General features: G+C 34.6%; 11 protein-coding genes across 16 annotated transcripts in view; 5 read left to right on the top strand and 6 right to left on the bottom strand.

Moving 5' to 3' along the window:
• The first annotated feature begins 2,898 nt into the window (after positions 1 to 2,898).
• LOC111005178 (homeobox protein knotted-1-like 3) lies at positions 2,899 to 8,002 on the top strand. Of its 3 annotated transcripts, none has more exons than XM_022276594.2 (6): positions 2,899 to 4,081; positions 5,070 to 5,190; positions 6,258 to 6,451; positions 6,607 to 6,738; positions 7,362 to 7,498; positions 7,586 to 8,002. In XM_022276594.2, exons 1-6 carry the CDS (start codon positions 3,296 to 3,298, stop codon positions 7,587 to 7,589), a joined length of 1,374 nt encoding a protein of 457 aa, XP_022132286.1. In that variant the 5' UTR covers positions 2,899 to 3,295; the 3' UTR covers positions 7,590 to 8,002. The 3 variants fall into 3 exon arrangements, with proteins under 3 accessions (XP_022132286.1, XP_022132284.1, XP_022132285.1); XM_022276592.2 differs by having other exon boundaries at positions 2,900 to 4,081; positions 7,575 to 8,002; XM_022276593.2 differs by having other exon boundaries at positions 2,901 to 4,081; positions 7,578 to 8,002.
• A 1,245-nt stretch (positions 8,003 to 9,247) lies between these two features.
• LOC111004972 (uncharacterized) lies at positions 9,248 to 9,715 on the bottom strand. Its single transcript, XM_022276301.2, has one exon. The coding sequence runs from the start codon at positions 9,713 to 9,715 to the stop codon at positions 9,248 to 9,250; it is 468 nt and encodes a 155-aa protein (XP_022131993.1).
• A 5,337-nt stretch (positions 9,716 to 15,052) lies between these two features.
• LOC111004768 (uncharacterized) lies at positions 15,053 to 15,427 on the bottom strand. Its single transcript, XM_022275947.1, has one exon. The coding sequence runs from the start codon at positions 15,425 to 15,427 to the stop codon at positions 15,053 to 15,055; it is 375 nt and encodes a 124-aa protein (XP_022131639.1).
• A 3,211-nt stretch (positions 15,428 to 18,638) lies between these two features.
• Positions 18,639 to 21,088, top strand: LOC111005182 (hydroxyproline O-arabinosyltransferase 1). Its single transcript, XM_022276604.2, has 8 exons — positions 18,639 to 19,208; positions 19,527 to 19,594; positions 19,689 to 19,890; positions 19,975 to 20,072; positions 20,179 to 20,248; positions 20,451 to 20,522; positions 20,608 to 20,721; positions 20,843 to 21,088. Exons 1-8 carry the CDS (start codon positions 18,807 to 18,809, stop codon positions 20,900 to 20,902), a joined length of 1,086 nt encoding a protein of 361 aa, XP_022132296.1. The 5' UTR covers positions 18,639 to 18,806; the 3' UTR covers positions 20,903 to 21,088.
• A 107-nt stretch (positions 21,089 to 21,195) lies between these two features.
• On the bottom strand, positions 21,196 to 23,059 carry LOC111004767 (flotillin-like protein 4). The gene is made up of 2 exons (XM_022275946.2): positions 21,788 to 23,059; positions 21,196 to 21,705 (listed from the first exon to the last, which is right to left on the bottom strand). The coding sequence occupies exons 1-2, from the start codon at positions 22,790 to 22,792 to the stop codon at positions 21,196 to 21,198; spliced, it is 1,515 nt and encodes a 504-aa protein (XP_022131638.2). The 5' UTR covers positions 22,793 to 23,059.
• Positions 23,060 to 23,290: 231 nt separating this feature from the next.
• Positions 23,291 to 25,075, bottom strand: LOC148209390 (flotillin-like protein 4). Its single transcript, XM_088127678.1, has 2 exons — positions 24,072 to 25,075; positions 23,291 to 23,978 (listed from the first exon to the last, which is right to left on the bottom strand). The coding sequence occupies exons 1-2, from the start codon at positions 24,996 to 24,998 to the stop codon at positions 23,451 to 23,453; spliced, it is 1,455 nt and encodes a 484-aa protein (XP_087983804.1). The 5' UTR covers positions 24,999 to 25,075; the 3' UTR covers positions 23,291 to 23,450.
• Positions 25,076 to 29,435: 4,360 nt separating this feature from the next.
• Positions 29,436 to 31,389, bottom strand: LOC111005160 (small ribosomal subunit protein uS17). The gene is made up of 6 exons (XM_022276571.2): positions 31,234 to 31,389; positions 31,104 to 31,144; positions 30,840 to 30,940; positions 29,942 to 30,086; positions 29,766 to 29,855; positions 29,436 to 29,680 (listed from the first exon to the last, which is right to left on the bottom strand). The coding sequence occupies exons 1-6, from the start codon at positions 31,243 to 31,245 to the stop codon at positions 29,590 to 29,592; spliced, it is 480 nt and encodes a 159-aa protein (XP_022132263.1). The 5' UTR covers positions 31,246 to 31,389; the 3' UTR covers positions 29,436 to 29,589.
• Positions 31,390 to 36,674: 5,285 nt separating this feature from the next.
• LOC111004669 (uncharacterized) lies at positions 36,675 to 38,277 on the top strand. 2 transcript variants are annotated; one of them, XM_022275778.2, is made up of 3 exons: positions 36,675 to 37,392; positions 37,506 to 37,595; positions 37,701 to 38,277. In XM_022275778.2, the coding sequence occupies exon 1, from the start codon at positions 36,765 to 36,767 to the stop codon at positions 37,374 to 37,376; it is 612 nt and encodes a 203-aa protein (XP_022131470.1). In that variant the 5' UTR covers positions 36,675 to 36,764; the 3' UTR covers positions 37,377 to 37,392; positions 37,506 to 37,595; positions 37,701 to 38,277. The 2 variants fall into 2 exon arrangements, with proteins under 2 accessions (XP_022131470.1, XP_022131469.1); XM_022275777.2 differs by having other exon boundaries at positions 36,675 to 37,595.
• Positions 38,278 to 39,769: 1,492 nt separating this feature from the next.
• On the top strand, positions 39,770 to 44,261 carry LOC111005111 (AmmeMemoRadiSam system protein B). 3 transcript variants are annotated; one of them, XM_022276500.2, is made up of 9 exons: positions 39,770 to 39,948; positions 40,067 to 40,126; positions 41,246 to 41,330; positions 41,409 to 41,477; positions 41,955 to 42,067; positions 42,255 to 42,366; positions 42,445 to 42,588; positions 43,231 to 43,405; positions 43,832 to 44,261. In XM_022276500.2, exons 2-9 carry the CDS (start codon positions 40,075 to 40,077, stop codon positions 43,964 to 43,966), a joined length of 885 nt encoding a protein of 294 aa, XP_022132192.1. In that variant the 5' UTR covers positions 39,770 to 39,948; positions 40,067 to 40,074; the 3' UTR covers positions 43,967 to 44,261. The 3 variants fall into 3 exon arrangements, with proteins under 3 accessions (XP_022132192.1, XP_022132193.1, XP_022132195.1); XM_022276501.2 differs by having other exon boundaries at positions 39,770 to 39,952; XM_022276503.2 differs by lacking the exon at positions 39,770 to 39,948 and having other exon boundaries at positions 40,061 to 40,126; positions 41,246 to 41,310.
• Positions 44,262 to 45,614: 1,353 nt separating this feature from the next.
• LOC111005130 (hydroxyproline O-galactosyltransferase HPGT3) lies at positions 45,615 to 51,764 on the bottom strand. Its single transcript, XM_022276522.2, has 13 exons — positions 51,647 to 51,764; positions 51,319 to 51,522; positions 50,931 to 50,994; positions 50,611 to 50,660; positions 50,172 to 50,368; positions 49,380 to 49,440; positions 49,157 to 49,229; positions 48,695 to 48,818; positions 48,523 to 48,610; positions 47,686 to 47,736; positions 47,499 to 47,570; positions 46,907 to 47,019; positions 45,615 to 45,921 (listed from the first exon to the last, which is right to left on the bottom strand). The coding sequence occupies exons 2-13, from the start codon at positions 51,441 to 51,443 to the stop codon at positions 45,899 to 45,901; spliced, it is 1,041 nt and encodes a 346-aa protein (XP_022132214.1). The 5' UTR covers positions 51,444 to 51,522; positions 51,647 to 51,764; the 3' UTR covers positions 45,615 to 45,898.
• A 2,850-nt stretch (positions 51,765 to 54,614) lies between these two features.
• Positions 54,615 to 56,598, top strand: part of LOC148209389 (Exostosin family protein) — a 3,710-nt gene continuing 1,726 nt past the window's right edge. Inside the window, exons 1-3 of the mRNA XM_088127153.1 lie at positions 54,615 to 54,990; positions 55,071 to 55,252; positions 56,192 to 56,543. Of these exons, the coding sequence (XP_087983279.1) occupies positions 54,763 to 54,990; positions 55,071 to 55,252; positions 56,192 to 56,543 (762 nt within the window). The 5' untranslated portion in view covers positions 54,615 to 54,762. The remainder of the gene's footprint in view (positions 54,991 to 55,070; positions 55,253 to 56,191; positions 56,544 to 56,598) is intronic.

Below are 56,598 nucleotides of genomic sequence, written 5' to 3'. Positions count from 1 at the left end.
TGAGGACAAACTCTTGTGACTAAAACACTATTTCTAGGGAAAATAACAAGTGATAATAAATTTCCAAAGTATAGTGGGTAATATGTTGTCCATTTCAAAAACTCTTGAAAGTGATTATTCATATAAATATTTGAAAAATACGTTTATTCTTGTCGATATTTTAAAAGTACAATGCACAGTCCACTTCTTTTCTTTGCACCCAAGTTTTGGAAATGAAAAAAAAAAAAAACAAAAGAAACCTTATTTTAGAACAATGTTATTACTTTTGGAAAATATGTTTTCTTCTTATCAATTTATTTTATTTTATAATCTACACCTTAACAATTATTTTAAAATCTTAGAAAAGTATAAAAACCAGAAAGAAAAAAAGACCTAGTTGGCAGCAATTTTTTTTTGTTTGTTTGAAATTACAATAAGATTTTAATATAGAAATAAGATAAATAAAATTAATAATAAATAATAAGTAAAAATATATAACTTATTTTTTTGAATTTGCCAAGTTTTTCAAACTTTCAAATTTTTATAGAATAGATTCACAATTTAATCGAGATCTTTGAAACTTAGAAACTTAAGAAATAGACTAACCTGTGATTTACTAAAAAATAAAAGTTAGGCAGAGGGAAAAATTGATGTTTTTGGCCCACCAATAATCTAAAGTAGTTGAGAAAATGGGCATTGATTAAAGCGGCAGCAGCCGTGTGGGAGTCAAAATTAACGGGACGGTCCCCACAAACAGACGGGACACGTGTACGGTGAGGATAGGGTTGGCTTTATAAAGGAGTGCGGGTCAGATGGGTGATCCAAGAGAGAAGGACACGTTACGTGTCGCCGGTTCGTCGTCCCTTCCCCAAATCAAAATGAGTGCGCCCAATGGTCCCCCCCTCCCTACTTGTTCCTCAAATTTTAATTAATTCCAAATCCAAAAATTGGATTTATTCCCACTTCTTTTTTTTTCTTTAACATATAAATTTATCCATTATAAAAAATTTCTGAGTGAAAATATAAACATGATAAATATTTAAGTGTAAATGAAAATGGGAAATAGTGATGCAAATGATTAGGCGGGTTGACAAGTGGTTAGCTCCACTGACCCGACAACCCACGACCCGGAAATAAATATATAAATCATTTGTTCGGATTAATATAAATAATAATTTTCAGCACAATTTGAGAGGTGATGGGGGTAAAAAGGGCAAGCCAATGAGGGGAAAAAATAAAAAGGTGAGTGTTTGTAGGACAAGAGGTTGCTCCTTTGTTCCATGGAGATGACTTTAACTTTTATCATTGAAGTTTGAACCACAGCCAACTCAATCGTTGACAATTGTTAGACTGTAATTTGCTAATTTGCCCAATCAAACACTAACATTTGGGTATTAAAACTAATCAGCCGACACCCTTTACTATTCAAGCTAACAACTCAATAATTAATAAAGTTATCTCGTCTTTCTCAACCTAATTTTAATAAGAAAGGAGTTGAATTGAATTAATTAGGAATGAATCATGTTCATTTCACTAAACAGTATAATCGTTCATGACTAGTTGTCGTACACCAACATGTTATGCCTACCTCTTGACAATTTGAACAAGGTGTTTGGCGTTTAAGTTGATCAATATAATTTAGACAAGTTCATTATGATCAATTACGTGCACAAATTTGAGTAGTGTTGCTTGAATGTCACCTCATATTTCTTATCTGGCATTTGTCTCGCTACCTCAAGATTTGGGCAACTATTACCTGCTTGACCAATAAATGATTTTGTCTTCATTGAATCTTTGTCTACCACAACTCTATCCATAAGAGTTTATCTTCATGTGTCTATCCAAACTAATTGGAATTTTACCTTCATCATAATCCCTTTTAAGAGAAATTTTTTTTTTAGCTATGTAGATTACTAAAATTTTGTTGCTCTTTCTTCTATTTGCCATCAATTAATTTACATGATTGTTAGAGTATGAAGCGAGTATTGCATTAATGTTGGCTAAATATTTGAATGAATTTTTGTTTTTTTTCGAAGATAAAATAATCATTGTGTGTAAAATTAAAAACTTCGAAAGATATAGATATCAAATTAAAATCGATCGAACTTGTACTAACTAATCTATACGGTACAATAACATAGAGTGCAAAAGCTAATAACCAAATTCATTACTTCGGATGCATCATTTATAATTTGAAATGTGGTGGGAATCACATATTGAAGTTGTTGAAGTCATACCCATCATTATGAGATTCTCTCGATTTCATGTTGGACATTGTGAGATATGTTTAGATCAGGGTTGTTTTATGGTGGGATACCTTGAAAAAATATTTTGAGTTTTCATGTATTATTTGATTCGTACACTATCATACTTTATTGACTTAGACGCATAATATATCCTTAGGTGCATTTGAGAACAAGCGTAACGCATACCTCACAAATGATAGACTATTGAATGAGAGTAGAGTGAGCTACTTATAGTTGTAGTAGATAGGATTATGCTGGTAAAGATATATATTGATAAATTTTGGTTGTTTCAGTTATGTATCATGAAAACACGGTCCGAGTCTCTTTGTCACGGAGAATAATTTTATTGATTATTTGGACTAAGTCCTGCGGAAAAATATGTCCAACACAAAATTCAAAACATCTAATTTGCTACAAATAACATGCCACAATTCAATCACAATTATTAATTAAATGAATAGCAAGAACAATGTATATACATTTTACACTACTATTATCATCTTGTATTATTTTCCCCCTCATTCTAAAGCGTCCATAGTCAAAGCCCATAAACAGTACAAATCGTGGCATATATAATTACATAAATATAAAACCTTTTTTTTTTTAATGATTGAACCTTATTAAATAATATTTCAATAAATTAATAAATATGTAACAAACGAAATATCTTAGTTGATTAGTAAGTGGTAAGTAGCCAAAATTTTAGAAAATATTATGGCTAAGTTTTTTGGGTGATGCCGATGTTACGTGCCAGTGGCAGAGATAAGAGGATTCCTACCAATATCCGTCCTTACAAAGCACAGGGGAACAAAACCGCCGTTTCAGAATAAGCAGTTTCCCGAGCTGTTTTGTTCATCTGAAAACCGCTTTCCCTCCTTCCCCAATCTGTAAAATTCCACTTCTTCCCGAGGCTTCCCTTGCCTCTCCTTTTTCCGTTCTTGAAGACGCGTTTGATTTGTACACTACACTCTTCATCTTTCCCTCAACGTCTCTATCTCCAGCTTCGCTTCCCCCATGGCTGTATAATTTTTTACTCTGTTTGTTTCTTAATCGGCGGCGGCTTTTATGGTATGGCTTTCCGCAACCAACTCTCTCGGGACCTTCCTCTCCATTACGGGAACCAGCCTCAGCCGCAGCAGCAACCGGACCGGCCACTATCCGATAATACTCTGCGTTCTATCTTACCTGATCAGCTCACCGACCACTCTCCGCCCGGCGCTGCTTCTAAGACTGAGCATCCGCTTCAGAGTACTCCGAATTGGCTGAATAGCGCGCTACTTCGGAGTCAAACCCCTCATTCTCACTACTCTGGTGAAACCCCGACGACGGCGCCGGATAACGTCAATACCGACTTCCTTAACCTTCACACGACTGCTTCTAATTCCGCCGTCTCCCACCCGTCCGGCCAATGGCTCTCCCGCCCGATCCTCCATCGCAATCACAGTGATGTTATGGATGAGGTAGCGGATGCCGCCGATGCCATGATTGGCGTCACCACCACTTTGTCGCGCGAATCGGATGATTTGAAGAATAATAGCAGCGGCGGCGGAGTGGAGGGCGTAAACAACAGCGAGGATGTGGCGGTTGAGAGCGATGGTAATGAAGGTGCTACTGGTGGAGAGGCTGTGGTAAATTGGCAGAATGCTCGGTCTAAGGCTGAAATTCTGGCGCATCCCCTTTACGAACAGCTGCTCTCTGCCCACGTCGCCTGCCTCCGGATCGCCACGCCGGTGGACCAGTTGCCGAGAATAGATTCTCAGCTTGCTCAGTCTCAGAATGTAGCGGCGAAATACTCGTCGCTGGGCCACGGTTCTCAGCCCATAGTCGGCAATGGAAAAGAGCTTGATCAGTTCATGGTATGTTTTTTCTCTTGTCTTTCGATGGATTGTTTAATAAGGTGGATTGGGAAGGCCGTATTGTTCTCCGAGTTGGAGAAAGATTATAAAATTATTTCTCTCTCTGCACTCTGTAAGTATCTTCATTTGTTTATTTTCCACTTTGGAAGTTGAGACATTCTTCTTGGGGAATTTAGCATGTCTAGAGGCATCCTCGTCTCCGCAAAAATGCCGGTCTGAATAACAGAGACTCCCCCTCTCCTCCTCTCTTTTCCTCCCTTAAGTTGGGGGAGGGTTACCCTCTGTGTGAATTTTGCTTTTTGAATCCAATTCATCGATTACTGGTTTTGAATTATTGATTACAAAATGTTTGAGAGATAATTGCTGGCGATTTGAAGCTCTGAGGTTGGGAAAATCAGCACCCCTTTTCAATTTAATAACTAAGGCTGGGAAAGCGAGTGACTGTCCATACATTATTGAACTGGAATGGTGCGATTCCTCGTAAAGGAAGTCTCCACACACTACGGATTCATGCTTTTTTCCAGAAGTCCATTACTTAAAAGCTGATTTCTTAATTGTATGCTTCATGCCATTATCTGTCAATTTCCAAGGACATAATCGATGTCTAATATTGTCTTGCCATCATACTCGAGTAAACTTAAGCACTTTTTATTGTCAATGTCTACCTCTTCCTTTCATACTGTTCTATGATGTTTGTATCCAATTTCTTGAAGTAGTTGTTGACTCTTCAAGATAAATATTTTCAGTGTTTTTCTTCTGGATACCATTTCAAATCTCAAACTAGGACATGTTGCCTTCTCAACCTTCTTACATGACGTAATTTGTTTCCTGCAAGACATGTCTTGTATGATATTGTCAAAATTGAAGTAAATTACCTTGAAGTGCGGCATGAATTTATCTGTTGCTACTCGTACATTGCAGATGTTTAGTTTTGACAGCTTGATGTTGCTAATTAAATCGTCATTGTTTTTCATTCCCTGTGCTGCAGACGCATTATGTTTTACTGCTTTGTTCTTTTAAAGAACAACTGCAGCAACATGTCCGTGTCCATGCAATGGAAGCAGTATACGCCTGCTGGGAAATTGAGCAATCTTTGCAAAGCTTGACAGGTGATTTTCAAACAATAAGAGTGAAAAAGATAAAGGAAGGAAGAAAGAGAATAGAGAGAACTATATACAATGGTTGAATGCTTATTGGTCATTCTATTTAGCAGTTGGTTTCCCTACTGAATTGAAGTTTCATTCTCCTCCTTAAGGATAAAGCTCGTACTTTTGTCACCTCTACATGTTTTACAAGTATACCTAAACACTTCTTAACCAGTAAGAAATTTCTTTACTGCCACATATCCCTATGATTATGACTTGATAAATTTGCATAGGAAGTATGGGGATAGCCTTCTTCCTGTTGGAGGCCTGGAGGGAAACTGAAGAAAGGAAGTATAAAATCCTGTTGTTAAGTATTTGGAGTTAAAAATCTGTATAGTCTTTAGTTTTCCTCTGACGTTTTCTGGGTGTTTTTGGCTTACAATGACTATCCATGTGAGTCCACATATTTTTGTATACCATGGATTGGGAATTGCTATTGATTACTTTTATTAACCATATCACATGACGTGCTGAGTGGGCTTCTTTGAAACCACCTCTCTAGGCTCTTGACCTTTGAGCCCTGAAGTTCCCTTAATCTCATACCCACATTGGGACACTCGTTGAGATTTCACGAGCTAAGACTTAGGATATCAAAAGGTGCAGCTCTGTTTCAGTTTGTACCTAAAATACAGATGGGTATGACTCAAAAATGGATATTAAATTGGACGAGCATAGAATAAGATCCTCTTTTAGCCTGTCGTTTATGTTAACATCTGAATTTCTGTGATTTTGAACTATAGAGCACCTTTATGATCCTACGTATTTTCCCACGTTTTAGTTCCAAAACGACTGAGATTTCTTGAGTAACAGGCTTTTCTTATTCAAATAGGAAATAGATGTTAATTACTTAATTCCTTGAACTGCCACCAGAGTAGATGATTGCATGTTATTCGTTTTTTCTGTCTACACCCGATGACTATTTTTGCTCTGGTGGTTATATAATGCTAATTCTTCGAATCAAGGGTTGTGTTGGATGATATATAATTTCTGGTAATAAAAGCTATAATTATTTCTGCATTTTCCTCGTCTAGGTGTTTCACCAGGTGAAGGTACGGGTGCTACAATGTCTGATGATGACGAAGACCAAATAGATAGTGATGCTAGTTTGTTTGATGGAAGTTTTGAGGGTAATGATGCTATGGGATTTGGTCCTCTTATCCCAACAGAGAGCGAGAGATCCTTGATGGAGAGGGTGAGACACGAATTGAAGCATGAACTAAAGAATGTGAGACCTCTATTTTTTTTTTATTCTTGGTTTAATTCCTTTTTATTATTTCGATAGTTATGTATGGATTTGTCTATATGAACAACGGTTGTTTCACAAATATTTAATAATCTGCTGTCTTAAACCAACAATGAAAGTAACTCTGCCTTTAACAGGGTTACAAGGAGAAAATTGTAGACATAAGGGAGGAAATTTTACGAAAAAGGAGAGCAGGTAAACTTCCTGGTGACACCACATCCGTCCTAAAGGCTTGGTGGCAATCACATTCAAAATGGCCATATCCTACTGTAAGTTTGGGCTGCTTCTAAATTTTATTTCAATTTTGAGCTACTGCAATGAATTATATAGTAAACACATTTTGAGTATACATACCACAAAAAATAAAGAATGGGTAATGAAGGAGAAACCACAAAATATCTGAATACTTCTTTGATGATTGCACAGTAGAAATTTCTTGTTGCCTACCATTAAGGCCTTTTTTGTAGCTGGGGGAAGGAAAAACAGAGAGGGAAGAAATTAAATACTTGTCAAAAATTTAGTGGCGAAGAGTAGAAAACTCAAAATTAATTGGTAATGAGAGGAGTAGTCCATATCTATTATAAATCCTTGTTAGATACCTAAATCCTTGGTAGATCCCTTATCTATTTAAGGTGGGATGTTTAAAATCATATAGGAACATTTCACTTCCTCACACTACGATATACATTATTATCTCTCTTGGGGTTTGGGGGTGGGGTGGAAACTTATTCATGGAAGGACATTCGAGCCACAAAAGAAGCAATGTAGTTCTGCCTTCTATGGAATCTCTGTGACAATCCTTAGAAGGTCAAAAATGACCAAGTAGTTGTGACGCTCTATTCTGAAAGTATCCCACTGCTCTTATATTGATTTTTTGTTTCCCTCATTTTAGGAGGATGATAAAGCAAAGCTAGTTCAGGAAACTGGTCTGCAACTGAAGCAGATAAATAACTGGTTTATCAACCAGAGGAAGCGGAATTGGCACACCAATCCTTCAACATCGACAACCTTGAAGAGCAAACGCAAAAGGTATAGTATAGCTACTAAGCCATAAATGCTAGTGAAGAACTTGTGTGACTTGCTCTGACCATACATTTGAAAAAAGAAGTAATGCAGGTGAGACAACAGGCAACGAACATCTCCCATAGCTCAAGATATAAATCAAACAAATTCGAAGCATCATAACACGAGCAGTTAGTACAAAGGATGAAACTGGAAATTAATTGTGTACTCTGGAGTGAGGCATGGCATTATTCATATGCTGAAAAGGAATGTGAATGGTGAAGAAGATGGATTCTACACACAACATTAGAGTTTAAATTTGTGAGGTCTTCCACTTGCTTTATTGAGATGTTAAAGAATTTTTCTTGGCCAGGAATAGATGTATAGTGTAATTAATAAGCTGTGTATGGTTGTTTACCGGCGATTATAGATTTTTCTTGACACGTCTTAGATAAGATTCAAGATTGAGTTGGAAGTTGTAGTCAGTATGGTAATATATAGCCTTTTAACAGTATTTTTATTCTCTGAAAATTTTGACTCAAATCCCTTGACCACCCACAACTCCGCGACACGTGATCTAGAATCATGATTGAACTAAACGTTTAAAACATACATTTTTTTTTTGTTCAATTATTGGCCAATCCGAACATTATTCATTAATTTGTCACCATTGGAATAATAATTGTTCGTAATGTTATTTATTTTATTTTTGTTGGATGCGCACAGGCAGTTACAAGTTTTTTTTGGCAGCATGTTATAACTATTCAATATTTTATTTTCATAAAAACTAGTATTAAAATATATATATATATATATATATATTATAGTATAACAACAGGGCTGGAGATTCAAACTCATAATCTTCTGATCAAAGACATCCACCGGTTCTTCCTGAGCTAAGCTCTGACAAAGTCAATATTTTACGAATATGCTAAGATTCTTACCAATGTAAATCAAACCAATAATACTATTTTTTTTTGTTTTTTGAAAAAAATAGTATGGTATATAAATACTATAATGTTATCACTCATACCAATACCATTCTCAATATTATTTTAATACTATATTTGCTTTCACAAAGAATATATATCTTATTAAAAAAGGAAAAAGAATATATATAATCTATTAAGACGATTTACCATCTCATATTATATGTGATTGAAATATTGATTAAGGTAGTCAATCGAGTATAGACCAATTTAATTGATTAAAGATATATATTCCGACCAAAATATTGTGGGGTTTGAATTCTTACTCTAAGCATGATTGTACTAATAAATATATAGAGAGAGTAAGAATCTATCTTCTTTTTTTTTTTACTCTAATATCATTTTCTTTCTCAACATTTGTTCTTGTATAAAATTCATAATAATATCGTGTTAAATAATTATTTTATTATCAACATGAACTTAACTCAACCAGAGTTCAAGTTGGAATGCTCCACCGTACTCATATGAAATATAAACAAATAATGATTTTATTCTCTATATATGTACGTCATATTACCTCTGTATCAACTTTTCCTTAAACTTGTGTATTATTTTTGAGAATTTTAACTTTTCCTTTTGCTCATTTATTAAATTTTCAATAGAAAAGAAAAAAAAATCTTAAATGGGTGGATTTCTCAAAGAATAACCATAAGCGTGCATTTAATTATTTTTAAACAGTAAAAATAAGAAGAAAAAAAGAAAAGAAAAGCAATGTACATAAATGATAAAATATGACATTGGCCAAGAACAGATCGAACCCTATCTGAGACTGACATCACGATTCACATCATACTTGGCTTCTGTTCATTCCGATTCCCAATCCGATCGGAGTTGCAGACGGTGCTCTAAAACCATGGCGTCCACTTCCGCCTCCGTCTTCTCCGCTCCCTTCGTCAAAATTCAAAGCGTAACTCCTCGGATCGTACTGAAATCTCACACTCCGTTTCTTGCTAATTATTCCACTAATGAAGCTTCTCCACTTCCGCCCTGCCACGGCTTTTATAATCTCCTTGAATCTCTTCACCTTCTTCATCATCCAACTCTGTTTCACTTGATCCTCGTGCGGTTGCAGCGGTAGATATCGGCACCGGACGCCGTCGCTGCTCCGAGCCTGTCTCGATCCGAATCCGAAGAAACATCCGCACGAGGAATATGACGAAACTCCGACTTCACGATCATCATCCTCCTCGATCCGATCGGTTCGCAAGGTCTCATCAATGGAGGAAGAAGAAGTAGAAGAAGAATAAGACGCCATTCAAAAAAAGCCAAATCGAGAGAGAGAGAGAGAGAGAGAGAGCTTCAGCGGCCATGGAAGAAGCGAGCCGCAGATCAAATATAGTCGTCTTTCCGAAACGGAGATGGAATCCGAGACGAAAGGCTCCAAACTCAAGTGACAGCGCTGCTCATCAAGAATTTTTAAAACGGACCAATGAGATTCCGCCACGAATCCAACGATTTCAGTGCGGGCTTCCTTCAAATCCAAACCTTGGTGGGCCCCATGTCGTCAGAGATTTACAGCTGTTGATTAAGTGGGACCCGTTAATTGACGGTCTGATTGGCCAAGATAATCGCTTTGTCCCGTCTCGTTTCGTACGCCGCAGATGTAGGCTATTATTGCCCGCTCATATAATTTTGTTACATTTAATATCATAAATCATAATGTTCCTGTGTCCAATATTTAATAAATATATATCAGAAAATAATCCCTTGTGTTTTACGACTTCCGTGCAATAATCCAAATTGTGTTCAGACGGTACGGGACCACTCTCAAGTTCGCTACAAATATTATTATTTGATTTTTCTTTTTACAGTAATACCTTATAAGTTATAATTGTAGGAGATTAAAATCCTTAATATATGGTCACAATGTGACTGTTATTATGATTAAACAATACTTCGTGGAAAAAAATATTAAAGAATATTATAATTTATTCGTCATTCATCTTACCGTATATGATTATTAGTCAGTTAAATTGAATATCTTTTCCTCCCTATTTATTTCATTGTTAATTTTAAATATATATATTTTTTTAGTTTTAAATTTTTGGATATGACTTTGAAAATATTCGTGTTGTTATCATAGATGTGACCTTCATTAATAGCCTTACAAAATGTAATTATTTGTCAAAATCATATTGAATCTGAATAAATAGCAATTTTGTACAAAGCTAACATGACTCAATGAAGATATATGTCTTAACCATTTGAGCTATGCTGCGAGTTAAGACATCTATATTCGACCAAAAATCATGATTTTGGATTCCCCACTCATATATTGTACTAAAAAAATAATAATTTTGTATCACTAATATTGTCGTTATAGTTTGACAACTGAATAAAAATGTAGGTAGCGATTCTTTTATTTATTTTAAAAGAAATGGGTTGATTTGTTAATGATGGTTTAGTGTTTAGAATACTTACAAGTTGGAAATAAGGTAAGTGGAGTGCACATTATTCTATGACCAAACGTTGAAGAAAGGAATTTGCGAAGTTGAAGCTTAGAATTCTAGTTGACAACTAAGCTAAGTGAGCGTACACTATTTCTATAACCAAACGCCCCCAGTTCCGAACCAACCAAACAGAATAGCTGCAATATTTATCACATACGAAAGCAATAATTAGCTCTAAATTAAATTAATTAATTTAATCGCACCGACTTTAACGGCATCTTCCATTTAAACGTCCAATCATAACTACCTCCCAATCATAATCCTTGCATTTTAAGAAACCAACTTGTGTTCTTTTAATTATAACATATTTTTGATCCATGAGCTTAGATTTTTGTCATCCCTTTGTATTTATATAATTTTTTTTAAATATTATTTTAATTATTCTACTTCAAGTTTTGCTTTATTTAAGTGGTTAATTTTAAAACTTTAAATATTATAGTTTTTGTACTCGAAGATTCTTGCATTAACTAATTGAGTTATACTCACTATCTACCTATTATTTTGACAAGAATAATATCTAACCTTATTACTATTGATCTTTTTCTCCAACATTAATTTATTTTCATTAACTATTTGTTTGGAGAGTTATAATATATCTGCCAAAAGAACTCTACAAGAGTGTTACCAATATGAGCATGGCTAAAGATTTCTAGCGGGGATGTTATTTCTCATCAATGAAGGATTAACGTCCATTATGAGGTAATCTACAATGAGTGAAATATAGTATCAGTATGGTATTGAATCCACGACACTCTGATGTGTACCTAATATTGATAGTCACTTTATCGTTTATAGTGGTGGTCTCATTAGGGTGAGGATGCAATGAGTTTTTATTTGTACAAGTCTATTTGTACATTCTGTCATCCCAATGCACCAACTCATCGGTTTGCAAGTAGTAAAGGGTTAGACCAAGGTAACATCTTGCTGGATCTTATTGCTAGTTCATATTATGTTATTTCACTACAATAAATTTTATTTTTGGCAATGACACTTCTGGTGACGCATTGAAATTTTGTTATCATAGGGTACTTTTGGCGACCAAAATTAAATTTCGTTGCCAAAAGTTCCCTATGAGACGACATTTTAATTCGTCACAAAAAATTGTGTCTAATTTCAAAATTCTCAGTCAAAGAAAATTTTCTTTCCTCTTCAAGCTCCTGTTCGGACCTTTATAATGGGCTTGTGTTTGGTCTTAGTGTCGCCATGAGGTTAGTCCTTCTTGACTTTTAGTGCAATGCATCATGTATTAACCACGCGGCTATCTAGTTCATCTTTTTTAGTTTAACAATTTTAGAGCGGAGATCGGACCTTCAACCTTAGGAAAAGTATAGATGTCTTAGTCTTTGTTAGGTTGTAAAGTACATATATTCTTTATGCAGTTATGCTTTAATATATATATTAGACAAAAATATATAGGTTAAATAGCAAGTTTAGTCCCTAAACATTCAAGACTATGTCTAATAAGTCTCTAAATTAAGTGTTTAATAGGACTACAAACTTTCGAATTTTTGTTTAATAGTCCATGAATTTTTAAATTTGTGTCTATTAATTCTTCATCCTATTCAAGTAAAAATTTCACATGTTTAATTAGACACAAATTTCATGGTCATTTACTCAGTATACTCAAAATTGAAATTTGAATAACCTATTAACAAAAAAAAATCGAACCTATCAAACACAAAATGTAAATTCAAACACCTCTTAAAATTCATGAACATATAAAAATAGAAATACACTCCCTATTTTTCTTTAGTACACTAAATGTAGAGATAGAAAATTCAACTCCAATTTTTTTTTTTTTAATTTCTAAACTATGTTGAGATTAAGAACATAGTGTAAATATAGGATGAAAGTGATCATTATTATACAACCACTTGGAATGGACAAATTGGGATTCTATACACTCATTTAAGGCCCCACTTCACGCTACCAATATGGTACATGGCCACGCTCCTTTTCTCTTTTTCTTTGTCGGTTCCTCCTTTAATTCGAGAAAATTTGCCTTGTTCCTTTTGGATTCTTAGAATATGGTTTTTCTAATTATTATACAAATTATCATCTAACTTTTGTCTATATATGCTAGTCATTCAATTAGATTGTAAATTTGAAAATAACTAAGACATTACTAACTCTTTTAGAAAATTGGATGATAAAATTCCTCGTTGATATAAGCAGAGTTCAATTTGGTACGATATTGTATATATAAATTTGGAGGTTAAAAATCTCTCATTCCCTTATTATATTTAAAGAAACGTTTAAATATCTCCTCTTATTTTGAATTAAAAAATAATCTAATTATATTCAATTGATATCTTCATCCGTGATATTTTCGTTTTGAAATACAACAAGTGTAAGGGTATAATAATTTGAACCTTCTGCTACAAGAGAATGAATATCATATTAGTATTTTCGTCATTGAGTCAATAGTGTATTCAAAGACCAACATATTTTAATTATTTATTATTATTATTTTGAGCTTACAAAATTTTATCAAAAATTGATACTTTAACTAATTAAATTATATTCAAGTTGACTATTAATTTTTTAGATTAATTAAATTATGTTCAAGTTGAAACCACCCGACATTTTGCAGTGGAGGAAGAAATAAAGGAAAAGATAAAATCTAGGTGGGTGGATTTCACTTGATTTCTTTCAAAATATTTTGTCTAATTTTATAACATATGCACTTAAAAGGAGGAAAAAGAATAATGACATCATTGTTGGCATCATCAATTCATTGACTCTCGAAGTCTACACCGACTTTACTTTTCATCATCTCTTAGTCTGAAAAAAATCTTGATGCATGTGTTTGAATAATACAGTTGAAAAATATATATTTATAATTTTAAATGGAATTATTTCATTTCGTGACGCGTATATATATCAAAATGAAACAATAAAAATATCATATTAGCAAAAACATGATACGTTTCATTTTTATAAAGTTAAAACAGTTTACACTTTATTTTGATCTATCCATCTAATTATGTAAAAATATGGAATAGATAATATTATTAAGTTTTTTTTTTTTTCTTTTTTTCCTTTCGGTGTGAAAGAATAAAGAAAAAGGATGGCATAATGTTTCTCAGAACACGTCACTTTTATTTTCAGATCAAAAAGTTGTCTAAAAAAGACTTTAATTACTTTTTGTCACACAATAACCTTTTCCTATACTTTTGCTCATAAGGTGAACTTAAAGACATAAATTGCAAGTTGAAAAGGTTGTTGGTAGATTACTTCATTCTTTACAGATTGGTTCTCTCCCTCGAGGACGAACAAAACAAAATAAAGTATGAGAAGCTGATTCATTCCGCTTTTTAAGATAAAATTCCACTTTCATCCATCAATCATGTTAAAAATAAATTAAATTATCAACAACTATGTATAATCACTCTGACGCTTAAGTTTGTCGGAACTAGCTTACTCTCAAATTCAAGTTGAGATTCACGTATACCTATAAATTAGTTCATCCTCAGTATTTATAGGTTGCCATCGACGCGAGATGTTAATTGTCCACAATATCCTCTGTAGCAACTACAGAGTGGCGGGAGGTGGGTGGTTAGAGTGCCACTCGTGGCACCTTTGAATTTCTTATGCTCCCTGCATAATAATGCGTTGTTCTGACTTCCTTGAAGGTCAGGTCTGAATGTACAAAATTGACCCAATTGATCGAATTAGATTTGGTTTAATTACTAATTTAATTTATATGGTTGGATGATTTCAGTTTAATTTCAATTTCATTTTAACAATTGTTTCTATAATTCCTAATGACGATTCACCTACTTATTCACTGCTAACTTTTTCTGATATTTGACTATACCAATTATGGTCAACTTGAAAAGTTAAAAACATATGGAATAAATTGGGACTCAATTTTTAAAATTGAAACTAATCCAGACGAATTGAAGGACCTCCAATGTTTGTTGAACAGAAAAGTTACGAAATAGTTGTTAAAAGAAGCGAGAGCATGAAGGCAATAAGTTCGTTTTGGAACGATTTGAATATTTTATTTCATCAATCAAGAAAAAGAAAAAAAAAAAAAAGAGAAACAAGATAGGTGTTTACAATTTCACTAGAACTTGAAGGAGAAATTTACATTAAAAATCCGCCAAAAAATAATCTTAAGTTCCGTTCCGTGGGGATCAACTACACGCAGCAACGGTACTGACTCCGGCTTGAGATCCGGCAAATTTGGCTGCCGGAAGGCGCGGCAATCTGGCGGCGAAATTTCTGAGCGGAAATTCATCGTCGTAACGGGAATCGTCCTCAAAATTAAGCGCGTAGCTGGAAGAATCGTAGGTAAAGTCAGGGGAAGCGTGGTACCTTCTCCGGCTGCCGCGACCGATCCGAGCGACGAGATAGCGGCAGCGGTCAAGTAAGTCGGGGAATTCAGCGGCCGTAGATTTGAACCAGGAACACGGCGATTTGGTCGACGGCTGGTCGGAGGCGCGGAAGCAGCCGATGGAGGACTTGAGCTTGTGAGCGAAGGAGGAAGAGTGATGAAAATCGGCCAACATTTTTTTAATTAAACGCAGATTTCTTTTTTTTTTTGACTTATGAGGGAAGCGAGTGGGAGAGGGGCGATTTTATAGGTTGGGGGCAAAAAAGGAAGTGGAAAAAGAGAGTGGATAAGGATGGTGGCGCCGGAAAAAGCGAGGAAACCGCGGAGCGGAGGGAGGTGGGGATTGGGATTTTATGTGTCAAATCCGCGTCGGATTTTTTGGGGCAAAATGTCGAAATTATCCACAATCTCACTTTATGACTCAGACACACTGAAATCTTTTCTTGTTGGTTGTTTGCTTAGTCAGAAAATGAGCATTTTTTTCTTCGAATATAAGATTAAGGGTATTTGGCTTTAGTTTTCTTGGTCCACAAACGACAAAAGCTCCAGCAAGTGGAAAAGAAAATTTTGGTTTTTTCTTTTTCATTAACTTTTTTGCATAGCCGATGCTGATATGATAAGAACTTTTGTATTAAATAAAAAGGAAGAAGATATGATATGATAAGAGCCTTTTCTTTTTTTTTTTTTAATTTTTATCTTGAAAGTGCGACAAGTAGAAATGGAATTGGAATTGAAATTGGCAAATCTTTAGTATATTTTGGAGAGTTTAGTGGTACTTAAAAATACCCTCTTTTTTTTTCCTTTTTAATCTCCTGTGTTACCGTTGTTCCAAGTGCCTGTATGAAAGTGTGTGGTTTTCAGTGGCTTTGTTTGACATTGACCAACTGAGGGCTAGAGTGGTCCATTAGACCAACTTGATCTGTGAATGGACTTGATGGGCTTTGACTGTGACCAAACTAACGTAGGCCCATTCTCATTTCACGTCCAAAGTAATTGTTATTTGAAAATAATAATAATAAATGAGAAATAATTTAGGAAATCCGAATCACCATTCACCACAAGTTTCGAATTACGCATTTAATAAATTACAAAATTGATTCTATTTTTCTTTTGAGATGAGTTTTTTATATGCTCGCATTAGAAAAGTCATTGTTGGCCTCGCTGGATGTTTGATTCTCACACAAGAACAGCCTAAGCTGCCTAACCTATAGACTGTTCTTGTGTGTGTGTGTGTGACTTTTTTCTTCTTTTATGGGATTATACGATTTCTTGAAAAATGACAGCCTCAGTTGTATTTATAATAGCAAACATAAAATAATTTTAAAAAACGATTATGAGACTTTTATTTTGTGTGTGTTTTTTTTTTCTTTTTTGTCTCGGACATTTTGAATTTAATTTCAAAAATTTTAATTTAGGTCAAAAAACGGTTGGTAAATTGATTGACCTAAATAATTTCTCATTTCACACAAAATATCCAATACAACCACAAATATCCAAATAGGAAGAAAACAGTAAAGACAAGTAAATGACACAACAAATTATACTGGTTCACCACTAAGGGCTACGTCCAGTTTTCCACTTAGATGTGGACAATAACCCTTTTTCGACTAAGAAACCCTAAACCCGAAACTGCATTTATAAGCATTGAAACAGCGTCATGGCGCTGTCTCCGGTGCCATGGCGCTACGCACGGAGAAAATCCGTGCACGCTCCATCTGGACAGCACCGCGGCGTTGTCCCCTAGCACTGCGGCGCTGCCTCCTCGGCCCGAATGGCCTGCACCGCTCTGCTTCCCTGTTTTTCATCCCCGCTTCGACCCCGACGCGTCCCGATTCCATCTCGAATCCTCCGTAGCTCGTTCCGATGTCGTTTTGACTCCACCCATCCCAACAAAAACTTTACCAATCATCAATACCATTATCATAATGATTCTTTTTCGCATGGTAGTTTTTTATTTACATAATTGTGTTAATTGAGTGTACTAATGATCATATACCACTTTAGCAAAACAAAATAAAAAGAGAAAATAGTCTTAAATGCATAGTTATTCTAAAAAGAAATCTTAAATGCATAATCAATATAGTAATCTAAACATTTACAATTTTGTAGAATATATAAATTACCAACGCAACTCCTAACCCAAATTTTAGAAACAAGACTGCAAGTGAAACTTAATCTTTTTCCCCTTTTGTTCAAAAGTTTTCAAGACTTGATAAAGAGTGTCTTATAAACATTTAGAAAATACAGAAATTAAACTTTAACTGTACAAATTATTTATAAAAAAATTCAACTTAACTGCTCAATGTTTGAATTTTCCAAAATTGTGGCCAAATTTTTCTTTTAAATTTGAATTATGTACTGGTATCTACTTACTATTTGATTTCTTTTATATAAATAAATTAATTTATTTGGAATGTCTAACAAACAATTACTATTGATTCAATTTGGGTTCTTATTATTTAATTTATAAATTTAATCTTTGTAGTGATTCCCAATATTCTACATATATATAAATATAATTTTTTTTACTACAAATAATTAATTTCTATTGGACAAATAGAGATAAAAAGCATCCATCTTTACCTTGAATTAATTGCCACTTTTGCATAACTCAAATCAATTAAAACATATATTATTGATAAAAAGTTGGAAATTCGTCCATTAAATTCACATTAATAGTATAATCAATACTCGAAATCAATGAAAATTTAGACTTACAAATAAACGTATTGCTATTGGGTTCAATGACAAATTTAATTCCCAAACTCAAAAGTAAAAAATAAAAATATTAGTATTTAATCAAAGATTAAATTAGGAACTCAACTAAGTTTCAATTGTTTCAGTTTGATTCTTTTGGTCGAAGTGAGTTGTAATTGACATATATCTCCAACAAAGAAGTTGTGAGTTCGATCCTCCACCCCACCTACTCCTTTTCTCTAATTTTGTTACTCATTCCCAGATCTGGATACATTCAACTTATAGAATTAGTCGAATAGAAAACATAATATAAACAAAAAGAAAAATATATATAATACTCAATATGGTAACAAGTAGTGATGGAGATAATTAGTGAGATATAACTAAATGATAGGACAAAAAAGCATCAATTTTCGATCAAAAGGTCGTGAGTTCGTTTCATCCTCGTTATAAAAAAATGAAATTAAAAAGATTTTAAATTAGCAAAATGATTACTATATTGCAATTATTATTTTTATTTTTGGGTGCTGGATGTGGCCGAAAACGGAACCTGAGACAGAGGCCACTGATAGAGTTGCAAATGGCCCAATAATCTGGAGTGGGCTGGCTGGACTGGATGTTCCAGCCGCCGCCCGCTCAAAGGTCCAAAATTTCATCTTTATTACAACAAAATTCCAAAAGAAAAACTAAATCAAACTCTCCAATCTGGTCAGCCAATTTCTCGGACAACTCATTTCTTGAAGCGACGACTTTTTCTGAAACTATTAGTTCCTCCCCTTTCTGTGTCTCCGCTTCGAAGGGAAGTGACATGGGCAACGGCAAATTCATTTGAGCAGAAATTTGTAGTCGAAGGCAAAATGGGTTGTGGGAATTTGTTCTTCTTGGTTCTGGTGACCTTCTCGGTTGCTCTAATTACCTACAACATCATCATCTCTGCAAATGCCCCTCTCAAGCAAGAGCTTCCTGGTCCCTCAAGATCTTCCCCTTCCATTACCGTGGACCCTGTGATTAAGATGCCGCTGGATAGATCAAAAACTTCTTCCTCCAAGCGACTGTTCCACACGGCCGTTACTGCCTCGGATGGGGTGTACAACACTTGGCAGTGCCGGATCATGTACTACTGGTACAAGAAGTTCAAGGACGGTCCTAATTCTCAGATGGGTGGCTTCACCAGGATCTTGCATTCTGGGAAGCCCGATAAGTACATGGACGAGATTCCCACCTTTGTTGCTAAGCCTCTGCCGGCGGGGATGGATCGGGTACTACTTTCCTACTCTTGATTTCTGTTGTTTCAGGGTTGACCTTTGAGCTTGTAGACTTTGTTTTTGCTAATGCCTCTGCCTCTGCCTCTGCAAATTTATTGAAGATCTCTCTGTGCTATGTTATGATGATTTTGTTTATGCACTCCACCTGTTTGAAAGAATTCGCCTTAGGAAAGAAAAGGCTGTTTTTAGTGAAATGATGTCAAATGGGCAACACTCTGTAGTTGAATTTAAAGTTTTCTGTGTTGGTTTTTACCCTTTGACTGAAGTTACCTTCTATTAGCCATAGCTCATCTGTGGTCTGTTCTGTTACAGGGCTACATAGTCCTCAACAGGCCATGGGCGTTTGTGCAATGGCTTCAACAAGCGGACATCAAGGAAGAGTAGGAGGAACTTGCTTTCCTGTTTTAATTGACTGATGGATTGATCATCTTTCCACTTTGAATTGAGACTGATCATTTTTGTATATGCATACAGTTATATACTTATGTCAGAGCCGGATCATATCATTGTCAAGCCTATACCTAATCTGGCTAAGGATGGGCTTGGGGCTGCATTTCCATTCTTTTACATCGAACCGAAGAAGTACGAGAGTCAACTTCGGAAGTTCTTCCCAGAGGACAAGGGTCCGATTACCAACATTGATCCAATAGGGAACTCACCTGTTATTGTTGGAAGGGTATGCAACACCAGTGATAAATGCTTGTTCTCTTGCGTCTCTGTCTTACTTTTCTCTTTTCTCCTTTGAATAAAATTTTGGTAGGAGTCTCTCAAAAAAATTGCTCCCACTTGGATGAATATTTCCTTGGCAATGAAGAAGGATCCTGAGGCAGATAAGGCTTTTGGCTGGGTTCTTGAAATGTAAGCTTTTATTATTTGAGATTAAAATTCTTATTTTTTCCACTTTGTATGGGTTTTTTTTTTTTTTTTTTTTTAACTTTTCTTTCCTTTCTTCTCCTCCTTATAGGTATGCTTATGCTGTTGCATCTGCTCTACATGGTGTTGGTAACATCCTGTATAAGGACTTCATGATTCAGGTTCTAAGAGAAAATCTCTCCACTTTTTTGTTTTGATTAGATTGTCTTTTTGTATACAACATAACATTGGTATCCATTCTCGATGCTATTTCTGTTCAACGTCTTTCTTCTACGGAACCACATGAAATTTCATCCAACTCCATAGGTGATGAACATTAAGATTTTCTGTATTAACTAACTTAAGGGATGTTACATTCCACAGCCACCGTGGGATAAAGAAGTAGGTGAGAAGTTCATAATCCATTATACTTACGGATGTGACTACAATATGAAGGTAACACAAGCAAAACAAATGTTGATTACGTTCATATCAATTTCTCTCATCTGTTATATACCATTGCTTACCTTTTGGAACTCAGGGAGAACTGACTTACGGGAAGATTGGAGAATGGAGGTTCGACAAAAGATCATACGATGCTGTCGTACCGCCGAGAAACCTTCCCCTCCCACCACCCGGCGTCCCCGAAAGCGTGGTACGTGTCCTAACTATGATCAAGAAGTTGATGAATTTTCAACACACTTTGTAGCTTTCTAGTGATGCTGATGAGATGAGTGAGAGAATAATATGTAATATATTCCATTATTGAATTGCAGGTGACACTGGTGAAAATGGTTAACGAGGCCACGGCAAACATTCCTAACTGGGGATCTTGAGAAAGTTGTACTAAGAAGTGCTTGAAAAGTGTAATTTAATTCTCCCACTATATGAAATACGTTTTTGAATATGTATCGATTTTCTTGTACCTGGTTGGCAAAGGCATAGGCAATGAATTAAATCCCTGTAAAACGTTGTTTGGTTTTACTTTATAGTGAAAAATAAATAGTTTAGCATTCTCTCAAGTCTCAAGTAACTCGCTGGAGAAACAAACTAAAAAATCATGGCTAATACTAATAGAATCGAAAAATGAGAGAGAGGAAAAGGCCAAACCCATTATTGTCGCCATGCTTCAGTTCCGTTTAGAGTCAGCCATGGCCCCCATCCATGGCGGAGGAAGCATTCCAGTTTGCTCATGAACTGTCTGAAACAATGGCGGCAGCATTTTATAAACTCCGGCCACCTCTTTCATTGCCGCTCCGCCTCCTTCCAAATCATGTCCGCCGCTCCCATTGGTCCACACGCTAATCTTAGGTTGAAGCCCCTTCACACCTTCCGAATTAATCTTGGCAATTTCTTGAAACAGCCCCCCGTTGATCATTAGGTAATCTCTGAGAGCGGTGTAGTTTCCGCCCAAAGCGTTGAGAAGAGAGCGGAGATACAGCGCTTGGGCCTGCGCCAGCGCCACCAGTCCCTCCGCCTCTTTCTTCTTCGCATACAGCTCTCCATCCGCAGCTTGCTGGCGAGAGTAAAATGCTGCGTCCGCCATTGCCTTTTGTGCCTCCGCTTCTTTCTGCTTTTGAAACAGGACAGCTTCTGCTTTCTTCTGTTTGTCATAGAGATCCCAATTTGCCTCTTGTACCTTCCGATCACAGATTGTTCTTGTTAAACTTTCAGTTCACATTTCAATTTCGAGATGGTCAGATTTGAAGTTTAAAACTCACCTTGGTTTCGTACTCGACGCTGGCTTTGCTCAAGAATTGGGCCTTGAGCTTCTCAGTGGTGGTCAATGCATTCATCTTCTCGACCTCCTTCTGTAGCTCCGCCTCTCTGAGCGACACAGCTTTTGCTGCTTCCACTTCCGCCATGCGCGTCGCCTTAGCCCATGCCGCTTTCTTCTTGGCGAGCTCTGCATTTGCCTCCTCCACTTCCGCCTCCCTTTCATTTTCAAACACCTTGACCTCCGTTCTCACCTTAATCTCCTCTTTCTTCCCCTCTCCCTGTCTCTGCGTCGATATGATCTTCGTCTCCGCGTCGATTTTGGCCGCGTTCTGAAGCGTCTGCCCTTCCCTCGATTTAGCCCCGATTTCCCCCTTCATCTTGGCCTCCGCCACATCCACTTTCGCCTGATTCGCCGCCTCCTGCTGCGTCTTCTGCCCCAAATACGAGAAGTACTCGTGCCCCCCCACGTCCACCAACTGTTTGACATTGGCATTGTAAATCAGAAGCCCGAACTGATCGAGTTCCAGTTGAACCTTTCCGAACACCTCCTGCTTGAACTCTTTGGTGCCTTTGAAAATGTCCTCCATCGTCATGGAAGCCGCAAGCACACGAGTCTCGCCTTCGATGATCCCCTGGACCAGCTCCTTGACATGGTTGGAGAGCTTGTCGTGAGGGGAGATGAGCTTGGCGTACTTGAGGAGGGACTCGATGTCGTCGGCACGGGGGCCAATGGTGAAGACGGCGGGGAGGATGAAGGGGAGCTTCTCGGCGCTCATGGCTTGGACTTCGAACGTGTAGTTGACCGGAGAGAGGTCGAAGACGGTGCAGGATTGGCCGGGAAGAATCCATGCTTTTTTGGCGAGCTTGATGTCGTCGATTCCGGTGCCGGTTATGGCAAGGTACTCTGAGGCTCTCGCTACTCTGTACATTGTCGTCGGGGTCGGCAGAAGAGAATGAACCAAGAACAAGAAGAAGAAGATCTGTAGTGCAGAGTTTGTTGTGAACATCTGATAAAAAAAAGGGAATCGATGGAGACAATGAATGGCGAAAGAGAGGAAATTAATGGTTAAAATCACAACGGAAAATTTCAGAATCAGCGTGATTAATGGTCATCCAAATTCTTCCGATTAAGGTCATCTTAATTCCTTTCCCTTTTTTTTTTTCAATGCAAGAACTAAATTTCTTAAATTTAATTTAGTGACTCCTTTTTTTAGGATTAATACAAGGTAAATACTTCATACTGTTTTATTTGAGATTATTTCGGAATTGGCATCAACATTGAGACAAGTGGAGGTCAAGGGTGTTCCAAAAATTACAATTTGAGTTGAATTGATGGAAAATATATTTATAAATATATGAATCTGTTTCTTTTGTTCCATAGTTTCATTCAGTTTTTTTTTTTTCTTTTTTCTCATTATGGTTTATAGAGTTTGATTTTGAGATTTGCACGTTGTGTCAATCAGGTAAATAGGATTCATGGAAATACCCTATCACAAGATTTATAGTTTTTAATTATATAACAAAAGGGAAGATACGTTTTTATTAAGAAATAGGTTTACAAGAAAGAACCAAGAACAAAAAAAAAAACATAGAATTCGAAATGCATGTTTACAAGAAGCAAAAAGTAATTAACATTTGACATCACAAAGTGGTTTAGATTTGGCATCAATTATGAGAAGAGTCGGTCAAACTTCCCATCCACGGCGGAGGAGTCATTCCAGTTTGCTCATGAACCGTCTGAAACAACGGGGGGAGCATTTTATAAACTCCGGCCACCTCTTTCATGGCCAAATTAGCAGGTGATCCGGCGGCGCCGTCGAGGCCGTGCCCGGCGCCGCTCCCATTAGTCCAGACGCTAATTTTGGGCTGAAGCCCTCTGACGGCGTCGGCGTTGATCTTAGCAACTTCTTGGAAGAGGCCTCCGTCGATCATTAGGTAGTCTCTGATGGCGGCGTAATTGCCGCCCAATGCGTCGAGGAGAGAGCGGAGATACAGCGCCTGGGCCTGCGCAAGCGCCACCAGTCCCTCCGCCTCCTTCTTCTTCGCATACAATTCTCCGTCGGCGACTTGCTGCCGAGCGTAAAATGCTGCGTCGGCCAACGCCTTCTGCGCTTCCGCTTCCCTTTCTTTCTCGAACAGAACCGCTTCTGCTTTCTTTTGCTTGTTGTACAGCTCCCAATTTGCCTCTTGCACCTTTTCACATTTTTAATCCCATATTAATTAATAATCCCTCTGAATTCAAATTTGTAAATTTTTTAATTAAGTTTATAATACTATTTAACTGACCTTGGTTTCGTACTCGACACTGGCTTTACTGAGAAACTCAGCCTTGAGCTTCTCGGTCATTGTCAACGCATTCATCCGCTCCACCTCCTTCTGCAGCTCGGCCTCTCTGAGGGCGACGGCCTTGGCAGCCTCGACTTCGGCGACCTGTGCGGCCCTGGTCCAGGCGGCCTTCTTCTTGGCCAGCTCGGCATTGGCCTCGGCCACCTCGGCCTCCCTCTCATTCTGAAACACCTTCACCTCGGCGGTGACTCTAATCTCCTCCTTCTTCCCCTGGCCCTGCCTCTGCGTGGATATAATCTTGGTCTCGGCGTCAATCTTGGCAGCATTCTGAAGGGTCTGTCCCTCCCTGGACTTGGCCCCAATCTCTCCCTTCATCCTGGCCTCGGCCACGTCCACTTTGGCCTGATTGGCGGCCTCCTGCTGCGTCTTCTGGCCCAAGTAGGAAAAATACTCGTGCCCACGCACGTCCACCAGCTGCTTCACATTGGCGTTGTATATCAAAAGCCCGAACTGGTCCAGCTCCAGCTGCACCTTCCCAAACACCTCCTGCTTGAACTCCTTGGTGCCTCTGAAAATCTCCTCCATGGTCATGGAGGCGGCGAGGACACGCGTCTCGCCCTCGATCACGCCCTGGACAAGCTCCTTGACGTGGTTGGAGAGCTTGTCGTGGGGGGAGATGAGTTTCGCGTACTTGAGAAGGGAGTCGATGTCGTCGGAGCGGGGTCCGATGGTGAAGACGGCGGGGAGGATGAAGGGGAGCTTCTCGGCGCTCATGGCTTGGACTTCGAAGGTGTAGTTGACCGGAGAGATGTCGAAGATGGTGCAGGATTGGCCCGGGAGAACCCATGCTTTTTTGGCGAGCTTTATGTCGGAGATTCCCACGCCGGTTATGGCCAGGTACTCCGACGCGCTTGCTACTCTGTACATGGCGGCGCCTCACAAAACAGAGGATTCAGCTTCGGTTGTAGAGTGTGTGATTAGATTTTGGATTGCTCTGCTTTATTCCCTAATCTTTATATATGTAACGTCATTTGACTTGTTCTTCTCTACATTTTTTTAAGATTATTATTTGGTTAGGTTTTAAATGAAAAATTATACCAAAATTAAAAATATAGTAATAATAAATGGAGCTTAAAGCCTTAATTAGGTAAGTATATTGTTTGAGGAGCAAGTTTTGGGATGTGGGTGCGTGGGTCATTTTCAACAAAGAGACTTCGTTGCCGGATCCATAAAATATCCTCTCTCAATTCTTACATCTTCATCTCCCTAATTTTGAGTTGTCTAGCAAAATGCAAATATTATTCTCATTTCTTTTAAGAAATTTCCTTTTTTTTCTCAACTTCGGGTTAAAGATTTGAAATTTGAGAAGTAGATATTTTAGTCATGAAGTCAATGTCAACCTAATGGAATGATTGAGATTTTTTTTTTTTTTAAGTTGAAGGTTTAAATTCTCATCCTCACATTTGAATTAAAAAAACAAAGGTATATGCCGTCTGTAACTTTATTTTTTTTTTTAGTGTTAGATTTTTTTTTGAACTCAACATTATGCTATTTGTGTAAAAAAAAAATAATTAATTTTAAATTTACTCCATATTTTTGTCTCAATTCACAGTTTTTGATTGAAATTAATTGGATCTCGAATCAGAATAACGGAAATAAAGTTGACTTTCAACAATACATAGGAAAGAAAGGTGCAAATGTGATCCTTCACCATAATAATAATAAATAAAATCCAATTTGTGGTCTGTATCCAATAATTCAAATTATATAATAGCTTTTAAGTATCCTTTGAAACTTTCAAATTTATTCCATTCGATTTCTCAACCTTTAAGATAATTTTTTATTTTAAATTTAAAATATAATAAATGAAAGAGTTTAGTCTCTCGGTGAATCTGAATCCTCACTTTCAAAAAAGAAGTTTTTAATTACGAATTGCTCATTGGTTAAGGTATCTATCTCCAATTGAAAGGTCGTAAGTTCGAATCTCACTCATACATGTTGTATTTAAAAAAAAAACAAATATATATACACATTTTAACCTACCTCGCGTATCATAAGATCGAAATGACACTTGTATATATTTCTAATATAATACATGAGAAAAAAGAGACTTCATTGGTAAGAATTTCCGTCCGGAAAAGAAAAATAAATGGTAAATTTGGGAGTAGGAACCTTCCTTGCAATAACAATGATGAAATTAAGGGAGATGTTGATCAAATCAAAGTGATGATTGATGAATGAATATGAAGTGTAGGAAGTCAATTTGGAATAAAATCGAACAAGTTGACATAAATGAAATGAATGGATTGGGACAGAGAAAAATGCGACAATTTCAAACTCTATATTCTAATATCGGCTTGCTTGTGGGCCAACTACTAAAAAAATCAACTCATATTCATAATTGCATAAGCTTTGAGCTCTAATTCAACCATCTAATTTACAAGCAACTTCCAATCCGTTGAACTTCAGTTCCCTGCATTACTTTTCAATTAGGTTTCTATTGTTAGCATCCTTATTCAATAGGAAAAATATAATAATCAATTTTTACCTTAAACTTTTAGTTTCAATCCAATTGAATTTTTATTTACCTTAAACTTACAAAAGTGTTTCAATTTTTAGTTTCTAATAAGTTTTTGTATAAATATTCGTTAAAATAAGTATTCTCATCTACGTTGAATGAATTAAAAAACATGTCTGGTACAAAATCGATGAGATTTTTAAAAATGACATTATAGTTTTTTTTAGTTAAAATTAGTGAGTTTTGGTAGAGTTGTTTAATGGGTTGTGCATTGATTAAACATAATTTTGTTCAAAGCTTCCTTCCATTGAAATTTATGATGTTTTGGAAATTTTAACGTTATTTTTTTCAAGATTAATAGGAGCAAAAATTGAGTAGAATGTAAAAATTACAACATCTATCTAATTCTATGGTCCAATTTAGATGAAAATTGATACAACTTGACAAGTTTAGGAGTAAAATTAATTTCTTTTCCCCTTCATTAAACATCACTCCTTTTACAAAATCTTGATTGAATTTGGTATATGTTAGGTAAATATTTCATGACTAGTATTGATACAACGTTATAAAAAAATAGTAAAAGTATAGGAATATAATCTAAAATTCAATCAAGAACAAATAAGATAAAATATTAATTGATATTTTTTAAAAATTCAATAACTAAATTAAACTATAGAGATTAAATTTATAGTCAATCATTCCTAGATAAGGTGCTTATTCTGATCTGATCTGAATTGTTGATGGTTGGAGGCTCACCCGAAAACGACTAAATTTATAGTTTTAAGTTTATTAATTCCTTTTTTTTAGTACATTGATTGCCGATTAGCATTTCATATTCTAGAAGTTTTGCCTTGGCATATTCTTCGTTCATATTAATACAATTCCTAGTAGAAATCACTTGTCGTGTAACTTCTCTATTTTCCTTTTCCATCCACAATATTATTTCAGAACCTATAAGATTTGAAAGAGAAACTATTTGGAAGCTATGGTCTGGAAAAAAAAAATTGAATTATTTTGTTCATAGTCTATTTCTACAAATCACCTATTTTTCTAGAAGAATTGAAGTTATTTTTTATTTTAAAATTGTTAATAATTATTTCCACAGGAAAAATTGCTCTTTAAAAAAATTAAATATAAAAAATGTGGTTGAAAACAACAATCAAGTAATTTCCAAGAAGTTGAGAATTGGAAAAGCCAACAATTAACAGCTACGATTTATTTGTTTGAACAAATCCCATATGATAATCTTTTTTTTATGTTGCATTTTGTTTCTTTTTTTAAAAAGTATAATCATAATTAATAATTTATATTTGATCCCTTGAAATAATCATATTAGAATGTCTTTTTTATTTTTTTTCGTATAGTTTGTAGGGTATATTTTACAGACCCGCCATGAGAAAGGGACTGCAATTATTGTTTTGGAGCAATAATAATTTGAAATTATGAGCCATCCAGTTAAATTAAATCGATTATATCATTTCCTATTGTTTTGCTTTGAAATTTGAATACATCTTTCTCCCATACTAATAAGCTTCTTGTTTACATTTTTGGGAGATGATGGTGTAAATTGATTTTTTCTATTTCTAATATGTCTTACATCATATATATTTTTTAATATATAGATGGGTGGATCCACCTAGGATAAGATAAAGAATGACGATATTAATGAAACATTCATTTCACTTTCTTTAAGACTATTGAGTCGACTTAAGTGTAATGAAAATAGCTTTTATATATATATATATAAAAGATTTGTATTTAAAAATGCATCCCAAATAAAGAAAATATGATTTAGAAACGTAATTAAAAATCTGCAGAAACATCTAACAATTGGAGATACGCTATTTTTCTTTATAAATTAAAGTTCAAACAATTTTTAAGAAACATTATTAATTCACTTTAACAGAAAACAGAGACATTATTAATTTCTTAATTAGGGAGTGGTTTGGTGTATCAAGTTTAATAATTGTATTTTTAATCTCAAAAATTTTCTGACAATTTAAACACAACACTACACTTAATATATTAAAATTCATTATGTATAAAATTTATGTCAAAATTTTGCCACCAATGATCAAAATAGTCACTTTTAAAAAAATACAACAGAAATAAACATTTTAACCAAATAAATATACATCAAAGTTTCATGTACTTTTAATTGTAACTCTAAGATTATCCGCCATTGTGTCAAAATCTGTAGTGGAAATCTTGAATCTTACATTTCTTTAGTTCAACTAGGGGTGGGGATTCAAACCTTGACCAACCACCATGTTAGGATCCATGCTTAAGCTGGCTAATACCCATTCTTGAATTAAAGTTGTTCCCCGACAGACAATGAGTAGATATTTTTCTATATAAATAACATATCGGATGTTTCAAGAGAAAGAAAAACATGATAATTAAGAATGAACAGATTAAAACTGGAAACCACACTCGCAAATATTGCGGTCCAAGATCAATGACCAATCAATTGTAGAACATAAAAAATAAGGGTTACTATGGTGCAGTGGAATGGAGCTGATAGATGGGAAGTTATCGGTTAATAAGAACCAATAATCAAGCACTGAAACAGCCCATTTGGAAAAAATGATTCTCGTGTTTTAAGTTGATTTGATAATATAGAGGTATCCCAAGCCCTACTCATATACCCTTAAAATGTCGCAGTAAACAAGAGTTCAGGACTCCATCCGAGACCAGGAAATAAGAACCATGTTCCAAGAGACATAATTCTATTGGTACCAGTATAAAGATCAAAATCAGTTTTATCTTTTACTGGCAGCGATAGCATTACGTCAAATAAGCAGAAATTATAGTTGGATTAAACCAAAATTGAGGGCCCTGATGAATAAAGCAAAACTTGGGAAATCAAAATTGCAGTAGTATCACAATAATGAAATATTCGGTTAATAAATAAAGTGAAAAGATCATCTAGCTGAAGAAAGCTCAAGCTAACATATTATCCCTTGACATAAACAAATGCGGGACCTGAAAATTCTGGACTTAAATTCCTGTGAAAGCCTTTTTACCAGCTGTAGATGATCCCGCAGGAATCACTTTCAATACATTAAACCTCACTGTCTTCGACAACGGCCTGCAAAAGATAGGCGATGTTAAGTAACTAAAATCAAAGTTGCAAGACTAAAAGCAGCAGAGGCATGTGAAGTCTATGTATAAACCTGCACTGGCCAATGATGACATGGTCTCCCTCTTTCACCCTAAAGCAAGGAGCTATGTGTGCTGGAATGTTAGAGTGTCTCTTCTCGTACCTGAATAAAAATTAACCTCCTTAGCATTCTCATTGGTAGATAGGATATATATCAACCAACTAAAATTCGAGAAAGTAGCGTCTCACCTTTGGTATTTCTTCACATAGTGCAGATAATTACGTCTGACAATGATGGTTCTCACCATCTTGGCACTGTGGCAGGTACCAGCAAGTATACGCCCCCTGATAGAAACAGTGCCAGTAAATGGACACTTCTTATCAATATATGTTCCTGCAAAAGAAATACTCTTCAGTCATCAGTAAAACTAAGAATGAGAGGATGCAGAAAACAAAAGTTCAAATCAAAACACGCCTTGCAGGCAAATAGTAAAGTGCACTCAGCCCATGAAGAGCAACAAATTTTTACACATATATAATATGCGTTGAGTAATAATAGGATTGAATTTAAACCAAACATGACCCCATGGGCCATGGCAAGTTCAAATGATGCAAAGGCCACATCCACATTCGATTCATACACCTAATTAGACAAATATAAATGCAGATTCTGGAATTTCACAGTAGAGCAAATAGCACTGACTATGGATTGACAATACAGAGAGTGTAGTATTTGGAGCTAAAATTACGTTGAAGGTTAATGATATGGGCAAATACTAGATGGAATGAATAAAGAAGATGCCTAAGGCCACTATATGAAGTTCCATCAGAATGTTAAAATACACAAATGCCTAACCTGATCATAACTAATGCCACTCTTACAGGCCTCACAACTTGCGAACAGCAAGATTCGTGACACATGAAACTATTATAGTAAATAATAATTCAGGGAAACAGAAACCATCTTCCCGGCTCCCATGATTTAGTTATAAACTCGAATAATCCCATCAACAATAACAGTAACTGAGACAAGAAAGAGAAATCGACAGAACAAAATGCACGCATCCTTCAGCATACCAATTAAGATTAAAAGAAAAACTCACAAATTAAAAATAAATCACAGATCTGAAAGTGAAGAGAATAAGACCTTCAATTGCCTCTCTAGGAGTTTTGAACCCCAAACCAATGCTCTTCCAAAACCTATTTCCTCCTTTTCCTGGTCTCTTCCCTTTCCCTGATTTCTTCGAGCTGCAAACATACATTCAAAAATCAACGAAATGTTAGACATCAACAATGAAACAGCCTTGCCTGCATCATGTAAAACGTCTAAATCAAGCTTAACCAATCGGAACTACATGATTTCCCATTCAAATATGATGATTTAATACACCTAAACAGTCAGATTTCTAACCTAAGAAACACCTTGGGCTGCTTCAGAAAAGCCTTCTCCGTCTGCAAAACAAGGAGAACAGAGTTTCAAACATGCGATGGATAGAAGCGATGTCGAAGAGAAAGGATGGGAGAAGGAGAAGAGTTAGTACCTGTTCCGCCATGATTAGGGCTTCGAAAAACCAATGGAAGCTTAGCCGCAGACTCTGATAAGAAGAAAAAACCCTAGACGCAGCAGAGGGAAAGTGAAGACGCTTGAGACGCTTATAAGGAAAGCCCTAAATAACAAAATGACCACAATGCCCTCTCCCCCGTCTCCAAATGTAATTTCATATAAAATATGGAGACACTTTCAAGTTGGTTTAATTATTTTGAAATTAAAATGGCAAAACTAAATCAATTTGTCTTTTAAAATTAAATATATAATGTTATTAAACAATTTTGTTTATGAATAAAAGCATAAAACTAAAGTAAGCTACCTCAACTATTAAAGATTGGGGTAAACAGAACCCCAACTTCTTAAACTCACCACATAACACACAAATATTGTGATCAAATGAAAATGTGAACAAATGTTACAATTTTTTGGAAACGTAACTTTACGATCGCTAAGGTTTTAAAGATTGTTCTAAATAGTTCTTCAATTAAATTGAACGCTAGTTGATTAAAGAATAAGTGACCGGAATCACGTGACAATGAGAACAATCTTTCAAACTTCAAAAACTAAATATATATCAAATTAAATTTTCAATAATCAAAACTGTATTTTGTCATATTTTTAAATTTTAAGTAACTAACATGTTTTTTTAACCGTACTTCATTAAAACAGTAACACTTCATTAAAACTACATAAATTTGATAGTCATCTTCAATGTAACAAAGAAATCAACTAGAAAAATTGTTCAGCAAAAAATAAGGACTCTCAAACCAAACTATGAGCAGCCTAGTTTAATTCTCTATGCACATGCCTAAAAGAAATTTCTTGAAACAATCTTGCCAAAAAAATCACATCCTCAACCTTCGTGGCTTATCCACCATGCCAATCAATTTTGTCAGTTAACATATTGATGACTTACAATGAATCATATTCAACTTTCACTTTCATCGACCTTAACATCAGAGTCATACGCAATCCTTCTCTTATCGCGAGTACTTCGACCAACAATAGGTTCACACTCACATGCAAATCAACCATTGCAACTTTTGGATCTCGTTCTAATCCTTACGATAGAACCATATCCATATTTGTCTCTAGTGATAGAGGCATCCGAATTGATCTTCATCAGACCTAAAGGATGAGGAATTCATGCTACATTTCAAGTTATTTTTCCTTGTCAATCAGCTGAAGTTCTTTCTAATGTCGAATTAAAATTTTCAACATAAGCAACAATCCACACAACTTTTGTTGCTAGTAAGTAACTAACATGTTACCATTGATCTCCATGTACTTTTGTTTAATACAAAATTATAATAGTCGTTCCAATCTTACATAATAAAGAGGAGAAATGAAATGACATTATGGCACAGTATAAATTAATTAGTATTTAAATGTATACTAAAACTAAAAATTATGAAAATAAAAATCATATTTGAATAATTATTTATAAAGAATAAAATGGCATGTAAGAAAATAATGATATACAAATGGGTAGGGGTATTATATTCTTCATGTTACAATTTCATTTTTAAATTAGAGGAATTCACGAACATTGTTAAAAATAATTAAACAATAAAAAAAGTTAGACAGAGCGATTTGTTAACAAATTATGTAGTAAGATCTTAACTTGATTATTTAAAATCCCATGTGAGGAATGAATAGTTTGCAAAGCGGGTTAGTTTAAAATTAAATATTATGTATTGTATAATTTAACTTTCTCTTTATTTGTCGACTAAAATCTTTGATAACATTTTTTTTTAGGAATTTAATGTGTTGGATGAAATTTTGTCTATTGAGTTGTAAAATAATAATTTCCGAGAGGAATGTATCATTTAAATTTAATAGTTAATATATATTAATTATCTATTGTTGGATGAAAATGCAAAGTATATGGGCTTATTAAATTATAAATTTGTTAGCCCCACGAATTATATAAAACTCAAACTACAAAATTTTGAAAATTTAAAATCAGTTATATAATTACACATTAATTTTACAAAACACAAAACTATAGATCAATGCATGCTACTAGGTTTTTTCCTGGCTTGTGGCTAATTTGCGAAAATACGACAAGTGGCGAGGAGGGGGATTATGAATGGGCTTGGGCTCTCTTTATTAATGCGTTATTTGACTATGGACTTGGGCTTTTTTGGCCCATGCACTATTGGACGAAAAATTCCACGAAGCCTCTCACTGAGTGGTCCCTTTGACATTGAAAAGTTAATGAAGCCCATGCTTTGCTGAACTTAGCCCATGACCTTAGTAATAGATCACACCATCCACCTTATAGAAACGTAAATAAAGTGTTTTATCCGATTAAACTATTTTAAATTTATATATTATGAGTTAAACTTAGTTCAACCATCCAAATTAATCAACTCATGGCCAAGGTAAAAAGATATCCATTATAGACCATGACTGGATCATCCGAGTGATGGGAAAACAAATAATCTCTTATTTTATTCAATTTTCTTCTAAATATATATAGCATGGTTGAATTTGTAAGTTTGTAACCGGCAAAATTATTTTATATTAAACTAACTTGTTTTGTTGAACTAGGTTGAGTTAGGTGAGATTTTAGGTTTAGAACATTGTTTTTTCTTTCTTTTTTTTATATTTTGTCATATTGGCTAAATACATAAATGTTTATCAATTAAACAGTCAATCCAAAGTATAAGAATTTCAAAATAAAAGTTATAGAAAATTATTTTATATGCTCATCGCTTTGACATAGGAAGGTAACTTATTATGAAATATAGATTTTTACATGTCAGCCTTTTTTCTTTTCATGGACTTTTTTGGGTATATGATTTAATTGGAGAAAATTTAATATATGAATGAAAAAAATTATAATCTGTAAATTATAAAAAGATTAAACTTCTGTTTTTTTAAACCTTTTGTGGATGTTTCCTGTACGGCCGACCACACAGCAAGTCCATGTGCACGCGTTTCTCACCCCAACTACTTCTAATTCATTGCACCTTTTCTTCACATCGCCAACCAATCATCTTCCTCCACGTACACGCACACGCACACGCGGGCTATCACGATTCCCACAACAGCTGTCATTCCGATTCTAGTTTCCAATTATTTCCCTCCCCTTTTCTTGGAATTTCCAAAAACCGCTGTTTTAATTTATTTTATTTTTCCAGACAAAACAAAAATTAAAACGGCCTTTTTTATCCGTTGCTCCACTCGATCCTATCCTTCGAATACGCCACCGAATAACGGGATAAATAAAACGGATATAACTTGTAAGAGGATGATTGGGTTGTGTTAATTAAATTACAATCTTACTTTTCAGCTCCTTCTCCTATCCTTTCTTTTATTAAAAAAATATCAAGATACTTCGTTGTTTAATTACAATTAAACAAGTGTTTAGTGTTCAATCCGCTAGTTATGACTTCGCTTCTCAATAACAACGATAATAGCGCTTGAAGGATTTTTTTAGATTATCCAACCCTTAAAGTCGTTTATTCCAAGTTATTAGCACGTTAATTTTTACTTATACATCACAGATATTATTCTTTTATGACCAGTGTGAACTATGTCAACATTTTTAACACTAAACGTTATCTATAATAAATGAAAATGTGATACATACCTAAACTTCTTCTATATTCATTAGATAAATTCAGTTTTTATGAATCCAAGCTTAAATTTTTCTGCGTGAGTCTATTGAGTGAATCAAAATTATCAATAATGGAATGTGGTTTAGATTAATTTAAATAGTATTACATTAAATATGGAATCATATAACATGTCATGAGATCTTTTAAAAATATATAATTGTGTTGGTACATATTGATCGCTTTATATTAAGAATTTGATGTGACGTTAATTTAATTAGACAGTATATTATAATTACGTTACATGATAAGATATTTTACATCTAAATATCATACATCCCCTTTATTGTTGATCTTGCATCCAATTTCCTACTGATAAATGAGAATAATAATTAATCTATTTTGTTACTTCGTATATTAAATATCTCACATGTATAAATTAATTTATGCTAAATTATTATTTGGTCTTTCATCATAAGTTATTCAATATTCAATATTATATATTAAATTAATTTAATTTTCATCATACTGTTATTTTAAAATATTATATTTGCCAAGAAGAATGATAATGAAATTCAAATTAATACATAAGATACACTAACATCTATTTATATTAAATTTTAATATAAATAATAAAGATGACATATCACCGATGAATAGATGATGAATAATTATGAAGTACTTTTAGTTCATAGTTATCAAAAGTTATTAAAATTAGTTCATAGTTATCGAAGTTCTTAAAATTAAATTACAAATGTGAACATTAATTTAATATGGATAAGAATACTAATAACTTATTTAAATGACGAAAGTCTTTTTCTTTTTTAGTACAACATGTTAGAGATGAGATTCAAACTCACAACCTCTTGGTTTTAGGTATATGTTAATTACCGCTATCGTTTTGACCGAAAGTCTTTTTATTTGATTAACAATATTTTGTCAAATATAGGATGTGTTAAGATTCATAATGGAGTAAAAATATGGGTGTAAAGTGAATTAAATTGATTGAATTGATAGTTTTTTTTTTCCACGTTTTGATATTTAAATACAATATAATTTTTTTTTGAGCCAAATACAATATAATTTTGAAACCATATATTAATTTTTTTCTAGGATAATGCATTGATTTTTGGATGAAGGAAATAATAGATTGAGTTCGACTGTAATGGATTGCTATGTATTTTTAAGCTATATAGAAATAATATATTAGCTAGACTCTTATGAAGATATTATTTATCAACTTAAAAGAGGTTCAAAATCCAAAAAACTAAAAAAAAACTATCTCACATCTAATTTTACCATAAACAAACAGCACCTATAGGAAATTTTTGATTCACGTTTTTAATATATTTTGTTTCGATCACAAGTTTGTATAGTGCGTATGCAGATTATATAAAATAATAAATTATACGTTAATAAAATCCATAACAAAAAATTTTGAATATCGAGTTAAATAAATCTATAAACCAATGAAAGTAACGTACACCATTTTGCCAATTCCTTCTCTTATTTGTTGTCATCTAGAACCGTGACGTCACTTGCAAAAAATAATTAGAAAGAAAAAGGTCGATACAGAGGATTCCATTTCCAATTCCAACAGACGTTCTGTAATTTTATTTTTCACATGCTGTAATTACCGACAGGAAAATAGGAAACTGACTACAGCTACATTTCCATATTGTATACGTGGCACCAATCGCAGCTGCCCCTAAAGGCGGTTGGAGGAAATCGGAGAAGCCCGTCGTAGCCGTTAGATGAGGAATCGCAATCATATGGCCCACCATACTTTCAAAAAGACCCTCCAAATATCACTTAATTACGACTCGCCCCACCCCCACTCCCACCTATAAAACCCACCGCCGAGACGAAATGGGTTTACCGAAACGAATCCCGAATCTCCGATCGTCCTGCTCCAACCACACTCAAAACTAAACCAAAATTCTCAAAATCAGTTCTCATGAAGAAGGAAACAAGCGGACCTGTTCTCCGGCCACTTTCCCCCGGCGACAGATTCCCCTCCCCGATCTCTTCTTCTTCTTCTCCGGCGTCTTCTCCGTTCGCCGCCTCTACTAACTTCGGCTTCTCTTCCGGATCTTCTACATTTTTCCACGATCACCGTCACGACGATCACCACCATCACCGGTCCGCTTCTCCTACACGCGTCAACCTTTCCTCCACTCCTCTGTCTCACTCTGTTCGATTTTCAATCGACCACCGGTCCACTTCCAAGCGCAACGGCCACGTGCCGATTTCGCTACCCAAAAAGTCGTGTATGTGTTCGCCGACGACTCATCCAGGCTCCTTCCGGTGTAGTCAACATAAAAATTCAAACAGCGGCGGCGGCGGGCACCCGCACCACCAAACGTCGTCGTATCCATCGACCCGTTTGAACATGCGTAGGTCCGCGATGACGAACTCGCTCGTGAGAATCGGCGGCGTGGAGGGAGATTGGGTCAAACGAGCGTTGACTGCTTTGATTCGTCCTTCTTCCCACCAGCTGAGAAGGAGAGCCAATTTCCAGCCACGACCCAGCCGGCTTTCCGTCATGTCCAAGGCCGAAGATCGCTAAAATCTCTCCGCCGGCGGCAAGTTTCATTTTTCTCACCTCATACTGATAGAACTGAAATCCTCTGTAAATGTCCATGTTGGGATTTTCTTAAATCAAAATCAAATCGAATTTTTCTTCTTCGATCTTCAGAATTCAGATTTCTTGATTTGATGCTTCCAACCGCCACCGCAAAAACCGTTTCCGGCGACTTGGTTTAGGCCGGTTTGCTTGTGATGTCAGGTATAATTTGTTTTAATTAATTTATCTCAATTTAAATCAGTCCCTGTTCTTTTAATGGTTTCGAATATATTTTTATTTTATGTTATGTTATGTGTGGTTTTGCAGGCGAATTGCTTAGGATCTGAGTCATGTGACCGTAGAGGGACATGAGAAGCCATTAAAATAGAGGAAGCTTCTGTTGTAAATGACCGAGGAGAAAAAAAAAGTCAAGGTTCTTGAAAGGTTTCAGCAATTTTAATTGATTAGAGTTGACACAAAATAGGCGAATAATTATAGAATTATTAGCTGGCGGACACACAATCAAATTGAATAATGAATAATTTATTAACTCTACCAATGGAGAACTGCCAGCTGTACGGATGGTCTCGCATCAGTTAATCAGCATTCATGTCAAACTCACGGATGCGACCATCCTATGGGAGGAGTCGCATTAAAATTAAAAACTGTAAATAATATTTTTCTCCCGCTTAGACACGTGTGTCTGAACTTTAATTCGGACGTTTAGAAGATGAGACTTCAAAACTGACGAAAAATTCGTTGAACAATAGGTACGATAATTGTAGTGGCAAAACTTTGGATCTACAATGTTTCTATCTCGTAAAAATGTACGCAATCTCAACATGGTGCATCAAGGATATTAAATCTTATGGTGCAGCTCTATCCAAGGACATGAGCTTTTATATATGAGACTAAGGACGGTGGGTGAGTGATGGTACAAGCTTCCATTTTTAATAAGGATAAATAGATTCAAATGAAAAAAAAAAAAAAATATCTCAACCTATTCTCCTATCTATTTATCCTTTGTTTCACATGGATTCTACTGTAAATGAGTTCATTACTACTATGCATGCGTGTGATATCATGAAATTAGCCAAAGTTGTATGCCTAGAGGATATAATGGTTGTAATTAAAATTCCAATATCAGCATTACTAATTAGCAAGATGGACGTGGCATTATGAAGAAGAATTATTTCTACTGTATTAAAATGGTTACGAGTTCTATATGAATTATATTTGTAATGCCCACTCTTCTACTAATATAGTTCTAAGTAAGTGGTGGAAGAAAATGTGTAGTATGAATATTCTCCCTAAAATTAAAGTTTTCATGATGAAGGTTTTTCACGATTGCATCACAGCAAGGGAAGTGTTAAAAAGAAGAGACATGTTTTACATGCGTGCCCTCTAATATGTATGTAATAAGAAGATTGGAGATGGTAGACTATGCTCTATTCGACTATTTGGAAACGACTGCTACTAACCCATCATTGTTCTACGAATTTTAATTATTGTTTTCACAACTGATGCTGGTATGTTCTTGATTCCTTAAAACGTTTACCTCACAAACTTTCAAATGAAGTTGTTCATTATGCCCATTTGTTATTGGTTGCATGTATTTCCTTCTTCATGGCTGAACGAAGCCGAATTTCCTTCAATACATGTAGCTGAATCACCTTTGTGGTTTTTAATTCAAAGTTATATCAATTAAAAAAAAAAGTGATATCTCTATAAAAAGCAAACTAAAAATAATATATTTATGCATTATTTATTTATTTTTTAAATAAAATAATTATTGACTACATTAAACCATTGATTTATCCCTATCTAATTTCACAAGTTTTGAGTTTAAAAATAAGTCTAAATATTAAAAATATTTTAAAAAATATTAATATACATATACATATATATATATATATATATATATATATATATATATATATATATATATATATTTTCAGAATTAAACCTTTTAAAATGTTGTTAAAAAGTAAAAACTCTACCATAAATACATTGTATACGTTTGACTTATTTTAATTAATTTCCTCCCTCCCTCTATTAAAGTATAAATCAAATATTTAAGTTTATTATTTACTTAAATTAATAATAGCAGCTTCAAAATAGAAGTGAATCAAGTCTTTAACCTAGGTTTTTGTTCTTCACATTAATAACCTATGGCCATTGAAAATTAAAATTTTCGAATATTTCCACAAGGATGTTATCATAACATGAAGAAAAATTCATTAAAAGTTTAAATTTAAAATTACTTCAATAAAAGGTCACATATATTATATAATTTGGAGGGAAATGGGCCAAGTTTATATGGGCCTCCTCGAATTGGGCCCATGTAAACTCAAACTCCCGCAAGGAAGCCGAACATTGACGCAATTATCGGTGCGGCGGAATCGGGAGAATAGAACATTGGGGGATTGCGTGAAAACTCAGAATAGTTAAAGCGACGCTCCAATTTGCTGTAATCGTCGTTCCCCCACTGCCTATATTTTATTCTCTTCGATTCGCTTTCTGATTCCTTCTGCATCGTTTGAAGATAATCGAGCAGAAGACCCAGAGAAAACTAGTCAGTTCGTCGTCATTCAAGCTTCTTTCAGTCACTGATCTTACTACTGTGTTTCTGTTTAATTCCGTGACCTTTTCATTCAGTTTCAATCTGATCTTTGTTTTTGTCTCCTCATCAGTTCTTATCATGGAGAAAATCAGAAGAGCGTCCCACGCCGGTTCTTGGTACACCGACAATTGTAAGTCGCCTTCTCTTACTCTGTCTTACGCATGCACGTTTTTGTTTCTGTCAAATTCTTCAGTTTGAAAAGGTTTGAATTAGTTTTTAATTTGATTTATTTTTGGTCTTGATAGTTCGCTTACCATATTTTCTTCTCTCTGCGCCTATCACTCTGAATTTTCTGGTTCTGTTTTGGTCCTCTTCATCTAGACTGTTCCGAATTTCTGGAAGACAGTGTGAATCATTCAATTTTGGCATTCTTTATGAATGCATAAGGAGGGAGTTAAAAGTTTTAAATTTTAATTATTGCTGTATAGTTTAAACATGAGCGAGTTTTTTGTGGCTTCCAAGCTGCGCAAGGCAGTTTGTTGTAGAAGTTCATGGATTAAACTCGTATGGCACAGTGCTTATGCTACGTTTAAGAAGTCGGGTTTTATTGGTAGAATACTGCCGGGGAACTTCAACTCAGTTGTGACGTGACGTTTTGAGCTTACAGTTGTGCTGGGAATTTCACGAAGAAAAAGGGGAATTTCAAATTTAGACATGGTTGAGTCTAAATTATATACAATCAAAACTTTCTTTCACATAAGTTCTGTTAGGAGTAAGATGGTTTCGACTCTGATATCGGCCAAATTCATACCAAAGGTTCATGAGTTTTGGGTGTAGTTTGTATTCTTTTATAAAATTCTCATCGAACTATGCTTAAACATTGAGCTTTGATTTGTAACACTATGGCTATAACACATGTCCTTAAAATCACGATCTGACTGAGTAATATTTGATCATACCTCTAATATGTTGGGTCATACTTGGAGGAAGTTTAAACTTTTATTCATCAAATAAGGAGATCAAACCTCCTTCCCATTTTTGATCCGAAGCATCTTAATACGGAAGTTTTATGATTTTAATGAGCAACATTGCTCTATGCACCTAAATATACAACACTCAAAAAATGGAAGAAGGCGTCATTGCTCAAAAATATATGTTTGCTCATGCATGTGTATTATATATAGTTTCCTTGACTTAGGGAGGACATTGATGGTGTTTGAGTTTCTCTTTATTATGTAGTATTTATACTTTGTTGTGGAAGTCAAATGGATAATAAATTATGATGCTGTTGGATTTTCTCTCCTTCTAGCTAAGAAACTTGCTGAGGAGCTTGATGGATGGCTGAGGGCATCAGGCTTGTCTAAATCCTCAGATGTACGTGGTGTAATTGCTCCGTAAGTTGCTGTCAAAATTTATTTAATTTTTTTTAAATGTAATAAATTTGATGTATTTAAATTGCCATCGAACCACAGGCATGCTGGTTATTCGTATTCAGGACGTGCTGCTGCATATGCATTTGGTAACATTGATCCAACAAATATGTGCGTTTATCTCCCTTTTAATCACTGCTTCTAGTCTAGCCCAACGAATTGATTATACCACTTGGTGTTCAAGTTTTAGAGTTTGTATGTGAAGTCTTTTCAAAATGTTTTTTTTTAATGATAAAAATTAAGTGAAAACATGCCTAGATAACAATTTATAAAGTTGTTTATTTCTTGTTTCTTTTAATGTGATTTTATGGGTGACATGATCTTTAGAATAAAAGAATTTATTCTTCATTTCAAAATTCTGAGTTTGTAAATAATGATAACAAACACGTGTCTTATTTACAACTCTTAAAATCATTTTTTGAAACAAAATCAAAAGTTTGTTCCAAAAACATCTGTTTAACAAACCTTAATTACTTCTAATGACCCCTTAATATTCTGAGATCATCTCCAAAAAAACTGATTATTTGATTATTATATTAGTTAGCAGCTACGGACTTATTGCTAATGTGCTAGATGTTTATGTTGCAGTTCTAGGATCTTTCTTCTTGGTCCATCTCATCATTATTATACACCAAAATGTGCTCTATCAACAGCCACTATTTACCAGACTCCTGTGGGGGACCTTCCTATTGATTTGGAAGGTATTCTGTTTTTCAAGTTTTTTTCTTTGAGAATTATTCATCTGTTCCATTTGTGGCTTGGCGGCTTGTAGAGTTTCCTGTTAGATCAATTGAAAGAGTCAGAAATTTTGACTTCATCTTTATTTCTAAATTTAGCCATTGCCTGATTTATTTGTGATTATTCCTTTTGTCTTATTCACTTTGGCAGTCATTGAGGAGTTAAAAGCTACAGGCAAATTTGAATTGATGGATATGCGTGTTGATGAAGCTGAACATAGCATGGAAATGCACTTGCCATATCTTGCCAAAGTGTTTGAGGGGTAATTTTTGTTTAATTAACGGAAAATTGTCTATCTTTCTAAGGTCTTACTCTTATAGATAGTGATCCAATCATGCAGGCACTCAGTGAAAGTTGTACCCATTTTAGTTGGTGCTGTTTCTGCAGAAACTGAGGCCATGTATGGACGCCTGCTTGCCAAATATGTTGATGATCCGAAAAATTTCTTCTCTGTATCCTCAGACTTTTGTCACTGGGGGTCTCGGTATGTTCCAGTCTCTATCTTTGTTAATATTATTATCCATTTTGAGAGTACATTATAGTAGGTTTCCTACAATATAGGGTTAGTGAGGTCTACTAGTTGTTTTTGACATGATTTGTGGATATAGCACTCTTTCTTACAGGAACATGTTACTTCCATGCATACAAAGGGACCGCCCTTTGGGATGATTTTGGATAGCTTATAGGTGCTTCTTAATAATATTAATTATTGTAAAAAGGCCTATAAAGTGCAAGTTAGTTTGTTACGTGTTGCCTTGATCTTTGGGTCTGCTTTCCTCTCCAAGTTCTCAAACAAGTGCTTAATATGAATTTAAGTGCATCTCTTCACTCAACTAGGGGTATTAAAGTGATTGTTCTTGATTGAAATTCTCTGAGATGGTTAGGGAGGAATGGGCGTGAGTAAAATAAAGTTGACAGTATATTAGATTCAGTCATCTAGTTTTCTACTGCATTGCGACATTTCACCACTGCACTCGCTGCCATCCAAAGTGCTACAGGAATCTGTGTTATTGCATTGTTGGATATATATGAAGTATTTAATTCTTCAGTTGAATCTCACATAAATGGTTTTCAAAGTTATTTACCGTCATTATTTTTCTGAATTTCATTTGATGTGTGCTCTTAGGTTCAACTACATGCATTACGACAAGAAACATGGGGCAATACACAAATCTATTGAAGCTTTGGATCATATGGGCATGGATATAATAGAAACAGGAGATCCCGAAGCATTCAAAAAGTATCTGCAAGAGTATGACAACACCATTTGTGGTCGTCACCCTATTAGTGTATTTCTTCATGTAAGTGCCGAAACGTTAACTTACATTCTAAAACTAATGAAAACTTGAAGCAATTTTTGGAACTTTAGAACGTAGAAATTTTTGGAAAGATTATCACATGCATATATATGATTTTTCCCTGCTCGTTTGAAGCAACTTACAGTTGACTTACCGTTGTCTCTTCCATGAAACTAGTGTGCTTGTTTACAAAAATGAAGAAATATAAGAATTGAACGAAGAATTTGATTTCAAGGTTATTGATCTCAGGCATTGTTTTTCTACTCGAAATATATTTCAAAGTAGAATCCGTAACCATTTATATTACATGTTCTGGTTTGGAAATGAGAGTATTCCGAAACTGACTTCTGCCTTTTATTTTCTGTGGTTAATTATTTTCATTCCACTGAATGATTTGAATCTGATAATCAATTGCTTTTGTTTATCCAGATGTTGAAGAACTGCTCCACAAAAGTAAAGATAAAATTCCTTCGATATGAACAATCCAGTCAATGCAAGACGATGAGAGACAGCAGCGTCAGCTACGCATCGGCTGCAGCCAAGGTGGATGCCATTTCAGATTAAACGGTGTGAGAAAGATCCATTAATTTAATCATCTCCATTGGCTCTTCCTTAATCTAATAGCATGCATTTTTACTTAATTAGCGTGTGTTCTTAAATTATATGGAAAGTCTCCTGTTTCATATCAGTCATTCAGAAACCTGCATTGTTAATGTGTTCTAATTTTATTCTTGGTTGGCTGGAAAATGTCTCAACTCTCGTTTGCTAATGTAACTGGAGGAAAGAAAAAAAGGATGGTCGGTATCAAATGATGTTGGCTTTTCCAATTTATTAAATGTTGATATTAACCTTCCGATAACAGCAGTGATTTCGTTTTTAAGAATACTGGTGAATTTTTGTGTTTTTTTTCCCTTCTTTCTTCGAGAATTTGTAGTGTTTGGTTAGATAATTAGAAGTGTTGAAAATTCAAAAAAACAATAAAAGAAACAATGTATTTTAACAGTGTTTTAACTTCTACGTACTTTTTTTTTTAACAACTTTTTGATTTTGTTTTGTTTTTTTAGCTCTCATTTGTAGGAGAGATGATGTTGGAAATCTACATTTTTTTACGAGGATATTTACCTTAAATACGAGAAGGGGTAGATGTATTTTTAACTATGCTCATGTTGGCTCTTACTGCATTTAATAAATGGGAATGAGATGATACAAAGCATGTTAATGGTGTCATTCTTAGTAGAGTGAAAATAAGTTTGAAGATATATATTTTAATTAGTTGAGTTATGTTCATGTTAGCTAAAATAAATAGGTAAATAGATTTAATATATATGTATTTTCTAATATAGAATAAAGTTAATAAGCCTAATCAATACAAACTCAAAATACACTTAAAAAGGGGTAGAAAATAATATAACATATTTTAAAAAAATAAATTTAATTGAAAAACAATTCATTTCATTTTAACAAATTTTCATTTTAGTAGGTTATATACTTATAGTCTCGTTTTTGGTACTTTTCTCCCATTTAAAATGAAAACAAGAAAAGGTTGTAATGTTTTCCCCCGCAAGTGGACAAGAAGCATAAGTTACAAAATGAAAAATAATCACGTCGATATCACATTACTATTTAATTATCAGATCTCTTTTTTTTTTGCTGCTAAAAGTTGCTTATTAAAAAAGATTGAAATTTGTTTTTACTGTTTTCAAAATTTCTATATAATTTTGAGTTTTAAAAATAAGAAATATAAATAGTTATCGAAACGTTGTCAAACAGATCTTAAATTTTCAATTCCTTCCTCTGCTCTCTTAAATTTTCAATTCCTTCCTCTGCTCTCTTAATTTAAAAGGCCTTTTCCTGATTAGTTTTTCAGGTATATGCCGGGTTACCTTTTAAATTGTCACAAAATTTTCTAATAAACTGCTGATGTTCCGTATATTTCATCTCTTAGGACTAACTAATGTGTTCTACACGAGCAAACCCAGATTCCTTGGGTAATTCCACATCTCTATTTAAGAGTTTCACACAGATGTGACCTTATATTTCATACCTGAAACAGAGCCCCCATTCTCACATGGCAAACCCAATCGTATTGGTTGAATTGAACTTATGGGGGACAAATTCGCAACTGTACCACCATGCTTAATTTGGCATTTTTATTTGAAGACAATATGCTACCATTCTGAAAGAGAAAAGAACTGTTTATGAAGAAAGGAGAAGAAAAAAAAATGTGACATTCCAATATATCCATTTTGTACTTTCTAATATTAACAAGAAGTGTATATAGTTTTGGTCAACCTGTCACTATCCCCAGAGAAAAAAAATTGCCGTATATTTCAAAATCTGAAAGAGGAATCTAGTGAAAATGTCATAATTCCCCTGGCATCAGATGGAGGGCGAACTCAGGCACATAAAACTGTGTAGCAAAAGAATTGTCTAAGCTCCGCAAAATCAGCAGCTATGTCCAGATTGGCCATTCTCAACAAAGGATCTCTGGATCAATTAAGCCACGGAACACACCTTTTCTGGAAAAAAACATGTGGATCACTGGCATTAGTGTACAAAACAGTAAACTAAAATTCATACAGCTCATTTTACCTACAATTACCTGAACGAAGGCAAATATAAAAGAATTTGGAGAGAGGTCCAGTAAATGAGAGATTGATAGGAGCAAGATGCAAGAATGAGAGAGATCAAGGGAATAGAAAAAAAAAAGGTTGATCTGAGGAGGAAGTTTAGATGGATGAAAAGAAGAAACCGGAGTTTTAGATCATTGGAGAAACCAATAACACAAAATGGATATCCCTAGCTTATAAGTTTTATTTTTTGGACACCTAGGATAAACTAGCTGACAAGACCTCTCCTTTTTCCATTATTTTTTAATTGTACATCATCATAACTTCAACCTTTTACTTGTATAAGGATTTGATTAAAACAAACCGAAACATTAAATACAGTCAGAACAAAAAAGTATCATAGACATTAGAAACCAATCCATGTATTTAGTTAAAAACTAAGTGACAAAGGTAAATGAAATGATAATCATATATCCATTTCTACTTGAGATTTGTTTTCCTATGTGCCCGTGGGGTAGACTGACCAGAAAACTGATGGGCAAAGGTCTGGGTGTGAGCTTGTATTGGGGGGATGTGGGGATGCACCAAAATGCAGTACCTTTGGTCCGGTCTTATTGATTTTGCAAATCAAATTTATTGCTTTAAAACAAATCGTTAAGAAGAATCGGAGAAGAAGCCCCCAAGGGGCAGCCTAGTTGGCAAAAGCTTGGGATCTCTTGGTTATACTGGCTTAGAGGTTTTAGGTTCGAACTTTCTGGTGAGTTTAATACTAAAAACCCTTGATGTCTCCCGAGTTCGGACCTTGGGGCGGGCACGGGTGCTCCTGGATACAAGGGAGTAAAGCTCCGATTCCCGGTTATTAAAAAAAAAAAAAAGAATTGGAGAAGAGATATGAGAAGAGACCGCCAAAATAATGGAATGGAGGCACATTCACCTTGTCTGGAGCTACTGCAGCACAGTCGACTATCATCTATATGGGTGGCCTGGAGACCAATCATCCATGACCCCACTGATATATCATCGTGTGCATAAGTCTTCAAAGATGCACTGCAAATAACGCAGAGAATCAATAAGCTTCCAAAGGCGGGGACATTTATATAACATGACACAACTAAGAAATAGAGTCTGTAAGTTAAGCTAAAAAATGGATATCATAAATAAATTTTCAATAATAAGGTTCTTTGTTTACAGTGTAGAAGATGCTACCACACAATACAACCACATTCAATTTTATAGGGTTGTTTGATCTAAAAGGAGTATGATCTGGTACATGAGAGTTTACTTCCGGGTTTTGACAAGTCAATCAAAATCGTTCTTTCACATTAAGTGATTTATGAATAAATTAATTTGAAATCCTAGACTTCCTACTATTGGAATCTGGTTCTACTTGTCAAGGAAATAGATCATTTTCCCGCTCCACTCAGAGCACCACTTGCCTTAAAATTGAAATCCTAGACGACTTCTGAGCATGGAATATTCCTTTGATTCAGTAAGCCATTTTATGGTACTTGAGTTATTGAGATTACCTGTTAATATTTACATACTGAGCCAAGTTTTTTGAGAGGATAATAAGCGAACCAGACGCATGCCGGAAGTACCTAAAGAATGCAAAAATTGATCACGAATTACTCCACCAGTCCAGGAAGTATTCAGTATATTGCAGAAAATTACAAAAACGTCTTTATTGCTCCATCCAAAGGCTAGATTACATACGATTTCTCATCTCCAAACTTCCACCATTCAGGTTCATACCACTGCTTTCCTCTAAAAATCAACAAACATAGCATTTCAAAACCTCAAAAATTAACAAATTAAACCAGAGAACATTTTCTACATAATATAAGCATGAGCATCATCATAAAGTTTAATTAACAAAACCATGTGAAAATGTAAAATCTTGATCATGCGGAAAGAAAGAATGAAATATCTATACTACAAGAAATGAGAGGCTTATGGAGGTCAAAACAAGATATTCCTCTAATCAATTTAAAATCCACAAGTCTCATCAATAATTATTTATCAATTCAAAATATAATAGTAAATTCCACATTGTTCTTTCACAAAATAAATATCCATGTAATAGTCTTAGAATATCATTTTCTAAAATAGAATTTTATATTTACTAAACTTTAGGCAAATTTTGTATTCCAATATGAATAAAATGAAAATATGTTGACACTTTTGTTTAGTTTAAAAAAGTTAAAACAATGACAGTAAAAATAAACCAGCTAAACAATTATGCAAAAACTTTTAATGAGTTCCAATCAAACTTAAATGAACTTCTTGACTTTGATAAAGAAAACGTTTTCATTCTGAAAAAAAAAAGAAAAAAAACTCAAATATTATTAATTCAAAGTATATTTTATTATGATTAAATAAATAATTTTTTCATAAGAATGTTTAAAGAAATAACTAATTCCATTAAAATAGAAAATATAATAACATATTTGGGTTCATACCCACAAGCATATTTTGATAGATGTTGGAAAAAAGAATTCATGCACCCTCATGCATTTTCTAATAGAAGTGTTGGGATAACAGAATTCATACTCGTCAGCAATTACATCTCCAGACTTCATGCATCCAATGTAAGTACCATCTTGACCACGCCGACGTTCAAGAAGGCCAATTAAACCCTCTGCTTGGTCCAAAGAAGGTTTTTGTTAATCACCAAGCTGTGATAAATAACTTTATGATAAAGTTCAATGGTTAGATTATCTACCAAGATCAAGATCAATGTTGTCATCAACTTTCACATAAAACTCTGCATCCCAATTTTGAACTGCTGTACTGAAAAAGAACTTTGCTTTTTTAGGAAACTCCTCATCAGCTTCTTCATGACCTTCCTGCAAAATATGGGAACACGTGTTGAGAATTGCCAAGTAATTCATCGAGTGAAGAATCACATCAAACATACATATGTACTAACAAATCTGAATTCTGTACAGTATTAATACATTAACGAGATACTCCTCAACAAACTGTCTAAGGATAATGCAAAATGAAAATCATTTCAAGGTACTGATATTGACTAGATTCTAGTAAAGAACAGAAACAAGTTAATATGCAAGTGCATTATAATTACCAGAACCACCATGAAGCAAAAAAGTTGGGTTGAAAATATTTGCTAATTTTAAGTGATTTAGCAGGTGAAATACATAAGAATGGATCTTTTACAACTTACAAGTATCAAGAAGTCCTTTGTTGAATGGTTTTCCTTGTCAATATTGCGGTCTAAGCTATCACCTCGATTTGCACTGCCAATGTCAAATCAATATAGTTATGATAGGAAAAGTACATGAAATAGCTACGGCACATATCATATCAACAAAAAGCTGAAAAACCAGATGTCGAGTGAAAGTGAAGAACATTGATATGAAAATAGAGTTGAAAGTGGAAAGGAAAACCTCCGTCCAATAACAAAGCGTATGACCACCCCTCTTTCCTCCAGCTTTTTCAATGCATCACCTATACATGCCACAGGATTATTATCATATATCACCACTTGTACGTTCACACACATTCCATAAAATGAAACCAGTTAATACTTTTTAAAAAACCGAAACATTTTTCAAGTAGTTCAATAAGATTTTTGTTAAATCTCACAATCACTCTTTCTCTAATCACAGAAGCAATTCAAATATTCAGTTTGAAGATTTCTTTTGTGTGAAGAGTGGCTCTTCCCCTCTTGTTTCTCCCCTACTCCTGTTCCCTAAACGAATTTAAATTGCAAGGAGATCTCATTCCTTTTTCTTCCCATCTTTCTACATGCCCCGACAATTTGAGGAATTATTTATTTTCTAAGGAAAAATGTTGATTCCATACACTAAATCACCATTAAGAAATTAAAAAGTTAGCACAGACTGGTCAAGCCATGGACGTTCTAAATCTCATATGATTATGATATAATATATATTGATCATTATTAGAGAGTATAGGTATCAAGTTGTAAATTATAATGATTACTATTTATTAGACCTGAATATTGCAATGGACATTTGCTAGCTCAAAGGGAAAAAAGGAATAGATAGTTAGATTTCTGAAACTTGATTCATCCTTATTATTATTATTATTATTTAAAAACAAGAATTTGGGATCACGGGAAGAATGAAGTACAATCAGAGAATTAACAATCATCTGAAGTGAAGCTAGCCAGGTACTTTACACCCCACTCAAATAATATGTTAACTGTGACTGACCTTTCGGCATCCAAGATCCTCTGAATACATTGCGCTTTAGTCGACTTCCAAATCCTGTATAAACACCGATAACAGCAAGAAGCTTATGACCAGGGCCAGAAGAAGATCCACTCTGTCGCAATTGATTCTTCAGGTATCCTTGACTCTTTGCTAATGTTAAATCCATCTCAACTTCCACAATTCTTCTCTCCAAGTCTCTTTATAAAGTTATATAAAATTTTAAATCAATAATATGTAAAGATATTAAGATTAGGTATTTGTATCAGACACAACGTTAACAAGCAATACAAAGAATGAAAGGGAAACAAAATTTCCAGCCCTCACTAGAAAGACAAAGGAGACAATAAAAAAGCGACTGTAATTTTCAAATAGAAGAGGATATTAGAAAACAAAGATCAGGCTTCGTAAAAAATTGAAGAAAGAAAACTTAAGCACGTACTTGCAACCCAGAACTTGCAGCTTATCTTCAACGCTCAATATCATGGGTCTCTACATACAATGACAGAAAATCTTCGTGGGTCAAGGGTACCATTCTAAACAACAAATCACAAAAGCGGTTTCATGCCCAATTAATGGAGACGAGGAGGAAATTACGATTACATGTAGACTTGGATATTAGCAATTAGCTAATATGCGTGCAGTATTTATTCAAAATTTCAACTCTATGATGCCTTTAAGAGGAAAAATAATAGGTGTGAAGGATTGCAATAATTAAGTATATTTCTCCCACAATTGATAAAATAGTCATCATTCGTAAACCTGGGCTGCGTTCTTCTGTAAAAGATTAGCAAGTAATTTCCTATTTTCTGCATCCTGCCACAGCCTGAAGAAAGCAGACCAATAATAAGCGGAATGTACAAGCTATTAAGCGCAAAACAAGTGAAATGCAATAGAGAACAGTCCCAAAATTAAGGAGGAAGGTGCTAGAAAGGTAACGAAGTCGAGAATCAATGTGAAGGTGTAATATATCCGCATGATCGACAATCAGGTGAAGTTCGATTTAAAAGGGCAAAACAATCGGGTACAATAAGAAGATCCGATTCTACCCAAACGACACCGAAAAGAAAATTGTACAGTCGGTGTGGCTTAATTTCCCTTCCAACATTGGTCAGGCGCGAGAAATAGAATTAAGGAAGAAGAAGCATACCTCCCGGCGACATAAAGCCAAGCAAGGCAAGAGAAGAATGCCATGAGCATGGAGGGATTCGACGTCTGAAGAGTCTTGGATCGGCCTCGCCTCTCCGGCTTCACCGTCGTCGGCAAACTCTCCATCTCGTCAATCTCAAGGAGGGAGACGGAGACAGAGGAGAAGATTGATTTTAAAACGCAGAAATGTTGGAAATACGAATACCTATGATTATATACAGACAAATTGGCATAATAAGGATACAGAAACAAGAAATGAAATCAACTGACTGAAAACTGAAAATGAAGAAGACAGTCGCAGAGATCGTTGAGATCCCGTCCGGCCGTACTCAGTTGAAAGACTTTCGAAACTCCATACTCACAAATGGGCTTGGCCCGTTACCGCCACTGGACGACCCAAATATAATATTTTTTTACATTATTTATTTATTTATTTTTTAATTTAAGAATGTTTTCTTTTCATTTTATAATTTTCGTCTTCCATTTTTTCTTTTTAAATATTAGAGTGGTATGATCACGTGGGTGAGGTTATCCCTATAAGTAGAAGCTACATTCAATAACTTCTTTCTTTGCTAATTTGGTGAAGCAAAAGTCCACTTAAATACGTATGTAAGTATATTTTGTTAGAATACAATATTATAAATGTGAGGTCGAGTATTTGAATTTTTAATATACAGAAAAAAGCAACGAATATGTTGACAGTTAAGCTATAAGTTTAACCAACAAAAAAGCGGAAATTTGAGCTTACAACCCATAGAAGAAAACACAAACAATAATTTTAACAAAAATGTATCATTTCCAAAATTTTAATAATAGATATTAACGCCCTTTAGGAGATAGCATAGTGGCAAGGACATGGGGTATCGTGGTTCATCTACTATGAGGCATTGTATTCAAGTTCTGCGCTGGTCACAGTGTTGTTCAGCCCACACAATAAGATGTGATTAGAGAGATCTAAGATATACTTTCCATCTTTGATTATTTGTTTACCCCTTCAATTTTGTTTAAGTCATTAAGTGACAATTGCACTATTTTTTTTTTAATTATTGCATTCCAAATTGTGAATATGAGGATTCTTCTTCTTCTTTTTTTTTTATACTATATATGACAATTCAAGCTAACGCTCGCAATTCCCAACAACTTACCTTATAAAAGAAAAGCTTTGATATTGTTTTTCCCTTTTTAAAAAGAACTTACCTTATAAAAGAAAAACCTTTTATTTATCTAGATTAATACAGTGGGAAAAAATATTAATGATTATGGAAAAAAGGAACAGCCATTAAAAAGGCCATTAATCCTTGGGCTCTGCCATTTATTTGCCATTTATTATCACAAAGAAATAATATAATTACTTATAGGAGTTTGAGTATACGGCTGTCCAATTTTATTTTTGTTTTCTATTTGTTTAGTTCAATTCTTTACCGATCGAGTGAAAAGTCAAATCATCGAATTGAAATAGTTTATCTTTTGAACCGGCGTCTCTTTACTTTTTTTTTTTATTAAGAATGTTAGAATCTAGACTTAATTGAAGTGCGCGAATTCGCACACTCATAGATATAAAAAAAATGTTCTAATCGAAACCAATTGAAAATGTTTAGAACATAAAGGTAGAGACTTTTAAACCATAGAACATAAATAAGTAAAATAACAAATCTAAAATTTGGATGGTTTCATTAATTTAGTTCATACATTAAATTTTTTTTCAAATGTGTCGATAAATTTTCTATTTTAATTTTGTCCTTAATGTTCTACAGTTGCCTTAAATATATATTGATGTGATATTATCGTATTGAATTAACAAGTGATATGTTTTTTTTTTCTTTTTGAGATAAAATGGTATGAATTTAAGACATATAACAACAAATGATATAGAAATATTAATTAAATAGAATAAAAAATTAATTCGAACAGAATTTAATTGATAATAGATATTATCCTTCAATGTTTTTGATGTTAAATTTTCTATCTCACATTTGTTGTCTTAAAAAAAAAAAGGATAAAATAACAAGGAAATGCCAATATGTCGGCTAATAATATTTTCTATCCATCTATGGTTTCTTTTCCTTTCAATTTTTATTTTTGGCCCACCCACTTTTTGCATCCCATCATACTAAATCATTAATTTTAAGTTTAAGTTTAACTAATGTATCACATTAAATTTAATTAATAAGGTTAACCGCAATGATTTATTAGAATTAAAATCATAATTCAAGAATGCAATTAAACTTTTTTTTTTTTTTAAATTTAATGCTTAAACAGAAACATAGGTTTAGTAACTTAATTTGTAATAGTTATAAAAAGAACAGTAATTAAGTATTGATTGATAAACATCAATATAATCTCTTGCTGACTACCATTAAAATCACAAATATGAATGAGAGTAACGTAGAAATAAAGATATTTTATCTATTTGTTAAAAGATTTATCAAATTTTTAGCAGATAGAATGCTGAATGGTCATGACCATGCTCGATTTCAATATCAAATTTTCAAAGAACAATACTTAGAGAGAGAAATGCGGAAAAAAAAAGATTATTTTAATATTTTTTAAAATATAAAGAATTGTTAAAAATTTTAGTGGTTGTCAACACAAATTATAATACAAAGTTATCAAAATACCCTCAAATTATAAATACAAGTAAAAAAATACCACAACTTTGCTATCAAAACAACAACAAAGAAAACCCCAACTTTGCCAAGTATATGATTACTTCATTCACCTGCATCAGTAGTTCGAAAACGAGTTATTTCGCAGATCATCCAACTTAGTTCTTATAATCAGTGGGTCAAATTAAGTTTAGGTGAAAGCCAAGACAGCATATAGTAATAAAAATAATATTGGCTTCTTGTTAAATGTATAAGATATATTCTTGATAATAAAGAAGTGATATGATTTTGTAGCATAAATTTAATATAACGTTTTTTTTTTCAATTCGAATACAATTTAGTAGATAAGATACTTATTATTCTATTTAAAGTGTTTCGTTCTACTGCTATATAATTACTAAACTAAGAGAATCTCTCAACTTTTTCATTCCTTTTCAAATATGTTTGTCTAACTTTTTTTTTTTAAAGTATAGTTTACACTGTGCTACAGTTTATTCTGTAACAATTTTTTTTTTCTTTTGCTATAAGTAACATTGTAAAATTTATACTTTGTTTAAAAATACATATTCATTATCGAATACTTTGGTTCCGAGAGAGGATTGTCCGGACATCAAATTTGACAAGGGTAATTTGGTAAAAGAAATGGTAATTTTGACAAATGTAACATACTTAAATCCCCATTTTCTCCATTTACACCCCAGGAGATACGATAAGAACCCCTTCCTCCACGGCCAGAGTCTTCTCTGTAGTCAAAATTTGAAGTCATTAAAACTGAAGCGCGACTTCAATTTGAAGCGTCGTCTTCTCTGTCGCTAATTGCCGAATCCGAACAACCGATAATGGAGGTTGTTCACGTACCCCCTATTTCAGCAATAATCTCTTCGATTTGCGTAGCCTCCATTCTCATCTTCCTCCTTGTCTCCGATCATCCCAATGGATTGGCCACTTTCTTCTCCGGCGCCTTCAAATCCGATCAATCTACCGTACTTCTCCAAACCACGCAGTTTCATAAACATGCTGCGAATTCCGATCAAGTTCGTGCCGTTCAATATGATCATGCCAACCTAGTAAGAAACCAAACACACACTAATTCTAATTCTGATTCTAATTTTATTTGCATGTGCGCGGTTTTAACTGTTACGCGCAGAGGAAAGTGAAGAAAAAGAAGCTGAGTAGAGAAGAGAAGCTGGAACTAGGGCTGGCTCGAGCCAGAGCTTCGATTCGTAGAGCGGCCCGGGGCTCGGCCAACTCCAATCTCTCGTCCACCGTCCATGACGTGGATTACGTTCCCTCTCCGTCAGTTTATCATAATCCCCGCGCATTTTATCAGTCAGTCTTCTTATTATACGCTTTATATTTACTATTAATATTTCGAACAAATCATATTTTGATGATTTTACGGTTTCTTCTTCTTCTTTTTTGGTATATGAGTTGGATTGATCTACTAAACTGGAAACACAACCCATAAGTTACCAAATGTTTGCCCAGATTCAGAAATTATGACCATTTTATTTTGAATCTAAGCCCATTTTGAAAATTGAAAAAACAAAATTAGTTTTTTTTTTTTTAATTTGACTAAAATTCTAATGAAATTTTATGAAAGGTAGAATAAAGATTTTTGACTAAAATCTAAGCCCATTTTATTAGTAAGAATGTTTTAACCACTTAATTATGTTGATGTTGATTAAGATACATTATTCTAATACCATGTAAAATTACTATTCAATAAAAAACAATTCAAATTAATAGGTTGTGGTATGTTTAATATATTATTTTATTCATATTTTTAATCATAAATATAACTTACATGATTTTTTGAAGCTGTTTTAAAAATATATATATATTGTAAAAATGACCGCCTCCGAAAGCCAACCCGGTGGGGTGCTTTTGGTCAAAGCGGCTGTGTGGTTTTTATTAAATCTGACCCGAAAAACGGACTCCAGGCGTGTTGAGTTGAGTTGAGTGCGCACACTCATTCACCATTTTTTTTTTCCTTTTGAAGAATTGCAGATTACTCAATTGCGACAGAGAAAGCCACAGCGTTTCTACTCATTACCTTTTTCTTTTCTTTTTCCTGTTATCAATTAATTATCCTTGACCACTAATAAAACCCCCACTAATAAAACAATTATCCACATATTATTGCTGAATGATCCACCAATCCATTTTCCTTCCCTTGAGAACGAAGCCAAAGGGGCAGGCAAGCGGCGTAATGAAGAATGGTAATGAGTAGTTTCTAGTCTTTTGATGGTTTTGTTTTACGTATAGGAGCTACGTGGAGATGGAGAGACGATTGAAGGTGTACGTGTACCCGGAGGGTGAGGTTCCGATCACGCACGATGGGCCGTGCAAGAACATATACACGATCGAGGGGAGATTCATACATGAGATGGAGCGTGGGGCGGGCGGGTTTAGGACGGGGGATCCGGGTCGGGCGCAGGTTTATTTTATGCCGTTTAGCGTGGCTTGGATGGTGAAGTATCTGTACAAGGACGCGAGCTACGACCAGCGGCCGCTGAGGGTGTTTGTGGGGGATTATGTGAGGGTGGTTTCCTTGAAGTACCCGTTTTGGAATCTCACCTCTGGGGCTGACCACTTCATGCTTGCATGTCATGATTGGGTTTGTCTACTTCTTCTTTTCTTCTCCTTCTTCTTCTTAATTCTTCCCTTCCATG

This window comes from Momordica charantia (genome assembly GCF_013281855.1).
Source record: "Momordica charantia cultivar OHB3-1 chromosome 8 unlocalized genomic scaffold, Mcharantia_2.0 BLBB01000008.1, whole genome shotgun sequence".
Lineage (NCBI taxonomy): Eukaryota > Viridiplantae > Streptophyta > Magnoliopsida > Cucurbitales > Cucurbitaceae > Momordica > Momordica charantia.
Note: the sequence above shows the minus strand (reverse complement) of the source record. Positions and strands in the feature narration are given on the sequence as shown.

Excerpts from the sequence above, each read along its gene's own strand:
- LOC111005178 (XM_022276592.2), top strand. The coding sequence starts at position 3,296 with ATGGCTTTCCGCAACCAACTCTCTCGGGACCTTCCTCTCCATTACGGG. Across the intron at positions 5,191-6,257 it reads ATCTTTGCAAAGCTTGACAG|GTGTTTCACCAGGTGAAGGT; the intron begins GTGATTTTCAAA and ends TTCCTCGTCTAG. Across the intron at positions 6,739-7,361 it reads CAAAATGGCCATATCCTACT|GAGGATGATAAAGCAAAGCT; the intron begins GTAAGTTTGGGC and ends CCCTCATTTTAG.
- LOC111004972 (XM_022276301.2), bottom strand. The coding sequence starts at position 9,715 with ATGGCGTCTTATTCTTCTTCTACTTCTTCTTCCTCCATTGATGAGACC.
- LOC111004768 (XM_022275947.1), bottom strand. The coding sequence starts at position 15,427 with ATGTTGGCCGATTTTCATCACTCTTCCTCCTTCGCTCACAAGCTCAAG.
- LOC111005182 (XM_022276604.2), top strand. The coding sequence starts at position 18,807 with ATGGGTTGTGGGAATTTGTTCTTCTTGGTTCTGGTGACCTTCTCGGTT. Across the intron at positions 20,073-20,178 it reads TTTGGCTGGGTTCTTGAAAT|GTATGCTTATGCTGTTGCAT; the intron begins GTAAGCTTTTAT and ends TCCTCCTTATAG. Across the intron at positions 20,722-20,842 it reads CCGGCGTCCCCGAAAGCGTG|GTGACACTGGTGAAAATGGT; the intron begins GTACGTGTCCTA and ends ATTGAATTGCAG.
- LOC111004767 (XM_022275946.2), bottom strand. The coding sequence starts at position 22,792 with ATGTTCACAACAAACTCTGCACTACAGATCTTCTTCTTCTTGTTCTTG. Across the intron at positions 21,706-21,787 it reads GCGTCGAGTACGAAACCAAG|GTACAAGAGGCAAATTGGGA; the intron begins GTGAGTTTTAAA and ends TGTGATCGGAAG.
- LOC148209390 (XM_088127678.1), bottom strand. The coding sequence starts at position 24,998 with ATGTACAGAGTAGCAAGCGCGTCGGAGTACCTGGCCATAACCGGCGTG. Across the intron at positions 23,979-24,071 it reads GTGTCGAGTACGAAACCAAG|GTGCAAGAGGCAAATTGGGA; the intron begins GTCAGTTAAATA and ends AAATGTGAAAAG.
- LOC111005160 (XM_022276571.2), bottom strand. Across the intron at positions 30,941-31,103 it reads CAGCCCAAGGTGTTTCTTAG|CTCGAAGAAATCAGGGAAAG; the intron begins GTTAGAAATCTG and ends GTATGTTTGCAG. Across the intron at positions 29,856-29,941 it reads TATGTGAAGAAATACCAAAG|GTACGAGAAGAGACACTCTA; the intron begins GTGAGACGCTAC and ends ATTTTTATTCAG.
- LOC111004669 (XM_022275778.2), top strand. The coding sequence starts at position 36,765 with ATGAAGAAGGAAACAAGCGGACCTGTTCTCCGGCCACTTTCCCCCGGC.
- LOC111005111 (XM_022276500.2), top strand. The coding sequence starts at position 40,075 with ATGGAGAAAATCAGAAGAGCGTCCCACGCCGGTTCTTGGTACACCGAC. Across the intron at positions 42,068-42,254 it reads CCTTCCTATTGATTTGGAAG|TCATTGAGGAGTTAAAAGCT; the intron begins GTATTCTGTTTT and ends TCACTTTGGCAG. Across the intron at positions 42,589-43,230 it reads TTTTGTCACTGGGGGTCTCG|GTTCAACTACATGCATTACG; the intron begins GTATGTTCCAGT and ends GTGTGCTCTTAG.
- LOC111005130 (XM_022276522.2), bottom strand. The coding sequence starts at position 51,443 with ATGGAGAGTTTGCCGACGACGGTGAAGCCGGAGAGGCGAGGCCGATCC. Across the intron at positions 49,230-49,379 it reads CGCTTTGTTATTGGACGGAG|TGCAAATCGAGGTGATAGCT; the intron begins GTTTTCCTTTCC and ends TGACATTGGCAG. Across the intron at positions 45,922-46,906 it reads CTGCAGTAGCTCCAGACAAG|AAAAGGTGTGTTCCGTGGCT; the intron begins GTGAATGTGCCT and ends GTTTTTTTCCAG.